We start from the raw sequence: 72,089 nt of genomic DNA, 5'->3' as shown, positions 1-72,089 counted from the left end.
AAGCAGCTCATGAAGGAATTTGGATGAAGGAGCTCATCACCGACCTTGGAGTGGTTCCAAGCGCGTCGGGTCCAATGACACTCTTCTGTGATAACACTGGGCCATTGCCATAGCCAAGGAGCCCAGGTTTCACCGGAAGACGAAGCACATCAAACGCCGCTACAACTCCATCCAGGACCATGTCCAGAGTGGAGTAATAGAGATTTGTAAAGTACACACGAATCTGAATGTTGTAGACCCGTTGACTAAACCTCTTCCACGAGCAAAACATGATCAACACCATAATGCTATGGTTGTTCGATACATCACAATGTAACTAGATTATTGACTCTAGTGCAAGTGGGAGACTGTTGGAAATATGCCCTAGAGGCAATAATAAAATGGTTATTATCATATTTCCTTGTTCATGATAATCTTATAGTGTTCATGCTATAATTGTATTAACAGGAAACAGTAATACATGTCTGAATAAATAGATCACAATGTGTACCAAGCAAGCCTCTAGTTGGCTAGCTTGTTAGTCAATAGATGATCATGGTTTCCTGGTCATGGGCATTAGATGTCATTGATAACGGGATCACATCATTGGGAGAATGATGTGATGGACAAGACCCAATCCTAAGCGTAGCACTAGATCGTATTGTTCGTATGCTAAAGCTTTTCTAATGTCAAGTGTTTTTCCTTCGACCGTGAGATTGTGCAACTCCCAGACACCGTAGGAGTGCTTTGGGTGTATCAAACGTCACAACGTAACTGGGTGACTATAAAGGTGCACTACGGGTACCTCTGAAAGTGTCTGTTGGGTTGGTACGAATCAAGATCGGGATTTGTCACTCCACGTGACGGAGAGGTATCTCTGGGCCCACTCGGTAGAACATCATCATGAGCTCAATGTGACTAAGGAGTTAGTCACATGATGACGTGCTACGGAACTAGTAAAGAGACTTACCGGTAACGAGATTGAACAAGGTATAGGTATACCGACGATCGAATCTCGGGCAAGTTCTATATCGACAGACAAAGGGAATTGTATACGGGATTGATTGAATCCTTGACATCGTGGTTCATCCGATGAGATCATCATGGAGCAAGTGGGAGCCACCATGGGTATCCAGACCCCGCTGATGGTTATTGGCCGGAGAGGTGTCTCGGTCATGTCTGCACGTCTCCCGAACCCGTAGGGTCTACACACTTAAGGTTCGATGATGTTAGGGTTGTAGGGAATTGTTATACGAGGTTATCCAAAGTTGTTCGGAGTCTCGGATGAGATCCCGGACGTCACGAGGAGCTCCGGAATGGTCCGGAGGTAAATATTGATATATAGGACGGATGGTTTCGGACACCGGATGTGTTTTGGGCGTCACCGGTAACATACCGGGACCACCGAAGGTGGCCCCGGGGGTCCACCGGAAGGGGGCAACGACCCCGGGATGCTAGATGGGCCTAGTGCAGGAGGGAACCAGCCCCTAGGTGGGCTGGTGCGCCCCCCACACTCAGCCCAAGGCGCAGAAGGTGGAGAGGGGGGAAACCCTAGGCGCTGGTGGGCCTAAGGCCCACCTAGGGGTGCGCCACCCCCTCCCCTTGCCCTGGCCGCCGCACCTCCCATCCGGGGGGGCTGCCGCACCACCTAGGGTGGGAACCCTAGGGGTGGCACCCCCCTCCCCTTCTCCTATATATAGTGGGCACTTTTGGGCTTTTGGGACACAGTTTTCCCTCTCCCTCGGCGCAGCCGTGCCCTTCTTTCTCCTCCTCTGTGCCGGTGCTTGGCGAAGCCCTGCCGGGAGACCTCGTCTCTCCATCGACACCACGCCGTCGTGCTGCTAGAGTTCTTCCCCAACCTCTCCCTCTTCCTTGCTGGATCAAGGTGCGGGAGACGTCACCGGGCTGCACGTGTGTTGAACGCGGAGGTGCCGTGATTCGGCACTAGATCGGAATCACACCGCGATGTGAATCGCCGCGAGTACGACTCCATCAACCGCGTTCTAGAAACGCTTCTGCTTAGCGATCTTCAAAGGTATGAAGATGCACTCACCCCTCTCTCGTTGCTGGTCTCTCCATAGGAAGATCTGTATATGCATATGATTTTTTTTGAATTTATGCTACGTTACCGAACAGATACAACTAGAAGGTTTTGTCAATCCTAAAGGATGCTCACAGGTATGCAAGTTCCAGCGATCCTTCTATGGACTGGAGCAAGCATCTCGGAGTTGGAATATACGCTTTGATGAGATAATCAAAGTTTTGGGTTTATACAAGGTTTGTGAGAAACTTGTATTTCCAAAGAAGTGAGTGGGAGCACTATAGAATTTCTGATAAGTATATGTGGTTGACATATTTTTGATCGAAAGTAATGTAGAATTTCTGGAAAGCATAAAGGGTTGTTTGAAAGGAGTTTTTCAAAGGAAAACCTAGATAGAGCTACTTGAACATTGAGCATGAAGATCTATAGACATAGATCAAAACGCTTAATAGAACTTTCAATGAAATGCATGCCTTGACAAGTTTTTGAAGGAGTTCAAAATAGATCGGCAAAGAAGGAGTTCTTGGTTGTGTTGTAAGGTGTGAATTTGAGTAAGACTCAAAACTCGACCACGGCAAAAGAAAGATAAAGGACGAAGGTCATACCCTATGCATTAGTCGTAGGCTCTATACTATGCTACGTTGTGTACTGCACCTGATGTGTGCCTTGCCATGAATCTGTCAAGGGGTACAGAAGTGGTCCAGGAATGGATTACTGGACAACGGTCAAAATTTATCCTTAGTAACTAGTGGACTAAGGAATTTTCTCGATTATGGAGGTGATAAAAGAGTTCATCATAAAGGGTTACGTCGATGCAAGCTTTGACACTAATCCGGATGATATATAGAGGAGGGGTGAGAGGGTTGCGGCACACCTGATCCCTCTCCCCCTGGCGCAGCCCTCCCCCTACACCTCCTCCTCCGTTGAGCTTAATGAAGCTCTGCTGGAAAACCACGAGCTCCACCGCCACCACACCATCGTGCTGCCGGAGCACTCCCTCAACTTCTCCCCCCTTGCTGGATCAAGGAGGAGACGTCCCGGGGCTGTACGTGTGTTGAACGTGGAGGCACCGTTCGTTCGTTCCTTGGATCGTATCTTCCGCTATTTGAATCGCCGCGAGTACGACTCCATCAACCGCGTTCATTGCAACGCTTCCGCTTAGCGATCTTCAACAGTATGAAGATGCACTCTCTCTATCGTTGCTAGCATCTCCTAGATTGATCTTGGTGACATGTAGGATTTTTTCTAATTATTACTACGTTCCCCAACAGTGGCATCATGAGCTAGGTCTATGCGTAGATTCTATGAACGAGTAGAACACAAGTAAGTTGTGGGTGATGATTTGGTCAATTTTCTTACCGTTACTAGTCCTATCTTGATTCGGCGGCATTGTGGGATGAAGCAGCCCGGACCGACTTTACACGTACGCTTACGTGAGACTGGTTCCACCGTGTGACATGCACTTGTTGCATAAGGTGGCTAGTGGGTGTCTGTGTCTCCCACTTTAGTTGGATCGGATTCGATGAAGAGGGTCCTTATTAAGGGTAAATAGCAATTGGCATATCACTGTTGTGGTTGTAACGTAGGTGAGAAACGTTCTTGCTAGAAACCCATAGCAGCCATGTAAAACTTGCAACAACAATTAGAGGACGTCTAACTTGTTTTTGCAGGGTATGCCATGTGATGTGATATGCCCAAAAGGATGTGATGTATGAGATTGATCATGTTCTTGTAATAGGAATCACGACTTGCATGTCGATGAGTATGACAACCGACAGGAGCCATAGGAGTTGTCTTAATTTATTGTATGACTTGCATGTCAATCAAAAACGCCATATGATTACTTTACTTTATTGCTAACCGTTAGCCATAGTAGTAGAAGTAATAGTTGGCGAGACAACTTCATGAAGATATGATGATGGAGATCATGGTGTCATTGAAAGTGCAGTCATGCCCTTAATCGAGTTTTGGTGTTAATGACAACACATACATAGGAAACTAATCTTATTTGTTGAGTGTATCTCAGGATGGCAAGTACTTTTAGTAGATTGAGAATTATGTGCCAAGGTGGTCTGAGAAGATCGGGACTTATATGTCAAGAAGGCTCGGGATTGAGAAAAGATGATGTAGCCTATCCTTTAAATTTACTATTCTTGAGTATAGGGATCCCGCACTATTAAGAGGGGATCACAGGTTTTGCGATGAACTTGCTCATACTACATCTCTACTTTTCCGCCCATACCACATATCCACTGTTTTGCTTTTATGTCAAAACAGAACCAATGCCTCGGACATCCGAGGGATGGACGTCCGACCTCCTTCGGAAATCCGGAACCTTATACCAGAGAAAGTTGAGTCAAATAACTCGGACTTCCGGCGTCCTCCTGTCGTCCGAGGGCCGGACGTCCGACCTCCTTCGGAAATCCGGAACCTTGCACCAGAGAAAGTTGAGTCAAATAACTCAGACTTCCGACCTCCTCCGGTCGTCCGAGGGCCGGACGTCCGACCTCCTTCGGAAATCCGGAACCTTGCACCAGAGATATTTGAGTCGAATAACTCGGACTTCCGGCTACCTCCAGACGTCCGGTCCCTGTTCAACTACATAGTGGGTCCAGATATATATACATCCCTCGGACGACCGACCCCTGTCGGACGTCCGACTCCTTGTGGGTGTCCGGACATCTGAGAACTACCAGATGTCCGACCACTGTCAGACTTATGTGACCCCAACGGCAGTTTTACTCTTCCCACTATATATACCCCCTCCCACTTCGTGAGAGGGTGTTCAACACAGCTAGAACACTCACAAGAACACCTTTCTCCTCACTCACTCTTGCCTACACCCAATCTTAGATCCCAAGAGCATTTATGAGTCCCTTTGAGTGTTGTTCCAATCAAAAGATAGATCGTCTCCTTCTCCTCCTCTCCACCAAAGTGATTTGTGATTTGAGCAAGTTTTGAGCAATCCCCGTGATCTTGTTACTCTTGGAGGTTGGAGGATCCTAGGCGGTAGGAGTCTTCAGAGAGCAATCAAACCATTGTGATTACCCCCGGAAAGTTTGTGAAGGTTTGGAAGCCACCTCAAGGCTTACCACTAGTGGTTGAGAAACGCCTTCGTGGAGTTGTATCAAAGGGAGAATAGGGTGAGCCTTCGTGGCGTTGGTGTGCCTTCGTGGTAACATCCGCCCCTCTAACGGTGACGTAGCTTCCCTCCAAGGAAGTGAACACCGGGATACATCCTCGTCTCTCTTGGAGTTTCGGTTATCCCTAACCCTAACTCTCTACTTGTGTTAATACTTATTACGTACTTGAATTTGATTATTGTTTACCGGTTGCCTTACCTTACTCTAAATAGCTTACTCCTTGTCATTGCAATTATTAGGCTCACGCTCATATTCCGCACCTTTGCCTGAAATTGCTAAGTAACTATTAAAATTTGGAACTGTACCTATTCACCCCCCCCCCTCTAGGTCCATCTCGATCCTTTTCAATTGGTATCAGAGCCTCGTGCTCTATTCTTGTGGCTTAACCGCCCTAGAGCGAGATGGACGGGACTCCCATTACTGTAGCTCCAGTGGAAAGGGACGGGACTTCCACGGAAGTCAGGTCCATCACCTCTGAGGACCTAGAACGGGCCCTTTCCAAGCAAAAAGAGGAGCATGATGCTTCTATTGAGGCCTTGGTCCAAATAAGACTGGCATCATTAACCACGGGGACAGCCACGTCCCCGAGGGCCTCGGGGCAAAATGTGCACAGTTCTTCATTTGGTCAACAACCTCCAGGCAATAACCAAACCAGTGTTTCATGGCTTTATGCTAGATCTCAAGTTGATAAACCTAAGTACAATCCTGGAGGAAAACCTCCTTTGCTTGATGACAATTCCGATTTTGCTTTGTGGAGAGTTGGTATGCAGGATCATCTTAGGTACGCCAATGATGAGATGTTGGACATCCTCGAGCATGGCTACAATCCTGTAGATCGAAGGTGCCTCACTCCCAGAGAAACTTATGACAAGCATCTCAATGACACTGCAATCATGTGCATAAGAAAAAGGAATGAATGACAAGCAACGGAGACCTGACATACACATCACAAGCGCCAAGGAACTGTGGGATAGCATTATAAGGACCAAGACCGGTACCTCCACTCTTCGGCTTGCTCAATATGAAATTGCCAAGGGGCAATTGCAGAATTTCTGTATGGAAAAGGGTGAATCTCCCAAGCAACGGCTAGAACGGCTCATGACTCTCGCCGCAGACATTGAGTCCTGTGATTGTGACAAGACGCAAGATGGTTTCAACCTGACCAAGAGATTTCTTGTGGACAAGTTACTTCATGCTCTTGCTCCATACCACCATCAAATGGTATGGGACATGAGGCAGCATCATGGGTTCAAAGAAATGACTCCAGATGACATCATATCCACTTTCCAATTATTTGAAGAGTCAAAGGCAAATGCAACAAAGCACCTTGCCATGCATGGCACTTCAACATCAAAGATCAATCTTGCTTTGAAAGCCAAGCATGAATGTGACGAAGAAGAAAGTGAAGAAGAAGAGGGTGATGATGACTGCGAAGATGGTGATGATGTTGACTCTGATGAAAGCCCATCTTATGAGGACATTGCTCTCTTTGTAAAGAAGTTCAGTGCAGGAAAATTCAAGGGAAGATTCCCAAAGAAGAAAGTAAGGAAATGCTATAACTGTGAGGAAACCAACAACTTCTCCAATGACTGCCCTTATGAGAAGAGAGAAGATAAACCAAGGTTTCCAAAGACCTTTGTAAAGAACAAATTGCCATACCCTATGAACTCCAAGCTCAAGAGAATAGATGGAAGAGCAATGGTTGCACAAGAAGAATCAGATCTAGAAGACGTTGGTGGGGTCGCCGGAGTAGCTCAGGATACACAAAACACCTTGAGGCTAGTCAACAAAAGTGGCGATGTTGTTCACTACAACTATATGAAAGACTACAAGGGCAACGCCCACAAGTGTTTGATGGCAAAGACTGCCATAGAAGATGAGGAAGACCAAAGCTCCCATGATAAGGTTAAGGTAACTCCACGGTTAAACACTTTCAGTCTAGCTTCTACCTCATCTGATGAGTACCTTGATGCGGAAGGTCACTATGAGGACAATGACTTAGATCATCCTATGTTTGCCAAAATAAACAAATTTATGTGCTCTCTTAAAGGAAAGAAGCTCACTATGTTTCGCATACTTATGGAAATGGTGAGTAAGCACACCAATACCATCAAGGAACTCGAAACCCTCATCACCGAGGAGAAGGAAAGAAATGAAATCCTTGAGCAGAAAGTCCTGTATGAGGAAGCACAAAATGATGCATTATGCTCAAAAGTTGGTGAAAACCTTGATAAACATGCTAACGATCTTGCCTCCTTGAATTGCAAAGAGTTATTAAATGATAAAAACCGACTTGTGAACTCTCATGCTTCTCTTTCTAAGGACTGTGAGCGCCTATCCTTGTCTCTAAAGGACAAGGAAGAGAAACTCACTGTTCTTACAAAGAGCTTTGAGGCACTCAAGGTTACTTATCTTGACACTCTAGCTAAGGCTTACTCCTCACCTATTATTAATGTTGATACCTGCACTGCTAACTCTAGTAGTGAACTGGCATCTATCCTTGAGGAAAACTGTTCTCTAAAGGCACGGCTAGATAGAGGTCTCATGACATGTGCACAAGGACAAAAGACTCTCAATGAGATCTTAAGTCAACACAATGAAGTCTTTGCCAAGGAAGGGCTTGGGTTCAATCCAAGCACCGCCAAGAAAAGTGTATCTCCTCTCAAGTGCACCACCCCGCTTAAAGAAATATTTGTACGAGAGGGACACAAGGAGAAAGGTGAGGTTGTGAGTGGGTCGGCCACTAGGGGTTTTCCCACTCTCAACAAGACAACTGAATTCAGGCCTCCATCCTATGTACTTAGCAAATCAAAGGAAGGAGAGGTTTATGCTAAATTCGTTGGTCCCCGTAATGCATTCGGGTTTTATGCTATTTGGGTCCCTAAGAATCTTGTAACTAATGTGAGAGGCCCCATGACGAAATGGGCACCTCAAACCAAGTCTTAATTCGTGTACATGTTGTTTTCTCCGGAGGAGTCAAATGGGTGATCGACAGTGGATGCACCAATCATATGACCGGAGATAGTAACTTGCTCTATGACTTCATGCACGCCATTCGACCATACATGAGCATTGTATTTGGTGGAGGGTCGAAAGGGCAGGTAATTGGGTTGGGCAAGGTGGCAATCACTAATGACATGTCTCTTGCAAATGTCATGCTTGTCCAATCTCGTCAATATCATTTGCTTCCAGTTCGCCAATTGGCTTCCGTTGGTTATGACACACTATTCGTACTAACGGATGTGAAAGTCTTTAAGAGAGACACTCTCAAAGTGGCCTTTGTTGGAGAGTTGGATGGCAACCTTTACACGGTTGATTTCTCGAAAGAGAGCACTTTCCATACAACTTGTCTGATGGCCAAGGCTGACATGGGATGGTTGTTGCATCGCTGGCTCGCCCATGTCGGCATGAGAAATCTTCAAAATCTCTTAAACGACAATCACATCCTTGGACTAACTAATGTCTCTTTTAAGAAAGATCGTGTGTGTAGTGCATGCATAGCTAGGAAGCAACATCAATCAAAACACCCACCCAAGAATATTGTATCCACTTCAAGGCCGTTAGAGCTCCTTCATGTGGACCTGTTTGGGCCTCCTTCATGGGCAAGTCTTGGTGGGAAAAAGTATGGCCTAGTCATTGTTGATAATTACTCAAGATACACATGGGTATTCTTTCTCAAGTCTAAGGACGAGACGAAGATCACCTTCATTGATTTTGCCAAACAAGTCCAGCAGAAGTTTGACAAGGACATCAAAGCAATAAGAAGTGATAATGGCTCCGAGTTCAAGAATTACACCCTAGAAGAATTTCTTAGTGATGAGGGAATTGAACATCAGTACTCCACACCTTACACCCCTCAGCAAAATGGTGTAGCAGAGAGGAAGAACCGGACACTTGTGGAAATGGCAAGGTCCATGTTAGACGAATACAAGTCACCACATAGTTTTTGGGCTGAGGCTGTCAACACAGCATGTCATGCATCAAACCGGCTCTTCCTTCGATCAATATTGAAAAAGACTCCGTATGAGCTCCTAACCGGGAACAAGCCCAATGTTAAGTACTTTCGTATATTTGGATGCAAGTGTTTCATCCTCAACAAACGAGAACGGTTAGGAAAATTTCAATCCAAAACAACTGAAGGGATTTTTGTTGGCTATGGATCAAACTCTCACGCCTACAAAGTCTACAACAAATCCACTGGATGTGTTATAGAAACCTGTGACGTGACGTTTGATGAATTTAACCGCTCCCATGGGGAGCAAGTTGATCTAAGTGATGCAGGTGAAGAAGATTCCTCGCAAGATATCTTGAACATGGGTGTAGGTGCACTTCTTCCCATGGAACAAAGACCCCATGATGATGATGAAGATGATGAGAGTATTTCTCATCCTCAAGACAGTTCACTGTCCGTACCTCCACAAGATACTAGCACACATATCATGCCAGTTGTTGAGGATCAAGTGGGAGAACATGTCTCTCACCCCGATCACACTCAAGAACAAGTTGAGCTTCAAGAGCTAGACCAAAGTATGGATATGGTTGATGATGGAACTCAACAGGTGCAACGCGAAGAGGAATATCTTCCACTGCACGTTAATGATCCATATGTTGAGGACGTTGATGATGGAAACGAAGTTGAACCTCGTGAAACCCTGACCTCCATCATGCCATGTGTGGCCGGTCGTGTTGATATTGATCAAATCCTCACCGGCGTGTCGGAAGGTAGAGTGACTCGTAAACAATTAACAAACTTTTGTGCTCACTTTTCGTTTGTCTCTAGTACTGTGCCACATAGGGTTCAGGATGCATTGTGTGACAATGACTGGCTCCTTGCTATGCAAGAAGAGTTAAACAGTTTTACACGCAATGAAGTATGGTCATTGGTAGAACGACCAACTGAGGAACACAATGTCATTGGAACTAAATGGATCTTCAAGAACAAGGAAGATGAGAATGGGACTGTCCTCCGCAACAAGGCAAGGTTAGTAGCACATGGGTACTCCCAAGTTGAAGGTTTGGACTTTGGTGAGACTTTCGCCCATGTTGCTCGTCTTGAATCCATTCGCATTCTATTGGCCTATGCTGCTTCCAATGGTTTTACTTTGCATCAAATGGATGTGGAAAGTGCTTTTCTTAACGGTCCTCTACAAGAAGAGGTATATGTATCACAACCACCTGGGTTTATTGACCCCCATCACAAAGACCATGTGTACAAACTTCACAAGGCTCTGTATGGCCTCAAACAAGCACCCCGTGCTTGGTACGATCATCTTAAGAAGTTCTTACTCGATGATTGCTTTGTGGTAGGGGTGATCGATCCCACTCTTTTTACTAAGAGAGAAAATGGTGATTTGATCTTATGCCAAATCTATGTAGATGACATCATTTTTGGTTCTCCTAACATCCATTTATGCAAGAAGTTTGCGGCCTCCATGACCAAGACCTTTGAGATTTCACTCAACACGGACTTGAAGTTCTTTCTTGGGTTTCAAATACAACAATTTCAAGAAGGAATTTTCTTGTCTCAAACTAAATACCTCAAGGACATTCTTGAAAAAATTGATATGACAAATGCTAAACCAATGAAGACACCCATGGCCACAGATGTCGTTCTAAATGAATACACCAACGGTATTCCTTTTGACCCATCTACTTACTGCTCTATGATTGGTTCGTTACTTTATCTTTGCGCATCTAGACCGGACATCATGTTAAGTGTAGGCATATGTGCTAGATTTCAAGCTTCCCCTAGGGAAAGCCATCATACGGCGGTTAAGCATATTCTTAGATACCTTGTTCACACCCCAAAGTTAGGCCTATAGTACCCTAAGGATGCAAAGTTCGATCTTATTGGGTACTCCGATGCGGATTGGGTCGGTGACAAAGTGAGACGGAAATCCACTTCCGGTGCATGTCAGTTTCTTGGACGCTCCTTAGTAAGTTGGTCCTCAAAAAAGCAGAATTGTGTTTATCTCTCCACGGCCGAGGCCGAATATATTGCAGCCGCAAGCTGTGCAACCCAATTGCTATGGATGAGGCAAACCCTAAAGGATTATGGCATCACGTATCGACACGTGCCTCTTCTCTGTGATAATGAAAGTGCCATAAAGATCTCCGAGAACCCCATTGATCACCCTCGCACAAAACATATTGATATTAGGTATCATTTCTTGAGAGACCATGTGCGAAAGGGTGACCTTGATATTGCCCATGTGGGTACCGACATGCAACTCACTGACATTTTCACCAAGCCACTTTACATAGCAAGATTCTGTCAACTTAGGCGTGAACTTGGTATCTTGGAGCTTGATAACATAACTTGAAATCCTGTATGCATGCACACACTCACATTATGTTCTTGTCTTGATGTCGGCATGCATTTAGGGGGAGTCACTAGGACTCACGTCATAATTTTGTGTTTTAACCCTACAATATGCATAAATCAACTACTTTCCCCAAGTAGTATATATAATTCTTGTAGGCAACTGTGTTGGGTGTCCCTTGTGATCAACCATGTCAAATCACCTCATCATCCAAATCCCAGAATTTGCCTCTAACCATCTCTCTCGGTCGTCCGACGAGTCTCGGACGTCCGATGGCTAAACACACTCCGGACGTCCGGCAGATGTTGGTCGTCTGACGGCTAAACACACTCCGGACGTCCGACGCCCGTCGGACGTCCGACACATCGGGAGCTCTATAAATAGAGGGGTGTGGGCTGGGCCTTGCCCTAGCCCCCACGCGCCTCCTTTTCTCCCAGCCGCCACCACAGCCGCCGCCGCCAGCGCCAGAGGAGCTCGACCGCGCCGCCACCGGGGGCCCTGCCCCGTGATCTGGCTGATCTCCTCCGCGGGATCCGTCCTCCCTTTCCTCTCCTCTCTCGATCTGCAGGTATCCTCTCGGTCTCATCCGCGATTGGTTCCCCTTTCTCACAAGTTCATGTGTTCGTTCATGTGGTTTGACCATGACCGTTCCCCACTGGGTTTCCAATCGTGTAGGCCTTGTTCCATCATGCCCAAGATTAAGCACACTGCCCGGAAGAACTCTGCTCGCTCATCCGCTCGTGCCCCTCCTGGCACGGGGTCCCTTCAAACGGGTCGTCCGGCGTCCTCCTCCACAGCTCCACTCCTCGTCTGATGGCTCTAACTTCGAGGATGAGCTTGCAGCTGAGGAACACGCTGCTGCTCGGAAGACTATGCCGAAGCCTGGGACTCGCAGGCCCTCATATATGCCACTGCCTCCTCCTGAACAGCCTGAAGGTGAAGCTCGTCGCATCTCTCTTGAACCTCCTCCTACTTTAGGTCGTGAAGTCAAGGACTTCACCACGGTTCTTAAGTCTTCCTACTTCACATTCCGCCGCGATGTTGACCAATTTTCTGTTGTACGTGACTCTATGGACTCATGTTTCCGCACAAACGTCCAAGCGGACATCTTTACAACTGTCACTGTTCCTAAGGGTCTCTCTGTCCATCATTATATTGATCTCGAGCATATTCGCACGCACCCGACGAAATACCCGGGTGCCATTGAGCTCATTGAGTCATCGGGGCTCGCAGCCCCCTTTGCTTTTCGGTGCGATTTTAACAGTGCTGCTATTCATCAATTTTATGCCACATGTTTCTTTGGCTCAAACAACACTGTTAGCTGGATGACTTCTGATGTTCAGTTCACAGCCTCTTATGATGAGTTTGTCGCCGCACTCGGTTTCCCCGACTCCGGCTTCAAAATCCATAAGAATGATCCTAACCATGCACATAAGCCCAATGAGGCGTGTGGGCTTCTCCTCAAACCACTTCGTGAACTTGATGCAGACGAACGGATGAAGGATCTTAACCAAGTATCCATCTGGCGCTCTCACTACTTTATCATTTTTCAGTGTCTTATCCGCACCATCTATCCCAAGATGGGTGATAGGGGATCCTGCAGCGGCTACTGTATTGACATCATGTCACATTGACACGAGTCTCCCAAGCGCAAGATTAATGTGCCTCACTTTCTATGGCATGAGATTCGGCTCGCTAGTCTTCAATACAAGCGAGCCTTCCCTCATGCCCCCTTCATCCAGGCTTTTATTCACCATATTGTTGAATTCACTGTTGCTCCCACTCACACGCATCACAAGTGGGTCATTCCCGCTCACATGGCGGATAACTATGCTCCCAAGAAAACCCCATCCACCTCCACTCGCCGCACTGCTGCCCGGTCAGCAACCCCTTCATCCAGCTCAGCTCCTCTTGGTCGCTTTGCCAAATTCATTGGCAAGGCACATTCTGCTATGATGAAGGCCTTCTCTTTCCAGTGCGGTCAAACTCATGATGTGGTTTCTCGCCTCGTCTCCTCCAAGAATGCCCTCAAGGCTCGTCTGAGAGACTCGGGCGCTCTTGATGTGAGTGACGATGAGGCCCTTCCTGCTCCTCCTCCTTCTGACTTTGGCTTCCCATCTGGTCCTGAGTGGGCTGATTTTCTTGACAAGGCTGGTGGCAGTGGCTTGCCTAACGATGAGGATGATGATGATGATGTTGCTAATGATCTCTGAGCATGGTTGATGCTGTTGGTGCCTCCCTTTTTGGTACTTGGTGCCAAAGGGGGAGTAATGTATCCTAGTTTTAGTCTTTGGAGATTTAGTCTCAATTTGCATGTTTGTGTAATGTAATGGATAAACGACTGTGATGCACTATGTATGGCTACCTATGAAAGTCGTTATTGCTATGGATTGCTATGCTATCATCGTATGCTACTATGTTTTGCTCCATTACTTCATATGATGATCTATTATCTTTACTAAGTCACATGATATTTTCGATACACACATTAAAGGGGAGCTCCGATATTTTACCATGCACATACTAAGGGGGAGCTCCGTACTAAACCTCTCCAAAGCTAAAATGTATATTAAAACTTTTGAGATCTATGTATATGTTGTCATCAACTACCAAAAAGGGGGAGATTGAAAGTGCAGTCATGCCCTTAATCGAGTTTTGGTGTTAATGACAACACATGCATAGGAAACTAATCTTATTTGATGAGTGTATCTCAGGATGGCAAGTACTTTTAGTAGATTGAGAATTATGTGCCAAGGTGGTCTGAGAAGATCGGGACTTATATGTCAAGAAGGCTCGGGATTGAGAAAAGATGATGTAGCCTATCCTTTAAATTTACTATTCTTGAGTATAGGGATCCCGCACTATTAAGAGGGGATCACAGGTTTTGCGATGAACTTGCTCATACTACATCTCTACTTTTCCGCCCATACCACATATCCACTGTTTTGCTTTTATGTCAAAACAGAACCAATGCCTCGGACATCCGAGGGATGGACGTCCGACCTCCTTCGGAAATCCGGAACCTTATACCAGAGAAAGTTGAGTCAAATAACTCGGACTTCCGGCGTCCTCCTGTCGTCCGAGGGCCGGACGTCCGACCTCCTTCGGAAATCCGGAACCTTGCACCAGAGAAAGTTGAGTCAAATAACTCGGACTTCCGGCCTCCTCCGGTCGTCCGAGGGCCGGACGTCCGACCTCCTTCGGAAATCCGGAACCTTGCACCAAAGATATTTGAGTCGAATAACTCAGACTTCCGGCTTCCTCCGGACGTCCGGTCCCTGTTCAACTACACAGTGGGTCCAGATATATATACATCCCTCGGACGACCGACCCCTGTCGGACGTCCGACTCCTTGTGGGCGTCCGGACATCCGAGAACTGTCGGATGTCCGACCACTGTCAGACTTAAGTGACCCAAACGGCAGTTTTACTCTTCCCACTATATATACCCCCTCCCACTTCGTGAGAGGGTGTTCAACACAGCTAGAACACTCACAAGAACACCTTTCTCCTCACTCACTCTTGCCTACACCTAATCTTAGATCCCAAGAGCATTTGTGAGTCCCTTTGAGTGTTGTTCCAATCAAAAGATAAAATCGTCTCCTTCTCCTCCTCTCCACCAAAGCGATTTGTGATTTGAGCAAGTTTTGAGCAATCCCCGTGATCTTGTTACTCTTGGAGGTTGGAGGCTCCTAGGCGGTAGGAGTCTTCGGAGAGGAATCAAACCATTGTGATTACCCCCGGAAAGTTTGTGAAGGTTTGGAAGCCACCTCAAGGCTTACCACTAGTGGTTGTGAAACGCCTTTGTGGAGTTGTCTCAAAGGGAGAATAGGGTGAGCCTTCGTGGCGTTGGTGTGCCTTTGTGGTAACATCCGCCCCTCTAACGGTGACGTAGCTTCCCTCCAAGGAAGTGAACACCGGGATACATCCTCGTCTCTCTTGGAGTTTCGGTTATCCCTAACCCTAACTCTCTATTTGTGTTAATCCTTATTACGTACTTGCATTTGATTATTGTTTACCGGTTGCCTTACCTTACTCTAAATAGCTTACTCCTTGTCATTGCAATTATTAGGCTCACGCTCATATTCCGCACCTTTGCCTAAAATTGCTAAGTAACTATTAATATTTGGAATAATACCTATTCACCCCCGCCCCTCTCTAGGTCCATCTCGATCCTTTTCAGTCATGCCGGTGACAATGGTGATCATGACGCACCCCGAAGATGGAGATCAAAGGCGCAAGATGATATTGGCCATATCATGTCACTTTATGATTTGCATGTGATGTTTATCATGTTTTTACATCTTATTTTCTTAGAACAAAGGTACTAAATAAGATGACCCCTCACTAAAATTTCAAGAAATGTGTTCCCCCTAAGTGTGCACCGTTGCGAAGGATCGTTGTTTCGAAGCACCACGTGATGATCGGGTGTGATAGATTCTAACGTTCGCATACATGGTGTAAGCCAGATTTACACACACAAAACACTTAGGTTGATTTGACGAGCCTAGCATGTACATACATGGCCTCGGAACACGAGAGACCGAAAGGTCGAACATGAGTCATATAGTTGATGCAATCAACATGGAGATGTTCACCATTGATGACTAGTCCATCTCACATGATGATCGGACACGGCCTAGTTGATATGGATCATGTATCACTTAGATGACTAGAGGGATGTCTATCTGAGTGGGAGTTCATTAAATAATTTGATTAGATGAACTTAATTACCATGAACTTAGTCTAAAATTGTCTTTACAGTCTATATTGTAGATCCAATGGCCCATGCTAATGTTGCCCTCAACTTCAACGCATTCCTTGATAAAACCAAGCTGAAAGATGAGGGAAGCAACTATACGGAATGCGTCCGTAACTTGAGGCTCATCCTCATAGATTCCAAGAAAATATATGTCCTTGATGCACCGCTAGATGACGCACCTAAATTCCCAGCAACTCAATACGTTTTGAACGCCTGGAAGTCGCGTAGTGATGATTACTCCCTCGTTCAGTGTGGCATGCTTTACAGTTTAGAAACGGGGCTCCAAAAGCGTTTTGAGCAACATGGAGCATATGAGGTGTTCCAAGAGCTGAGAATGGTTTTCCAAGCTCATGCCCGGGTCGAGAAATATGAAGTCTCCGACAAGTTCTTCAGTTGTAAGATGGAGGAAAATGGTCCTGTCAGCGAGCACATACTCAAAATGTTTGGGTTGCACAACCGCTTGTCTCAGCTGGGAGTTAATATTCCGGATGACTCGGTTATTGACAGAATCCTCCAGTCGCTTGCACCTAGCTACAAGAGCTTTGTGATGAACTACAATATGCAAGGGATGGAGAAGTCCATTCCTGAGTTATATCCGATGCTGAAATCAGCGGAGGTGGAGATCAAAAAGGAACATCAAGTGTGGACGGTGAATAAGACCACCAGTTTCAAGAAAGGCAATGGTAAGAAGAACTTCAAGAAGGACGGCAAAGCAGTTACCGCGCCCTGTAAATCAGTTGTCGGGAAGAAGCCCAAGAATGGACCCAAGCCTGAGGTTGAGTGCTATTATTCCAAGCATACATCTCGAACTAAAACTAGAAGGCGACCTAGTATAACCTAATGGCAACATCAACCGGCCGGATTCGGAGGGAACAAGCACCAAAATCCGTTTGGAACAGAGCGGCAGAGCAACTCAAAAACGGAGGAGATGGGGAATGCCTTACTCACCTTCGAATCAGATGTCGTCCATCGAGGACCGGACTGTTTCGCCACGAGGAAACGTCACGGAGAGGGAGAGAAGAGCGAGAGGAGCATCGAATGGCAACCGCAACGCGAGAGAGGGGAGAAATACTGCGGGCGAAGGAGAAAAGGGTGAGTGGAGTTTGTGAGCATTGGGCGAGAGCGACGGTTTCAATCGGGCCCACTTGCCATCGACGCCAGAAACGGTAACGGCTATAGCCACGCCTTCCGCGACGTGCGCTTCGCTCGCATTAAACCACCTACGCAACACACGCCGTTGGACTCGAAACATACGGCATCCAAACAGTGCAGATCTATCGCAGAATTCTCATCGACTGGGAAATAGCTGTCTCATTCTTTTAAATGTATTTGAGACAATTTAATTTTTATTTGACTTATAAAGCTAAGATATTTATTGGATTGTCCAACTATGAGACATTTGTATTTGTTCGAATTATGTTAACTATAGCCATTTTTTCATATGTTACGGAAAGAGCTAAAAATGGCCGCAAGCCGGCCATGAGGATGAAAATTGTTTCACGGCCGACCCAAATGCAGAAGGAGGCGGACGAGCCAATCCAAACGAACGAAAACCGAACAAAATGTGCTTCTGTTTGAGTGTGTGCGTTGGAGTTGTTCTAAGTAATGTTGTTTAGCAGAGGTAAAAAAATCAAGGAGGGATTATGCTCTTCAACGGGAAAGATGAACAAGAACTTTGGGGAAATAGATATGGGAAACGCTTCTTATGAGTAGCCTCACGGAAATTTTTCATTAGACGTGTCGTGTGATGTTGGTTCTTATTTAATTGCATGGCCTGGCGATACCCTCATCCATCCCATTAACTGCACGTATTCATTCAGTCCGAGTAAATCTCGCATCCTGCCCAACCCCAACCACCTCACCACATCAAGGCGAGTAAACCTCGATTCGCCGATTCACCCATCCAACCCCATCTCGCATCTCATGGACGAGATCATCCCCAAGCACGCCGAGCTCGCTCACCATGACGACAACCTCTGCCGCCGCCCTGCTCCGCACCAACAACTCCAATGCAGCTACAACTGCTCCATGTCGTCGGTCCACTATATCTCCCCGTCTCCTTCGTCGAACCTTGTTCTCACCACCGACCACGTGACGTAATCACCATCGCCGCCCCTGTCCCTCGCTCGACCATGCTCGTCAATTCCCTCTTATCGGCTTGGCAAAGAAGCTGCATGCGGATCTCAGGCGTCGACCCCCTGGTATCTACGCACATGAATTAGGGTTTTGATTCATCTCATCTTTGATTTATGTTTAATCACTTTATTTTGATTTGCGCTACTTTTGATGCAATACTTGCTTCAATGAATTTTGTTGAGAGTATTTACCTCAGGAAGCATGACCAACTTTGGTAGGAAGCACGACCATCATTCACAATTTTGGAAGGAAGAACGACTACCATCGCAAAGGACGTACGTCGGCCACCAAATGGAAGCATGACTACCATCGCAAGCACGAGAAACATCGAAAGGAAGCACGGTGACCTTCGGCACAATGGTGTTTGAACTGTGCTTAATGCCAAATTTTGTTTTAGAGAAGCAAATTTTGATTTCTTTGAAAGCAATAGTTCAGTTTGTTTCTAAACAATGCAGGTGTTTCAATTTTAAATACACGGTAGAAGACCACATAATTAATCGAAGCACGTGAAGGAAGCATCCAAGGACATGAAGGAAGCAAAATGAGAAGAGATGACGAGGACCAGCTACAGTACGCGAGCAACCCATGACCATGGTGGTCATGTCATCGGTGACTTTTAGATTGATAGACATACCTGTACCGCTAAAACAAATGAATCTAAGCTTGTATGAAGTATTGAAGGAAATTTTCGATAAGCAAATCGATGCAAATATGTATCATGTAATAAGCATGCAATAGGAAAATATGATGTATTGTAACATCAACAACTTGTAGGTATATGTAATGCCCCAAGTGTGTAATTGCCATGTTTGGAACCTATTGCATGTGGGTCCACCCTGTCATGGATATGATGATGTCATTTTGTGTCTATGATTTCATGTGTCACCTTGTGTTCTTATTCTCCTTTTGCATGCATGCATCCATGACATACCATCCTTGCCTTACCTTGTGATGCATGTGATCTTGTTAGGAGTGATGTGGTGGCCATTGTGATCTCCTGAGGTGGTGTTATGATTTCATGTGGTTGTGATGGTAGTACTAAGGGTAGCGGTGCTTGTCATTTTTTCCAAACCCCCTCTATTTATTTGCAAAACCCTTTTCTCTCTTTTAATCTCATGTTAAAAATCCATCTTCCCCAAAACTGATTTAAAAATGTCTTGTGTTTGGAGTTAATTGTGGAGATGTTGGGGTGCCAGATTCGGTGATTTGTAGAGTGTCCTAAAGGTGCAAGAAATCACAAAACAGATAACACAATTTCTGTTTTGTAATTATTTTAGTTGCTCCAAAAATACCATTTGTATTTTATTTAAATAGGTTATTTATTTTGATGACCAGGGCCATTTTTAGTTTGATTTTTTCCCATCACATATAGCCATGTGCTTATTTTCTTTCCCTGTTTTAATTTTGTCAAAAAGAAGAGGCAGGGTGGCCTTTCTTCTATATGGAGCCACCTGTGGGCTCACTCTCACAGGCCGGCCCATCCCACTCCTTACCTCTCATGCCAGGAGCCCACCCCCGCGCCTCCTTATCCCACCTGACGCCGTCAGCGCCCTGCACCTTTCCGTCAGAAGCTAAGAGAGGGCGATTTGCCGCCGTGTGCACCACGTCGAGGGGCCCTCCCCCTATTTATTCTCGGCGTCCGTGCACTCCCCCCTCGCCTAGGGTTCCTCTTCCTCCTCAGTCGCCGCCGCCACCTCTCTTCTTCCCCACCTCTCTTCTCCCCTCACGGTAAGTCTTCTGTAGGGATAGCAAAGAGAAGCAGAGAAGGAGCCGCCGTCGATCCCCTGCCTCCCGTCGTCTCTGGCAACGGCGGCCTTGTCCAGAAGATCGGGTTTCGACCCCGCGCTCCATTCCCATCATCGGTAGTGTCGGGAAGCGACCACACCGACGAGCTCGACCTCGTCAACGGCGCGAACCCGGTGGTCTGCCTCCTCTTCTTCAGTATGCAGTTCAGGGCTTCGTCGTCGTCGATCTGCCTCATCTCCGGTGCCCTCCTCCTCCGATCCGAACCTCTACTTCCTCCCCAAGGTGAGGCTGCACCTCCCCTTCCTTCTTCCTCCTTAGATCGGCCCGGATCCAAGAGCGTGTGCGCGTGCTTCTCTGTAGATGCAGGTGCGGTGCAGTAGCAGTAGCTTGTTGTAGTGTCGTGTAGAGGAGGCATAGCAGGCGCAACAGCAACCCGGCGAGAACACCCCGTCGTTCTCCCTGTCGCCGAGTTCTCTGTCGAGCAGAGCAGCAGCTCGTGTGTTGTGGTGTGTGGTGCAGTGCTAGGGTGATTTCGTGCCTGGATGTTGTGTAACACGGGTTCCTCCCCCTCGTAGAGCATCACTGGTAGCAGAGGTGACTCGCCTCTCCTCTTGGCGCAGCAGCAGCAGGAACGGCGAGACAACCCGTCGTTCTCCCTGACGCCGGTGCCCCCCTGAAGACAGGTGGAGAGTAGCAGTAGCATTCCTTGCACGCGACCCCTTCTCTGTCAGACTTCCAATCGTACCGCAGTGGTCGAGCCTTGTGTTTGTTATCGTCAGGTGCAGGGTTCGAGTCCCAGCTGGTGCACCCCTTTTTTCTTGTTCTTTTTCCTGTTGGAGCAGTGGTTGCGCAGAAGAGAGGTTTACCGTGTTAGATATTCCTCTGTTGTCGAGCAGCATATCAGTAGCAGAGTGGCACAAGCAGTGTGGTGCACCAGGGGGTCCTTGGTTCGATCCCAATGACCCCCCTTTTTCACTTTTGCTGCTGGATAATTTTCCCTTCCCCAGCTTTGCTTGGGCAACAAGTTTTTATTTTTCTTTTGCTAGATTTGACTTCAACTATTCTCTGCCTAGAATTTAGAGTTATGTGTGTGTGCTCTAGAGGGAGTGCATGTATGTGAGTGATGTATGCATGTGTAGAATTATGTGTGTGTGAGTGAGTGCTTGAGGGTGAGTGTGTGTGCAAGTGTGTGTGTGACTCTACACACATGCTTGTGCAATTGCACAAGCCCTTGAGTTCCAGCTTTGCGTGTAGTGGATTTGTGCATGTGTGTGTGTTTCCCCACACACTTATGCATACACATCCTTGTGAGTGTGTATGTGTAGGTGAGTGAGTGGGTTGTGTTTGTTCTTGCTTAATTGTAGTGTGAGTGTGTGTGCCCATGTGCTTGGTGATGGACTCATGCCACCATTGGCCTTGTGATAGTGTGCAATAGAATGTGTAGGTGTAGTTCTAGTGAATAGCACATGTGTTGATGCACTATTCACTATATGTTGGATTCTATGTAGCTTTTCCTTCCTAGTTTGAGCTCACTTGCTCCAAGCAAGTGCATGTGTTTTATATATGGTTTTGGGTAGAAAGATCCCAGGAATACATTGGTGAAATCATTTTTGCCATTGGAACATTTTCTGGAAAAGTCGTATTTACATTTTCTTCTAAGTTTAGAGCTTGGTTCCATGGATTATGATGTGCTCTTGTATTTGTTTCTTGATTGTGGTAGTAGAGGGTGACCCCCTCTACCACATGTTGGTTTCAATTCATGATTTGGAATCCATATGTGCAAGTTGTGCCCATCCAAAGTAGGCATGTGACTGAAATTCCAGATTAGTGAAAATCTGAGATTTTCACTAAGTCTGAGAATCTGTTTATATTTTCTTCTCCTATAGATGAGGTTGTGCTGGTCTTTGTGTTGTGATCTAGCTCTAGCTTTAAACTATAAAGTTGGACCTGATATGTTTGTCTAGCTCCCTGTAAAATTCCATGTCATTTGGAGCCCTGTAGGTATTGTTTTGGCTGCTGTCAAAAAGATTCAGAGCAAAGACAGAAAGTTAGGTGCAGGAATTTTCACTAAGTCCCTGAGATCTGATGGTTTTGGGCAAGTTTGCAGCCTTGTATCTTTCTGTGTTTAATTCCTTTTTGTGTGATTCTTGCTTGTGCTGGTAGTATTCTTGTCTAGCTACAGCCACATATATTATTTGTCATAGTTGGGTGGCTGTAGGTGCTTTGCATGTAGCTCACAAAGTGCTAAGATGCAGTTTATGGCAGATTGTGTAGTTTTGTCATTTTTATGTTTGTGAGTGCTTAGTTGGAGATGTGGTGTTCTTACTTGCTCCAAACCATTCATGTTGGGTTGTTATATGTCTTGGCAACCTGGAAATACCAGGGTTGTGCCATTTGAGTGTGTAGTGATGATTTTGACACGTAGGGCTTCATATCTTGTTTCGTTGATTCCCGTTGATCCGTAGCTCCGATTGTATTGTTCTTTATATGGTTTTGCATCGTTTTCACGACACGCATCTGATCATGTCATTCTCATGCATGTCAAAATAGGTTAGAATGCAGTTCTGTCCAGGAACTTGTGTTAGCTTCTTAAGCTTGTGTTGGTGATAGAAATAGTGATGCATGCTCATTTTTCATCTCATGCATCATGTGCTTGTTGCATCTTGAGGTGTTGTTGTTCATTGGATGTTATTCTTATGTTGGATAGCACCGGGATCGGAGAACGAATACGTGGAGTCAGGAGAGTACGTGCAGGACGATCAAGAACCATTCCAAGCTGAGGATATCACACGCAAAATGATATGACCTTGATTCCATCTCTAGACTTGTTATGCTAGATTACGTTTCCTTGTCATATGCTCGCTGCCTACCACTGAAATATTTGCCTCTTGATATGCCATGAACCCAAACATTGATCCCTACCTAGCAAAACTTGAATGGCTAAGTAGGCTTTGCTCAGCTACTAATGTTAGTGTTGCTAGATGCAGGTGCTTTGTCTTATGTGACAACATGAGCTTGATATCATTATCTTAAATTCTGTTATTTAATTAATGCACCTATATACTTGGTAAATGACGGAAGGCCTAGCCTTTTGCCGGGTGCTTTGTTCCGTTATTGCCGCCTTAGTTACCGGCTACCGGTGTTTGTTTCCATAATGATCGCTCCTAACACGTTCGGGGTTGTTATGGGGACCCCCTCGATAAATTGCGTAATGCTAAGGCTTGTCCGGCAGGACCCAACATTGGTGTTAATTTGCTAATCACATAATAATAATCTGCATAGGGAATGGCCTACCCGAGGAATTTAATCAACAACCCGGGCCAATGCTCCTCATGAGTGTTGGTCCAAACTAGAGCACCGTGCTGGGCCATCCCGGGGCAACTCGGGAGATTTCTCTGGCCGCTGTACTCTTCGCTTATCCGGCGTGTCCTGAGACTGAGATACGCGGCTCTTATCAGGGTCGTCGACACGTCGGGAGGTCCTGCTAGTCTTGCCTTACCTTAGCGATATATCTTGCGTATAGGAATCGCAGTGAAGGTTTGGTTTCCCCCAGAGTTGAGGTTTTCCTCTAAGGAATCCGACGAGATCACGAGATTCGTGACAGAGGATTACTTTGCGGCTTGTGTACGTTTGTGATGGACTAGTTGGAGCACCCCTGCAGGGTTTAATCTTTCGGAAAGCCGTGCCCCGGTTATGTGGCAACTTGGAATATTTTGTTAACATCCGGTAATAGATAACTTAAACATAATCTAATAAAATTGCCAACTGTGTGCGTAACCGTGACTGTCCCCTCGAAGACCTCTCTTCGATCGGGAACACGGCGGGGTTATGAATGACGTAGGTAGGTGTTCAGGAACACTTAGTGATCAAGTATTCACGACCGCTAGTATAGACCACCTTCATAAATGTTCTACGTAAGTTAGCCACCAAGTCAAGCTTAGGATGTTGCAACCTTAAACACTCTACCATATCCAACCTAATAACTTGACTAGTTCTGGCACCAAGGTCTTAGATTGTTGAGTCCCCGTGGCTCACGGATTCCTCCACAATACCAACAGGTTCAGGTACCCCAGAGACAGATGATCCCGACGGCACGCAGCTGACGTGGCAGTACGATGAGGAGACAGACCGCCTGTACGTGAACTATCCAGAAGATTGAGGCGTGGTCGTGATCGTGGGCCTGCATGCAGGGTAGCATAGCCTTTCTATGTTTTGTAGTCTGTAGCAGAACTACTTTGGTTGTATGCGTGATGTACTCTGATATATTTATGAGAATGCAATTGAACCCCTGATTGTCTATCTTTATTATTATGTATGTGTTGTGTTACTTGTTTGCGAGACGCTTAGATGCGCTCCTTTCCAATTCGGGGCCTCGATCCCAGATCGGAAAGGACCGCATCTTGGTCGTTACAGTATAGTACATTTGTAATATGTCAGAAGCATAAAACATGAACATACTAAGCATTTTCTATTTTCCTATTGATATGGAATCAAAATTTATTTCCAGTTAAAATGGAACAAAATTTTGTTTAGCACCTAATCAAATTTATTTGGAATCCATACGGAAGGAAATTTCTAATCAACATGGAATCCAGTCGAAAACAAATTTCGGCAACTAATAAGTAGCAACACAATATTTTAGATCGATGCACATTTTATTTTGCGCTTGAGGCAATTATAAAGAATATTGGAAACAAGAAGTGTTGTGTAAGGAATTACCGTCGCTCGATGCAATTTCAGGAATGTTGGAAACATGAAGTGTTTTGTAAGGAAATAAAATGTGATTCGTAAAGATAAAAATTGCATTGGGGAATCTTTTTGCCACAATCCTTCCATAATTAAATACCTCAAACTGCTCCAATGGTTTCCTAAATACATAGGATTAGTGACCCCAAATTACGTGCTTCTACATTTGAACAAACTTGTTTCCAAATCAGCACTACATCCAACGGTTCACGAGGCTATAATCTAATGGCAGAACACTAGTCTGATGAGAGGCTAGGAATCATTAGTTTGATCCCTAGTGCTTTTCAATAGATATTGACACTTTCATTAAATCTTTCTATTAATAGTCTTTTTTATTCCGTCCGCCAAGTTGCGGCAATGCACAAGACACCGCCCCCGAGCCCCCGAGCCCATGAAAAAATCCATCATTACCACTTAGTATTTGGGCCATAAGTACAGAGAAAAAAAGGACATAGCTTGTAATTTCGCCCCCCCCCCCCCCCCCCAACAGCCCATTGCCCCTCCAGAAATGTGGCCCAAGCTCCGCGAGTGTCCCATCTATAGTTATCATTAAACATCCAAAATATTCACCATAATTGGGAATACTCAGATAACCAGTGCACGGTGTTGTCGCCTGAAAATGCTCCAAGTATGAAGCTATTCAAGATTCGATGTTTTTTGATGTTGTTGAGGCAACTCGGAATCCGCTGGTGGTCGAGACTGTACTATGTAGAATGTCAAGTGTACTCTGTCAAGTGTTGTGCTCTCTACGGCTAACATGCCGATCGATTTCTTGGAGACTGTAACATGCATTGAAGGGCCAAAACAAACATCTCACACATTTGCAATCCTCAATACATGAGACCTTGAGCTAAAATTTGCAGTCGGCTCAGTGTGGGTCTAAAGAGACCGATCTTTTATGTATAATGTATCCATGGCAAAAAAATATCAGAATTAGAAAACACCAGAAGATCAATGTTTCGGAGCTCGGGTGCATCTGCACCCGAGTGAAGTAATTAGAAATAAAATACCTAATGCATTTAAAAAAATTAAAAAAATTGCACATCAAAGATGAGAGATTTTTCTAGATGTTTGCAAAGTTTCATGTTGACATGGCATCTGAGGAGCTCGGTACAATAAAATGAAATGAAAGCTCATAAAATGTCCAAAGTAGCAGGAAAAAAAACTCAAGCTCCAATTATTTTTTCTTTTGCCGAGCTCCTCGGAAGTCATCTCACTGCGAAAATTTGCACGCACCTAGAAGAGTCTTTCATCTTTGATGCGTACATAACTATGATTTTTATGAATCTGTTTGATATTTTATTTCTTTATTTTTCATCGGGGTAGCATGAACTCTGGATTAGAGTGGATTTTCGAAACATGAGTATTTTTTTACAGGAAAAAACATGAGTAATTGAAAGGACGTTTCAGTACACAGTGATCTCCATTACAAAAAAATCACAGTGATCTGCTTCTGGGCTAAGCCCAGTCCGTTTGAGAGCTGCTACCATTCCATAGCCCAGAGTTCCACCTATATATATATATATATATATATATATATATATATATATATATATATATATATATATATATATATATATATATATATATATACATACAAGAATTATAGCTACTAAGCAGGGGCTCCTGTGGTGCACTTGCCGTTGTGATGTTTTCCGAGCGTGATTTCTATACGTTCTTGGCCTGACCGGTCATCCGCTGCGTCTTCTCATGTTGGTCGATGTGGTGTACGTACCGCTCGCTGTGCTTTTGTCTCTTAATTCATCTGGTTGTGCAAGATCAATTTCTCTGCTTTCTTCTTCCACGGAATCATCTGGTTTCCACTTGCGCGTTGTTGATGCTTCCTCTGTTGGTATACCTGCTGTTGTAGTTGTTTGCCTTTTTGATTTCATCTAATGTACATACCTTAGTTAAGTTTTTTGTATTTTTATGTTTTTTCCCTTGCAGATGGGCCTGTTGATCCTGCATAAGCACATCGTCATCGTCGAGATATTTGTGAGGGGAAGCGTCCAATACAAGCGCCCACTCGGTCTATCTATCCCCTTCTCCTTCCAGTATCTACCCACTCCGCGACGGCTGAGGCCAAGAAATCGAACATCCCAAGTGAGTTTCCTAGATGCACTGCTCTTTCCATCGATTCCGATTTTCACTTAGTGCTGCTAGCCATTGCCGTCGCGGGGTGCTCCTTCTGCTCGCCGCTGCCGCATACTGCTACTTGTGCATGCCTCGCCCTCTTGGTCTCCCTGTATGAGAGCTCGTGGAGGCGTCGTTTATGGACGTGCTCCCGTACGAGCTCTGTACTGCATGTTATGCATGTGTGCTGTAGCCATATGAGAGAATGAGAGATGTGGGAGATAATGGCTGGGAGGAGGGATATTATTAATTAGTTGCTGATGTGATCTCTACATGTTGGAGCACTGAATTTGTTTTTTACCACGCCTTATCGAAATGTGATTTCATGACGTATTTTTACAAGCACTTAAAACTTTTCCAATGCTTATCACAAAAAAATACTTTTTTTTTTATTTTACTGTTCGCCCGAGATCATTTGAGCTCCGGACCAGAAGCACACTTTCAGCTGTTTGGTTCTTGCCATAGGAAGCAAGCTGAACTCCCAAAAACATAACTGTCAGTGACGGAGCTACAACAACATACCTGGGCAAGCTAGTCAAAGAAAGCTAACTTTTTTTTACCATCATGACACAATTTACCCATCAACCTCCATTATATTTACTACACAATCGGCGAGCCATAGCCTATTTTTCTAACATGTAGCTCTGCCAGTGTATATTGTTGTATTTGAGACGTTGGAGCAAATCAAAGGGAAAAAAACTGTATGTTGTTTGACCCATGGGATGTAACTGATAAGACAAACACCCCAATAATGCAACAGAAAACAACGTGTGAGAACGATGTTGACAGCTACGATTGCAGATTGCCAAGGACGATACTCAACCATTGGCATTGAGTGTAAGCGAGCAGTAGAGGACGATGCGGCCACATACTGACAGACTGCACCTTACTTGAATGGTGATGTAGTTCCATAAGACAGTACGATTTACCATGATGTAGTTTTCATCTAGATATCTATGTTTTGTATTGTTATGTGCATAAAGAAAAAAAGGGTTGTTGCTTTTACAAAACAAAATTATATAGATAAAGCTGCTGCTACTTGCACATTATTATTAACCTCTCTCCTTTCCGTAATTGCTAATGTATTACATTTTATTGTTGTCGCTTACGTATTGTTCTTGCAATTCTGCTGCTGTTGTTTTCATTTTTACATGTCAGACAAAAAAATCATAACTTAACATTGCTGAACCTATCTATTATATTCAGTCTTAATTTTCAGTTTTCACATTTCCACTCATGCTATGTACAGAACGGCTGCTCAAATCCTCTGTTAGCTTACTTACTCTCCATTTTTTATACTGTAACTAGCTCTGAATCATGTCAATTTTTACACATTGCAGGTTACCATGGAGGAGGGGCTCCCTTCAAAGACGTTGTAAAGGGTGCATATGGCCTTACTTTCATCGTTCGCATCAGTAGGATATGGGATCACTGTACCATTGAGAGATCTAAATATTTCGGCATCAACTTTGTCATGGTTGACCGTAAGGCAAGTAAACTGAATGTACATTAATGTCACATTTGCTTTGTTGAAAACGTACTTCTTTTTCATACGCAAAGCAACTTTAAATTCTTTTACCAAATTGATTCTCTAGGACGGAGTTATCGAAGGGACGATTCCACCAGAAATTGCAAAGCAGTTTAGGAAAAGAATCAGAGAAGGATCAGTATACAAGATTCAACACTACCTCATTGAAAGGCCAAAAAATACGTACAAAGCGACAGATCATCCACATAGGCTCTCTTCTATAAAAACAACCGTTGTTACCCCTATTATTCCCCAACCGGTGGATTTCCCCTTAATTGCTCATAACACATTGCCATTTTCAGAGCTTGAAAAACGTATTGGATCAAAAGTCTTAATGCCAGGTACTCTCTAACCATCCTTTTATGTAAGCTTTAAACATACCTGCAATTTTAATTCACGATATTTGTCCAAATTGCTAGATACTGTTGGTCTCATGGTTAGTGTTACTGATCTACTGCCTCCTACCGGTGCTGCCAAGGAACCAAGACGCCAGATAACTATCACTTACGGACAGTATACCTCTTATGCTCTACCTTTTTATACCCATCATTTATGTACACATTATCATACTGTAAGACAAACAATTACTTCATTTTAAATTCTAACTTCTGTAGAAAAAAGGCAACAGTCACGCTTTGGGGAGAATTCGCACAAAAATTTGATGCAAACAACTTGCGTACTTTATCAAAAAGAGAACCAGTCGTTATAATGTTTGTTGGCATCATGGTCGATCAATATGCATGTAAAAAATGCTAAATTCTGTTTAATTTGTTATTCCTTCAAGAAGTTAAAATGGGTCACTGAAATCAGTTTTTTGTATATACTATCTAGGAACACTAGCTCTTAAAGGCACATCATGTACAAGGTGGCACGTAAATGTAGATATTCCTGAAACGAAAGCAATATTAGACAGGTGTGCATCTTATGGTATACCATCTTTGATACGAATCCACATGATTACATTGTGTTAACTCTGTACAATACGTTGTTATCATGTAGAGTCAAAAATCAGCCATACGAAATTGAAGTTCGCAGTTTTGGACAAGCTCGACAAGAAAAAATCGAAACCACTATTAACGCCTTCAAAGGAGTAGGCACATTAATTATTTGTGTCTACTATCAATTAAAATTCCAGCTATGTAGGAACCATTTCAAACGGTCGTGTGCTCTTTCAGTTCTTCTAGACAAAAAATAAGTCAACTGTTATAATATGTGTATGTGTGTTATTCCATTCAAATTGTTCCATATGTTGGATTTCTTCATATTGATTTTGTCCACTTTCGAGAAACAATTCAAAATTAATACTTTAACGTAACTATATTTTTTAACTGAATTTACAAAAAACTTTGTTGAAGTTCAGAGTCAAAATAACTCAAGGAGTATCTCTTACGGACTAGATGTACATGGGGTGCAAAATTTGCTGGAAATTACTAGGAACGCCATGAGGTGGTCTACGTACCTGTCCTAATTGTCCTGATGGAGGAGAACCCTGGCCAAGGTACACACAAAATATTAGTCAAACAATTAGGTAAAACGTCCTTCACCACATGTACAAATTGAGGAACCAATCCCAACATTGCCTATGCTAAACACATCCACAATATCAACAGATCACCACACCAACAACCTCCGAACACAATCAAGGCGAAAGTCTATCTCCAAATATGAAGGATGGAAAGGTACAATGAGTGAAACAAGAAATTTGTTATGTTAATTTTACCCACATCCATTCTAACTTTCCATATCTACTAACTTATCTGTAGTCACAGAATAACACTTCTACTTCACAACACAGGAAGACATCAGACAACAAAGACGAACTCTCAACTTCTGACTCTAAAAAAAGGTTAGCGCTTACCTCTTATATGATCATAAAAAAATTCCATTTTAATTACCCACATAACACCAATCAATCATGAACAGGCATGTGGCCAGACAGTTGTTCACCGCTATCAATGATGAAGAGATAGCTGGAAATGTGCAACCCATGTAATGTCATCGATCTGCACATAGCAAGTCTGCTTTCAACATGGCAGATCCTAAGACTGTACAAATATCGTTCTTAGTATTGTAAATATATGCGTACCTCCTACAGACTGAACGCCTCACCCGTATGCGCCTCTTTTGTACTAGACTTCCCGCTGAACTACCTGTTATCTACCAGTTTATTTTGTAAGTGATCCCTTATGTACAAAATAGACCATGAATTATAATCTACGTAGCTGTAATGCCGTCCTACCTCTTTAGTCTTCCATCCTTCATGCACCCGTCGATATTAAACTATGATCATGTTAGCACCGATGTTATTCCAGCGTAACAAAACCCATAATATATCTCCTATATTCATCTAATTATACCACCATTATTCATACTATTTGTGCTTTCCAAAGTATCTAAAGAATACTATTCACATAAGGATACCTCCAAAATATCAACATACACAAAATCTCCCCTAATAATAAAGCGCGCAACGCTTTTGCCCGTCCGTCGTCGGTCATTTTACAGAAAAGCCCTCGCAGTTTCAGGTAATTAACCCGCAGTCCAATTTTAAGTCAGAACGAACCGTTTTTTGTCATTTTGCAGACAAGTCCTCACAATTTTAGATAATCAACCCGCGGTCCATCTTTTAGTCACAAACGAAGCGTTTTTTTTGCATTTTTCAGAAAAATCCCTGATGTTTCAGGTAATCAACCCGCCGTCCCTATTTAAGTCAGCCAAAACATTTTTTTATTTTAACAAAAAAAACCCTGACTTTTTAGTTAATCAATCCATATTTTATCTAAAACAAAATTATCCATATCTTTTAAACCGTAACTCCGATTTTAACATGTTATATATGAAATTTGATTGAAAAAATGTGTAGAATCTAAATAGGATGTTATTTTTAGCTGTTGAATACTTCTTAAATATTATTTTTGGTGCAAACTTAATCTGTAGTGCACGGTCCTTTTTTCATCTATTTCCGGCGACCATACGAATTGCAATAAATATCCATTAAATTAAAACCAAATTGACAGGAAAGAAAACATCGTTAACCACACATGCACACCTTTGGAAAATCTCGTGGGAAGAAACAACATATTTCTTATCTTATTCCGAATGATTGTACATTTAAACACGTTTTCATTGTGTGAGCACTGAGACCATCGTCGACAACACAAATGTGATGCCATGTGAAAGTATATTGTGTTCAAAACGTGTGTTATTTTCTTTTCCGTTGCAACGCACGGGTTTTTTTGCTAGTCTATATAAAAAATAATCATCATGTTCAAAAAAATCTGCATGAAACAAAAAAACAAAACACAAAAAAGATACCACAAATAGCTCGACAACAGAACTAGCGTAAATCACACTTCGCACCTAACCCACACTTCCAACAAAATAAAAAAGATCACCATAACTCACACAAACACCAACTCAAAGACGGGCGCGCCATCTATCTGCTAGTACTAGTACATACTCCATTCCTTTTCTTTTGTCAAGAAAAAACAAAATATCCATTCCAGTTCTCTTTCTCTCCCCCGAAACAGAAACACCCACCTCCCCTCGGCCGCCGACAATGGCGGAGGCCGCAGAAGCGACCCGTCTCCTCGGGAACCTCCCTGACGAGATCGTCCTCTTGGAGATCCTCGCCCGCCTCGACCCCAGGTCTCTCCTCCGCTGCCGCGCCGTCCGCCGCGCCTGGCGCCGCGCCACCTCCACCCGCCGCTTCCTCCTGGCCCACCACGCCCGCCAGCCCTCCCTCCCCATCGTCGCCGACAACGCGCACCGTAGCTTCCTCGCCTTCGACCACCGGGCCGCCGCCGCCGACGCCCAGTTCCACCCCGTCGCCCGGCTTGGCGATTCCTTCAGTCTGGAGCTCTGCTGCGACGGCCTCCTCCTCCTCGCCAAGTCTGGCACGCCTGCCAATCGCGCCCGCCTCACCGTCTGCAACCCGCTCACGCGTCAGCACGCCTCCCTCGCCCCCCTGCCGGACGACTTCAACATCCTGGGGATGTACCTCCACGGACCTACCTGCGAGTACCGGCTGTTACTGCAATGGGTGAGCGACAGCGACAGCGACTCGCCTACAGGCGAAAATGGCTGTTATGTCGTCGCGTTGGGATCCGACCAGCCACCGAGGTACATCGGGTGGTCGGACCCCGAATTCTCGTCGGCTTACTTCCAAGGACCTGCCCGGGTGCGTGACAGCCTGCATTGGTGCCTGTTTTATCGCCCAGGCGAGAACCCGCTGGAGGATGGTGAGGCTGGATGGAAACTGGTGGTATTCGACACCGTAGCTGAGTCGTTTCGGCAGATCAGTGCTCCAGTTGATCCCACCAAGTCATTCATCTTTGAGGTGGATGGCATGCTTGGCATCTACTGCTGTAACAAGGCTGCGGAAGTTGTTGATATATGGGTGTTGCCCAACTACGACACTGGGGTTTGGGACTTGAAGTACCGGGTTGCATTGCCGATCGCAGAAATCAGGGGAAAGCTTGAAGGCCATGATGGCGAGGGCTATTGGTATGCGACCGTTGCTTCGGGTGGTGGTGACCTGCTCTTGCTGGTCAGTTTTGGTCATTCGCTGTTCTACGTTGACACTGATGGCAAACTGGTTGCTAGCTTCCAAGACATCTATACATCCAGGCATCGGTTCAAACAAACTCTTGTTCCGCATGATTTCTTCACAACAGTACAAGGTCATGCTGCCGACGCTTCACCTTTCATCTGACGGCCGAGGCGGTGCTTCTTAACGAACAGGTTTTCGTATCCTCATGAGTTGCAATATCTATGTATTGGATCAAGTATGGGCCTGCTGAATTCTTCTTTTTGTGTTGATCAGAAGTGACTGTTATGCAGTGTGGTTGCATGAAAGCTATATATGCTTGTTTCAGACTTTAGATACCATTTCGGGATGAAGCGACTACCACTTGTCTTGATGCTAAAATTACCAATCCGTTTAGCTCTGCTTTTGAATTATTTTCGAACTGATCTGCCTCGTGTCTCTATTTTCTTGGGCTGAGGACATGCTTTATTCTATATTCATCTAGTGTTCTTTTCCATACTCTATATTAAGCATTCTTTATGTCTCACACCACTGCTTTTTGAACTGAAGAATTGATTGATTTATCTCTTGATCTAGTGGTCTTCTTAATAGTCAATTTTTGGTGTGTTCACTGTTTGTATCCTTCGTTGTAGCTGACACTGAGAAGAGGCAGATTTTACTCCTTGCAGACTTGAAGCTGCACCTGACTTCTAGAATACCTTGGAGCACAACTAATTAAATTAAATGCTTTCATGTTGCATCATAGTCAACTTCTCAATGAATTGTTCTGTCATAATTCAGTTTTCTTCATGCATCTATCTATTGCACCTACCACCGTGAACTGTGACTGTGTGCTGCTGGTTGTAACTAGGATATGATCGTAGATGATGTGATGCTCTCGTAAAATTAAACTTGGCTTATGCAGGATCATGTAGTGGATTGTAGGCTTGTAGCAATGTGCATTTGTGGGAGATGATTGATGGTCAAATGTGGAGCCATCTTACGTTTGTCTGTCATGATAGCTTGGAACTGGTTTATTTCTTGCAGGATTTAGACGTGTTTTACTCTAACAAATGATTCCAAATCCTTTTGTTTTCTTGTGTGAAGAGATTTTAGGCTAGGTTTCAATGTCATATTTATGCCCTTTGCCCAATAGCTAATAAAATAATCAAAGAAATGATGGAGATGGTTAGTTAGGTCTTATGGAGACTAAACTCACCACTGTATCTAGAATTAGACATGCCTGTAGTAGTATTGTTTCAATTCAGCTGTTAACCATTTTGGATAGATGCTTCATGCGAATCTTCTAGCACAACTTCTGTTAATAACTTCTTTAGCTGTGCTGTGCATATAAAAGTTCCCGGCACAATTTGTTTTTTGTTGTTTCTACATGCGTTTGGTAGATTGATGTTAACATATTTCTGCGGGCAGGTGCTGTATTAGTAGCATCCTGTTCAGAACGCATAGACGCGATGTTTGGAATTCGGATTGTACTACGAAACAGAAGTTGTTTAGGATTGAGGGCATGCTTCATTCTGTTTATGCAGTGTTCTTCTCGTGCTGGTCAGTTTTGGCTGTTTTACGTTGACACTGATGGCAAACTGGTTGCTAACTACCAAGACATCTATGCATCTAGGCATCGACTCAAACAAACTCTTGTTCCGCATGATTTCTTCACAGCACTAGAAGGTTACGTTGTGGACGCTTCACCTTTAATCTGATGGCTTTTAAGTGAGGCGGTGCTTGTTAATGGCTTAGTTTTCGTATCCTCGTGAGTTGCGATGTCTATTTATTGGATCAAATATCAGCCTGCTGATTTCTTCTTTTTGTGTTGATCAGAAGTGACTGTCATGTGGTTGCATGATAGCTATGCTTGTTTCAGATTTTAGATACCCTTTCGGGCTGAAGCGACTACTACTTGTCTTGATGCTAAAATTACCAATCCGTTTAGCTCTGCTTTTGAAGTATTTTCGAACTGATCTGCCTCGTGTCTCTATTTTCTTGGGCTGAGGACATGCTTCATTCTATTTGTCTAGTGTTTTTCTCAGCACTTGATATTAATCATTTATGCCTCATATCACTATGTCTTGAACTGAATAATTGATTGATTTTACCTCTTGATCTTGTGGTCTTCTTAATAGCCAGTTTTTACATTTTAGTGTGTTTCCTGTTTGTACCCTCTGTTGTAGCTGACAATGAGAAGAGGCAGATACTCTTTTCTGACTTGAAGCTGCTCCTGACTTCTAGGATATACCTTGGAGTATTACTGATTAAATTAAATGCTTGCATCTGTCTACTGCATCTATCTAATTTAGTTTCTTGATGCATCTGTCTATTGCATCTATCAACTTCAACTGTGTCTGTATGTATTGCTGGTTGTAACTAGGATATGAGCGCAGATTGTGATGCTCTCGTAAAATCAAATTTGGCTTATGTAGGATTCTGTTGATTGTAGCAATGTGCATTTGTGGGAGCTGATTGATGGTCAAATGTAGGGTCGTCTTGTGTCTGCTATGATAGATTGGAACTGTTTTATTTCTTGCAGAATTTAGACATGTTGTACTCTATCGATTGATTCCAAATCATCTTGATTTCTTGCGTAAAGAATGAGATTTTGGGCTAAGTTTCAGTGTCATATTTCTGGCCCTTTGCCGAATAGCTAATATCAAAGAAATGACGAAGATGGTTAGGTAGGTCTTGTGGAGACTAAGCTCACCACTATATTGAGAATTGGACATGGTTGTAGTAGTATTGTTCTAGAATAGACTTGGCACCTTGAGAATTGGACAGAGTTGCTGTTAACGACTTCTTTAGCTGTGCTGTGCATATAAAAATTCCGGCACGATTTGTTTTTTGTTGTTTCTACATGCATTTGGTAGATTGAGATGTTAACATATTTCTGAGGGCAGGTGCTGTACTTTACAGTTAGTAATATCCTGTTCTTGAACTGAAGAATTGATTGACTTTGCCTCTTGATCTAGTGGTCTTCTTAATAGTCAATTTTTAGGGTGTTTCTTGTTTGTACCCTTTGTTGTAACTGATAATGAGAAGAGGCAGATTTTACTTTTTGTCGACTTGAAGCTGCACCTGCCTTCAAGAATACCTTGGAGCACAACTAATTAAATTAAATGCTTGCATGTTGCATAATTGTCAACTTCTCATTGAATTGTTCTGTTATAATTCAGTTTTCTTCATGCATCTATCAATTTGCATCTACCACCGTCAACCGTGGCTGTCTGTTGCTGGTTATAAGTTAACCAGTAGTATATGAGTTCAGTTGATGAGATGCTCTCGTAAAATCGAACTTGGCTTGTGTAGGTTTCTGTATTGGATTGTAGCAATGTGCATTTGGGGGAGCTTATATATGGTTAAATATGGGGCCATCTTATGTGTGCCTGTCGTGATAGGTTGGAACAGTTTTATTTCCTGCAGGATTTAAACATGTTTTACTCTAAAAAATGATTCCAAATCCTCTTGATTTCTTGTGTAAAGAATGAGATTTTGGCTAATAATCAGAGAAACGATGGAGATGGTTTGGTAGGTCTTATGGAGACTAAGCTCACCACTATATTGAGAATTTGACATGGTTGTAGTAGTATTGTTCTAGAAAAGAATGGTACTGCAGTCCTGAAAACATTGTTGCACTTTTCTGTTGCACGGTTTGCAATTATTGCCTCTTATTATTTCATCCAATTGTTTGTAGCACAATTGTTGTTAATAACTTCTTAAGCTGTGCTGTGCATATAGAAGTTCCAGGCACATTTTTGTTGTTGTTTCTCCATGAGTTTGGTAGATTTAGATGTCAACATGTTTCTGAGGGCGGGTGCTGTACTTTACAGTTACTATATCCTGTTCAGAGCGTAATGAGGCGTTGTTTGGACTTTGGATCATACTATGAAACGTGAGTGGTTTAGGATTGAACTCGATGTGAAGAGCTCGAAATGTGCCTGTGATAACAGGTAGGTCCGTAGATGCGCAACTACTGAAAAGCATGCTAGCGTGTGAACTGTGAAGTGAACACTACTGAAAACATGGAGATCACTGTTTTCAGTCTTGCGTAGACCTGGTAGTGGTGTTATTTCAGTGATTAAACGCAATTACCAGTTTTAGGCAAAACATTATTTGTATATTAATATTTGTGATGTTCATAAAAGACGAGCATAGAAACCGGTATTTTAGTTACTGAAGCTCTGTTTTATAGCAAGTTCAGTTATAAGAGAAGTGGTAACCAACAATGGCAGCCAAAATCAAGAAACAGAGGATGGTTGCCCTTATTGCCTAATTGCTTATGGCCGCTATTATTGCACTTATTGCCTGATTGCTTATGCCCGCCATGGTTGCCGTGGTGGAGCAGCTAATGGTGTGCCATCGTAGTGGAGAGCTGGGTTTGCGGGCGGTCAAGGGGACGCCAGCAATGGGGGTGCACACACTCTTCCGTTGCGCCCAGCGACACGTCGCAGCAAGGGGGAGCACAATGGCGGCGTGGGCGAGGTTAATTCAACTATGCGGGCACGTAGTTGTTGGATGGAGGGTTCAGGGTACGGTGGCTGGGTGCATGCTCCTGGTTCTTCTGTCTGGAACAGTGGCGGGTTAGCCCCCAGGCCTTGCTGCTGGTTTGGTCGCTCCGCTCCGCTGATGATGTTGGATCAACGCTTGTGGCCATCATTACGTGAAGTACCAAGTTGCTGGGGTCGTTTCATAAGTCATAACACACAGCTCATCCATGCGTGCGCCAATTCACAATGCATACTCCTGTCGCGTTGCGCACGTAAGCTACTACGAACAGCACACATCTCCAAGGCATTGCTTAAGCTAATCCTCCTCGGTTAGCGTGATTCATCGTCGGTTTCAGAACAAGTACAATAAGGTACAGTTAGCAAGCTGTAAGGATTAAAATACTATAATTTTGCTGAGTTGGATGAGAGAAAAGAGGAGAGAGAAGGGAAGCGGACTCTTCGTGAATAGCCAGCTCTAGCACGTGTTCGTAGATGCTTTATGAGAATGAAATGTGGACCGTACTCCTTCTTTTCTGGTTCACATGGCTCATCTCAAAATTTTCAGATTTTTATTATATTAGGCTCATTTTGAGTCTACTTGAGTTAAAGTGTTTTGAGTCACACGTCATATTTAATTCATAGAATTTAGAGAAATGTGATGAGTGGCTATGAATGCATCGTTTTCTATATCCATCATGCAAGTCCAATGAGAAGAAGGATGCTACATTTATTGCCTTGAAAATTGAATATGTGAGAAATATTTCATTGGTTAGTTAAAACTAGTGTCATCCACTCACAATTCACCTTGGTTGATGAAATTTCAGATTTGAACTCTGTAAATCAAAAAGGAGAGAGTATATGATAAAAATAATACTACCCTTTTATAACAAACTATTTGTATAAGCTAGCTATAAGATAGGCTATAACACTGTTTATAGCCAGCAGTCGGCTATACTATTAACCATGCTCTCAGCCAAAGTGGCATCAGTGCAGCAGACAACCAACCCATTTACATAAAACAAATAACCAGCACGACGCCTGCCCGCCCGTCGAATGAGGCGCAGCCAGCCTTAACCAATGGAGCCCGGCGATTCGCGCCCGACCCAGCGAAACGGTATCGTTTCCCGCGCTCGAACCAGTCCAAGCGCGCCCTTTTCGCATCACAGCTCAGCGCCCCCGGCCAACCGGCCGATCCCAACACATGACCGCCACTGCGCAGGCCAGTTTAAAACGCCTCCCGGCCAGCGGAACCACGGGCTCGCAACGTGCTGGCCGCCGGGAACCCGACAAATCCGCCACGCCATGGGATCCCATAATCGCCCCCGGGTAACCCCGCGACGTGTCCGGGCGAGGAGGTTTGGGAGGGATTATTATACGGGGGCGCAGCGGCGCCGTGCCGTGCCGCGGGGGCGAAGCCCATGTGCGCGGCACCGGTCAGGGGATCATTAGGGCGTCCAAGTGCACCGCGCCCCCGACAAAGGCGTGGCCTGGAAAAGCGCCTTAAGCCCGGTGATCAGGGGCTAATCTTTGCTGTCGTTGGCGGGTTAGTTTAATTGCTTTGCTCTTATCCTCGGCGACGGTGTTAGACCTGGCCATTTGGCAGCTTGGAGGATGGAGGGCGTGGGGCTTATCTTCACGCTAGATATGGCCTCTCTTAGTTTAATTGCTTTGCTCTAATCAACCCGTTCGATGTGCACAAACCCTCGAGATTCGATGTACTATACGTATACCAAAGGTTAATCAGACGATATTTCCTGTCTCATGGCCTCTCTTAACCATAGCCACCGTCGCCAAGTTTCTCCTCCACGGGTGTGGAAAAAAAGCCCCCCCCCCTCCCCGCCGTCGCATTGCCTCTCCTCCCCATCCCCGTCCAACGACCTCGTCGGTGGAAAGAGAAGCGGGAGGCCGTCTTTCGTTCCTTTTTTTCTTTTTAAGTTTTGTTTCCTCAACAACATCAATGAGGTGGTGGCGGCGATTGCGTATTGGAATAAGGTTTCTCCGGTTACTTCCTACCTTGATGACGACCTGACACATCCAAGGACATGTGAGAGTTTGTGTCTCTGGATCTGATGGCTCTCTTCAGGTCTTGATAATTGATGTGTTGAAGAGCAATTGGCTGGCCATTGGTGTGATGACCACGACATCTTTTTATGTGTTATTTTGTGGCATGCTCTGCTTTCTCCAACTCTCTGGACCGGTGGTGATGGATGGCAAACCTATTTTACGTGGGATGATGCTTCAACTAATGCTTCTTCAACGACTTCTAGTGGCCAAGTGGTTATTTCGGTCTTTAAAGCCCGGTATAGCAAACGTGTTCTTCTTGTTGTACTAATAATTATTTTTCTTGATAAATATCAAATATAATATATCTTTTAGAATATGTTTAATGGAGATGTCTTTGTATTGCAGGTCAGGTCGTAGGTTAGACTACTTGTAGTCGGAGTAACTTCAGTAGTAACATCAGGTCCAACTGAGCAAATTTGCTTATGTGGCAATGATTTAGTGAGAAGAGAGATGAATTGAGTAGCATAGCTACTTTCAATGCATCGGTACTAAGATAAGGTGCTAAGCACATTAAAGGACTTAACAACTAAATCCTCCAATGGATATGTGCTTAACTTGTCGTTACTAAGCATCCTTATTTAATGATTTAACAACTAAAGTTCTTCATGCATTGGTGGGTTTCTTTCATTTAAGTGTTTTGCCTAGGTTCACGCGCTTGACATTGTTTCTTCCTCGGGTTACCATACTCATCTCTCTCCGCTTAATTACCCTTCCACATTGAATATTTTTTGCCTACACGGCAACCTTAGCACGTGTACAAGGTGGAGCATTGGGAGAGGACTGAGTAACATCACACATACCAAGAAAAGATGAGTCTATATGCTAATAAATTAAGTGTTGCATGACACCACACATATGCGTGCTATTAGTCGAAATTACTGTTGGGAAACGTAACATGGGATTTTTTTATCAGGAACATACAAGATCTATCCATGGTGATGACCATCTACGAGAGGAGACATCGGATCCACATACCCTTGTAGATCGCTAAGCGGGAAGCGCTAAGAAACACAGTTGATGTAGTCGAACGTCTTCGCGATCCAAATCGCAAGCGTCCCGCGATCCAATCATGATCTAGTGCCGAACGGACAACACGTCCGCGTTCAGCACACGTACAGCTCGATGACGATCTCCACCTCCTTGATCCAGCAAGCGATGGAGGAGAGGTAGATGAGTTCTCCGTCAACACAACGACGTGGTGGCGGTGGTGGTGAACTAATTCGGTAGGACTTCATCGAGATCTACCGAACTAATATAGAGGAGGAAGATGATCTAGATAGGAGAGGGCAGCCCGTGGCTTTTCAGGTGTGTGGCTACCCTCAAAACCTCCACTATATATAGGAGGAAGAGGTGGGAGGAGGCGCCCTAGGGTTTCCCCTAGGGCCTTGACCGTCGGCCAAGAGGTGGACTCCACCTCCTACAAGGAGGTGGGGCGTGGGGGAGGAGTCCTACTCCAACAAGGACTCCTCCCACCCTGCACCCTTTCCTCTTAGGCGCATGGGTGTCGGTGTCAAAACTGGCATATCTTGGGTAGGGGGTCCCGAACTATGGACCTTGGATCGATGGTTTGCAGGAAGAGGGGTGAGACGACGGTTTACCCAGGTTCGGGCCCTCCTATGGAGGTAATACCCTACGTCCTTCTTGATTGTATTGATGAAGATGGTTATAGAGTTGATCAACCTCTGTCGGTGTTCTGGGAATGGGGGTACCCAGAACTGCCTGCGTGTGGCCCAGGGTTGGACCACTTCATCAAGCAAACCGACGGGCCTGGCACCACCCAAGACAAGTCCCTCGCGAGGGGCCAAGCCTCGCAAGGAGGAACAACATCAAGACCCGCAGGGGTCTCCTCAGGACCCCTCCGGAGCAGCAGATATTCCGAGGGCGAGGCCCGGCCCCAGGAGTCGAGGATGACGTAGAGGAAGGACAGGAGAGCAGCGGACAACAGGGCAACGCAGTTTCCTCTTTAGTGCAAAGGGGGCATGGACGTACCGGGGTTCCAAAGGCATTTCCCAAAGATTTCCATTCTGGTGCAACAAGGTCGTCGCTGCCCGCCAGTAGGGCAGACGTCACCCCTGGACCCGTCTGTCGGGGATATACCCCGCAGTGTAACCCGACTTGGAGTATGACCCGCCAAAGGACTTGGCGACTCACCGACGACTCAGCAGTGACCTGGCGGGCGACTCATACTTGTCCCCACATGCGACTTAGATAAATGAGGAAGGCCCAAGGCCCGACGTACACCCTCGCATAAGGCGGCTCATAGAGAGGCCAGGAGGGCCGGCTCACAAGAGAAGGCCCAAGAAGAGGAGAGACTCCCTCACAAAGGAAACAAGACCCGGATTAGGATTCAAGAGAGATTAGTCCTATTCCAACTTCTAGTAGGACTCTACATGTAAACCTACCCCTTCCACCTATATAAGGAGGGGTAAGGCGCCCCAAGAGGGACAAGATACACAACTTAGGTCTAGACAAGACAAATCATGAGATAGACAGATTAGACACCCACGAGATTAGAGGTGGCGAGTCTGCATCCTTGTAATCGAGATCATCATCTTCATCAATGAAACACAAGCATGACGTAGGCTTTTACCTCCATCGGAGGGGCTGAACCTGGGTAAACTCGCGTCTCTCGATTCCGACCAACCCCTTCAAGCCGCCACATGGTTGCGATGGCCTCACACCTAAGTTCTCTCACGAGAACATCTGCCGTGACAAAACCACGACAGTTGGCGCCCACCGTGGGGCTAATCGCATGGTGAAATTGTGTTCTTGATGGGATCTATTCTAAGGATTGAGAGGCTCGTGATAGGCCGGATAAAAAAGAGCCAGCACGGAAGAATCTATGTCGACTCCGAGGTCATCAGTTGAGATTGAAATTTTCAGCGCCAGCACAAATCAGATCAGGGTAAAAGAATAAATTTCGACGGTGGTGATCGAGACATGAAGCAGCCTATGCATGATCTTTATCGTTCTCAAGATCATCATCTTCATCAATGAAACACAAGCAGGACGTAGGCTTTTACCTCCATCGGAGGGGCCGAACCTGGGTAAACTCGCGTCTCTCGATTCCGACCAACCCCTTCAAGCCGCCACATGGTTGCGATGGCCTCACACCTAAGTTCTCTCACAAGAACATCTGCCGTGACAAAACCACGACAGTTGGCGCCCACCGTGGGGTGACAGGCCCTTGGGCTTAGCCCGGCCAGAATTATGTCAGAGCTGCTTTTGCCTCGGCAAAGCATTATGTCGTCTGCGGCCACTTTGTAGGTGAAGAACACCTTTGGGCAGGAGAGCATGTCCCATGTTCCCCCATGAAATTGGCCATTGTGGGATCCTTTCCAGCCGAAACGGTAAGGGAAGAGGACCGGGGCCGCCGCTATATATAGAAGGTAGGTTACTTCGTACAGGGGGATCCGATTCATTCATCCTCGCCCACCGGAATCACACAAGGCCGAACCAGCCTCCGGAGGCCCTTGGACGTTGTACTAGTTCATCCAAAAACCTCCACGAGAAGCAATCCACCAAGGCAGGAGTAGGGTATTACGCTTCCCAACGGCCCAAACCTGGGTAAACTGCCGTGTTTTGTGTCTTCCTCACCATCGAGTGAGTTCTTTGCCATCTCCGACGAGTAGCGATCTAGGTGAGGCGAGCCCACGAGAGATCTCCATACACGCCCCTGAGTTCGAATCTTTAGGGTTTTGCGGAGCCTGAAATCCGACAACCTCGAGATCGTATATGCTAAACCCTAGATGATTCAGCCTCCCCTATACGGACAGGGGTCCCTGGTTTATATACACACGAGGGTGCCTAGGGTTTACAAGATACCAACTATAATCGGGAATAGATGAGCTGACCTAGTCCTTCTAAGCTTGGAGTACATGCCAATCTTAGGGATATTCCTTCGAGAGCAAAGGTCGCCATCAAGCCCGGCCTTCTCCAGCACGGCCCAATGGGATCATCCAATATTGACTAACCGACAACCCGAGGACCCTAGAATCCTGGACTCCCTCAGTAGCCCCCGAACTAGCCTTCAACGCCGATGTGTTCAGTCTTCGGCTGCCCCTCATATCGATAGTGATCGGCTTGCAAGGTGAGTTCCACCCATGCTCAGGTGACTCTGATCTGATCGCTCCAGTAACATGCACATCTTTAAAGCTGGCATCTTTTTTAACGAAGGAGTTTAAACGTCCACGTGTGAACAGCCCCACGACCAGCAGGCTTTCCTGACGAAAGGCGCCTCGAACCGCGGCTTGGGGCCATGTTTCAAGGGTCACGTCCTCTCGAGGAGATCGTGCCCCCGCATTTATTGGGATACGAATAACTATACATGCTTACCCTCGCGTGCAATGGCTCGATAATTTCTTGGAAGTAAGTGGCGGAGCAGCCGACGCAGTAAAAGGGGCCCTTAGTATTACAGTCCATTATAAAAAGGAACAAAGATCCAAAGGTTTTCACCACCTGCATTCTCGTCTTCTCTCTTTCCTCCCCCAAGCTCAAGCGCCCAGATCCGATCCTTTTTCCGCTCTCTTCCCCCATCGCCATCTTCGAGCCCACACCATGGCCCACTGTAACGGCAAGTGGGAGGTGTCGACCGTCTCCAACGCTGACATTCAGGAGCCGAAGTGCTCCGGATACCTCTCCTTCGACATGGCCCACCGGGCGGCGTAGGCTGGCCACGTAATCCTGACTCCGAGGCAGGGTGAGCGGGTGGTGTTCATTCCCCATTTTCTCCGGGGCCTAGGCTTTCCCTTTCACCCCTTTGTCAGGGGTCTTATGTTCTATTACGGGTTGGATTTCTATGATCTTCATGCTAACTCCATTATGCATATTACCTCCTTCACCATTGTGTGCGAGGCATTCTTGCGAGTTCACCTGTATTTCAAAATTGGAAGGAGAGCATGTTCCCCTGTTCTCCTTCGAAATTGGACATTGTGGGATCCCTTCCCGCCGAAACGATAAGGGAAGAGGATCGGGGCCGCCGCTATATATAGAAGGTAGGTTACTTCGTAGAGGGGGATCCAATTCATTCATCCTCGCCCACCGGAATCACACAAGGCCGAACCAGCCTCCGGAGGCCCTTGAACGATGTACTAGTTCATCCAGCAACTTCCACGAGAGGCAATCCACCAAAGCAGGAGTAGGGTATTACGCTTTCTAGCGGCCCGAACCTGGGTAAACTGTCGTGTTTTGTGTCTTCCTCACCATCGAGTGAGTTCTTTGCCATCTCCGATGAGTAGCGAGCTAGGTGAGGCGAGCCCATGAGAGATTTTCGTACACGCCCCTGAGTTCGAATCTTTAGGGTTTTGTGAAGCCCGAAACCCGACATTTGGCGCGCCAGGTAGGGGGCATGTCAAGGTCTCTCCCAAGGCTTGGCCCGCTGAACCTGGTCACACTTATGGTAGGGGGACGGCGAATCCGCGTGGAGAGGTGGGCCGCTCGTGTGGCGCGGATGGCGCATGCGGGCTAATATGCCCTGCGACGCTCCGCCACCCCATCGGTCGGCGTTCACGGCGGACACGCTTCCAACGAGCGCCTTGGGCTGCCGCCTTCACCAACCATGCATCATCCCCCCATCGCCCAGACCCTTCCACGCGTCCACGCTGTTTCACCCCCCTCTCGAGTCTGTTAGCACCCGGCGCATAGACACGTAGCGCTCTTGGTGGCACATGAGCTCAGGTGCCGACAAGCCGCCCGCCGCCGCCGCATTGGCGGGCACAGGCGCGCTCTTGGGCGCGACGTCGCCGCGAGACCCAAGCGCGCCCCCGAGGGAGCCGCACTCATCATCCTACACCGCCATGGGTTACAACTAGCGACCCGCGCGGGCGCGCCTGGGACACCCGCCCAGGCATGTCCTTGCTGGGAGCTCCTGGAGGCATGGGACTTGGCCGCGCTGGGGAGGCGTCGTCCAGCGTTCCCCGACATGCTTCGTGAAATGATGAGGGAGTACCGGAGGCCCGACTACATCAAGCCCTGGAGGCGCGCACAGTTCGACGATGACCGTGCCAGCATGCGTCTGGTCTATGGAGGAAGAAGCGCGGACCATCACCGCGGCAGGAGGCACGCGCGCGACCTCGGAGGCAGCCCCTGCGCAAACAGGTATGAACAACACCGCGGGGGTGGCTTCGCGGGGACGCCCAGCATGGGAGTCCTTGCGGGGCACACCTGCTGGTCAGGAGTTGCTTCGGGCATACGCCTGGGTCTAGGGACCGGGGACCCCTCGCCTGGGATAGGGTCGACGCACCCTTGTGTCCCAGCCGGGGGCCCCATCCTGGGAACGGAGGGTGGAGCACATGCCCATGTTCCCGGGCCAGACGATCCTAACCTGGAGGCCGGGGGTTGTATATCCGCACCTGCATCCGGGGCGCGCGACGCCCGCCTGGGAACTGAGGGTGGAATACACGCCCATGTCGCCAGTGCGGGCTTCGTTCGATCACTAGCGGGTGTTTGGGTACCCGCCGTTGCCCTCAAGATGGGTTAGCCCGCCCTAGGGGCATGGCCTAGGGTACGAGCGAAGGAACATGGGGGTCCCAGCGAGGCGCGTTGGGGAGACGCCCCGGGAACTCATGACCTACCGCCTGGAGGAGCTCTCCGGCCAGCGGGCGTTGGGGGCCCCTCTCACGCTCGAGGGCTCGCTCAGGACGGACCGCGCCACGCTGCGACGAGCCCGGGGACAGTTACGTCTCCAACGTATCTATAATTTTTGATGGTTTCATGCTATTATCTTGTCAAACTTTGGATGTTTTGTATGGCTTTTATATATTTTTTGGGACTAACCTATTAACTCAGTGCCAAGTGCCAGTTCCTATTTTTTCCATGTTTTGACCCCTTTTAGAGGATGATTTTGAACGGAGTCCAAACGGAATGAAACTGCCAAAAAGATTTTTTCTGAAATAGAAAAAGGCCGGGAAGCCAGAGAATCAGGGCAGGGGGCCTGCAGGGACCCCACAAGCCCTCATGGCGCGGCCAGGGGGGCCGCGCCACCCTGACTTGTGGGCTCCCTGGGCCACCTCTGCCCTAGGTTTTGCGCCTATATATTCCCTAGAATCCCAGAAAAAATCAGGAGATCATCGAAAGTACTTTTCCGCCGTTGCAAGCTTCTGTCTCCGCAAGGTCACATCTGGGGCACATTCTGGTGCCCTGCCGGAGGGGGATTCAGATACGGAGGGCTTCTTCATTAACACCATGACCTCTCCGATGATGCGTGAGTAGTTCACCATAGACCTACGGGTCCATAGCTAGTAGCTAGATGGCTTCTTCTCTCTCTTGGATCTTCAATACAAAGTTCTCCATGATCTTCATGGAGATCTATCTGATGTAATCTTCTTTTGCGGTGTGTTTGTGGAGATCCGATGAATTGTGGATTTATGATCAGATTATCTATGAATCTTATTTTTCTTCTGATCTCTCTTATGCATGATTTCATATCCTTGTAATTCTTTTCGAGTTGCGGGTTTTGTTTGGCCAACTAGATCTATGATTCTTGCAATGGGAGAAGTGCTTGGTTTTGGGTTCATGCCGTGCGGTGACCTCACCCAGTGACAGACGGGGTAGCAAGGCACGCATCATGTTGTTGCCATCAAGGATAAAAAGATGGGGTTTTCATTATTGGTTTGAGATTATCCCTCTACATCATGTCATCTTGCTTAAGGCCCTGTTCGTCATGAACTCAATACACTAGATGCATGCTGGATAGCGGTCGATGTGTGGAGTAATAGTAGTAGATTTAGAAAGTATCGGTCTACTTGTCTCGGACGTGATGCCTATATGTATGATTATTGCCTTAGATATCGTCATGACTTTGCGCGGTTCTATCAATTGCTTGACAGTAATTTGTTTACCCACCGTGATATTTGCTATTTTGAGAGAAGCCTCTAGTGAACACTATGGCCCCCGGGTCTACTCCACACCATATTTTTAGCCTTACACTTTTTACTTCGTTGCACTTTCCGCCTTTAGATCTCAGTTTACAATCAATCTTGAAGGGATTGACAACCCCTTTATAGCGTTGGGTGCAAGCTCTTTTGTGTTTGCGCAGGTACTGTGGACTTGACGAGGTTCTCCTACTGGATTGATACCTTGGTTCTCAAACTGAGGGAGATACTTACTGCTCTTGTGCTTCATCACCCTTTCCTCTTCAAGGGAAAAACCGACGCAAGCAAGAGAAGTAGCAAGAAGAATTCCTGGCATTGCCGGGGAAGGACTTTTGTTGCCGTAGCAGAAGAATTTCTGGCGCCGCTGCCCGGGAGGATCAAGTCAAGAACTCATCCAAGTAGGTGTTTGATACGTCCCGATCGTATCTACTTTTCCAAACTCTTTTGCCCTTGTTTTGGACTCTAATTTGCATGATTTGAATGGAACTAACCTGGACTCACGCTGTTTTCAGCAGAATTGCCTTGGTGTTGTTTTTGTGGAGAAATGAAAGTTCTTAGAACGTCGTGAAAATTTATGGAGAATATTTCTGGAAAATATGAAAAATACGTGCGCAAAGATCCACCGGAGGGGATGGGCCAGTGGGCCACATGTTGGAAATATGCCCTAGAGGCAATAATAAATTAGTTATTATTATATTTCTTAGTTCATGATAATCGTTTATTATCCATGCTATAATTGTATTGATTGGAAACACAATACTTGTGTGGATACATAGACAAAACACTGTCCCTAGTAAGCCTCTAGTTGACTAGCTCGTTGATCAAAGATGGTCAAGGTTTCCTGGCCATAGGCAAGTGTTGTCACTTGATAACGGGATCACATCATTAGGAGAATCATGTGATGGACTAGACCCACACTAATAGACGTAGCATGTTGATCGTGTCATTTTGTTGCTACTGTTTTCTGCGTGTCAAGTATTTGTTCCTATGACCATGAGATCATATAACTCACGGACACCAGAGGAATGCTTTGTGTGTATCAAACGTCGCAACGTAACTGGGTGACTATAAAGATGCTCTACAGGTATCTCCGAAGGTGTTCGTTGAGTTAGTATAGATCGAGACTGGGATTTGTCACTCCGTGTGACGGAGAGGTATCTCGGGGCCCACTCGGTAATACAACATCACACACAAGCCTTGCAAGCAATGTAACTTAATGTAAGTTGCGGGATCTTGTATTACGGAACGAGTAAAGAGACTTGCCGGTAAACGAGATTGAAATAGGTATGCGGATACTAACGATCGAATCTCGGGCAAGTAACATACCGAAGGACAAAAGGAATGACATACGTGATTATATGAATCCTTGGCACTGAGGTTCAAACGATAAGATCTTCGTAGAATATGTAGGATCCAATATGGGCATCCAGGTCCCGCTATTGGATATTGACCGAGGAGTCCCTCGGGTCATGTCTACATAGTTCTCGAACCCGCAGGGTCTGCACACTTAAGGTTCGACGTTGTTTTATGCGTATTTGAGTTATATGGTTGGTTACCGAATGTTGTTCGGAGTCCCGGATGAGATCACGGACGTCACGAGGGTTTCCGGAATGGTCCGGAAACGAAGATTGATATATAGGATGACCTCATTTGGTTACCGGAAGGTTTTCGTGCATTACCGGAAAAGTTTCGGGCTCATCGGTAGTGTACCGGGAGTGCCGGGAGGGGTGCCGGGGACCATCGGGAGGGGTGTCACGCCCCAAGGGGTCTCATGGGCTATGGGAAGAGATAAACCAGCCCCTAGTGGGCTGGAATAAGTTCCCACTAAGGCCCATAAGGTTTGAGAAGGAAAAAACACAAGGTGGAAAGAGTTTCCAAGTGGGAAGGTGGAATCCTACTCCAAGTAGGATTGGAGTAGGACTCCTCCACCTCCAATTTCGGCCAAACCTTTAGGTTTTGAGGCTGCCTCCTCCCCTCCCTCCCACCTATATATACGGAGGTTTTAGGGCTGATTTGAGACGACTTTTCCACGGCAGCCCGACCACATACCTCCACGGTTTTTCCTCTAGATCGCGTTTCTGCGGAGCTCGGGCGGAGCCCTGCTGAGACAAGGTCATCACCAACCTTCGGAGCGCCGTCACGCTGCCGGAGAACTCTTCTACCTCTCCGTCTCTCTTGCTGGATCAAGAAGGCCGAGATCATCGTCGAGCTGTACGTGTGCTGAACGCGGAGGTGCCGTCCGTTCGGTACTAGATCGTGGGACTGATCGCGGGATTGTTCGCGGGGCGGATCGAGGGACGTGAGGACGTTCCACTACATCAACCGCGTTCACTAACGCTTCTGCTGTACGATCTACAAGGGTACATAGATCACTCATCCCCTCTCGTAGATGGACATCACCATGATAGGTCTTCGTGCGCGTAGGAAATTTTTTGTTTCCCATGCGACGTTCCCCAATAGTGGCATCATGAGCTAGGTTCATGCGTAGATGTCTTCTCGAGTAGAACACAAAAGTTTTTGTGGGCGGTGATGTGCGTCTTGCTGCCCTCCTTAGTCTTTTCTTGATTCCGCGGTATTGTTGGATTGAAGCGGCTTGGACCGACATTACTCGTACGCTTACGAGAGACTGGTTTCATCGCTACGAGTAACCCCGTTGCTCAAAGATGACTGGCAAGTGTCGGTTTCTCCAACTTTAGTTGAATCGGATTTGACCGACGAGGTCCTTGGATGAGGTCAAATAGCAACTCATATATCTCCGTTGTGGTGTTTGCGTAAGTAAGATGCGATCCTACTAGATACCCATGGTCACCACGTAAAACATGCAAAAACAAAATTAGAGGACGTCTAACTTGTTTTTGCAGGGTATGCTTGTGATGTGATATGGCCAACGATGTGATGTGATATATTGGATGTATGAGATGATCATGTTGTAATAGATAATATCGACTTGCACGTCGATGGTACGGCAACCGGCAGGAGCCATAGGGTTGTCTTTATAACTAACGTTTGTGCTTGCAGATGCGTTTACTATTTTGCTAGGACGTAGCTTTAGTAGTAATAGCATGAGTAGCACGACAACCCCGATGGCACGTTGATGGAGATCATGATGATGGAGATCATGGTGTGACGCCGGTGACAAGAAGATCGTGCCGGTGCTTTGGTGATGGAGATCAAGAAGCACGTGATGATGGCCATATCATGTCACTTATAAATTGCATGTGATGTTAATCCTTTTATGCACCTTATTTTGCTTAGAACGACGGTAGCATTATGAGGTGATCTCTCACTAAAATTTCAAGACGAAATTGTGTTCTCCCCGACTGTGCACCGTTGCTACAGTTCGTCGTTTCGAGACACCACGTGATGATCGGGTGTGATAGACTCAACGTTCACATACAACGGGTGCAAAACAGTTGCGCACGCGGAACACTCGGGTTAAGCTTGACGAGCCTAGCATGTGCAGACATGGCCTCGGAACACATGAGACCGAAAGGTCGAGCATGAATCGTATAGTTGATATGATTAGCATAGAGATGCTTACCACTGAAACTATTCTCGACTCACGTGATGATCGGACTTGAGATAGTGGATTTGGATCATGTACCACTCAAATGACTAGAGAGATGTACTTTTTGAGTGGGAGTTCTTAAGTAATATGATTAATTGAACTAATTGTCATGAACATAGTCTAATGGTCTTTGCGAATTACGATGTAGCTTGCGCTATAGCTCTACTGTTTTATATGTTCCTAGAGAAAATTTAGTTGAAAGTTGATAGTAGCAAACTTTGCAGACTGAGTCTGTAAAACCGAGGATTGTCCTCGTTGCTGCACAGAAGGCTTATGTCCTTAATGCACCACTCGGTGTGCTGCACCTCAAGCGTCGTCTGTGGATGCTGTGAACATCCGACATACACGTTTCTGATGACTACACGATAGTTCAGTACAAAATACTTAATGGCTTAGAAGCAAGGCGCCGAAAACGTTGTAAAACGTCACGGAACATAAGTGATGTTCTAAAGAGATGAAATTGTGATTTCATGCTTGTGCCCTTGTTAAGAGGTACGAGACCTCCGACAAGATTCTTTGTCCACAAAGCACAGGAGAAAAGGCTCAATCGTTGAGCATGTGCTCAGATTGTCTGAGTACGACAATCGCTTGAATCAAGTGGGAGTTAATCTTCCAGATGAGATAGTGATAGTTCTCCAAAGTCACTGCCACCAAGCTGTGAGAGCTTCGTGATGAACTATAACATATCAAGGATACATACAATGATCCTTGAGCGATTCACGATGTTTGACACTGCGAAAGTAGAAATCAAGAAGGAGCATCAATAGTTGATGGTTTGTAAAACCACTAAGTTTCAAGAAAGGCAAGGGCTAGAAGGGATACTTCGTAAAACGGCAAAACCGTTGCTGCACTAATGAAGAGACCCAAGATTAAACCCAAACCCGAGACTAAGTGCTTCTGTAATGAGGGGAACAATCACTGAGGCGGAGCAACTCAAGATACTTGGTAGATAAGAAGGCTGGCAAAAGTCGAAAGAAGTGTATTTGATATACATGATGTTGATGTGTACTTTACTAGTACTCCTAGTAGCACGAGGGTATTGGATACCGGTTGATTAGTGACGCGAAATGAAAGCTACGGCATAAACGGAGACTAGCTAAAGGCGAGGTGACGATACGTGTTGGAAGTGTTTCGAAGATTGATATGATCAAACATCGCACGCTCCCTCTACCATCGGGATTGGTGTTAAACCTAAATAATTGTTATTTGGTGTTTGCGTTAAGCATGAACATGATTGGATCGTGTTTATTGCAATACGATTATTCATTTAAAGAGAATAATGGTTACTCTATTTTCTTGAATAATCACCTTCAATGGTTTATTGAATCTCGATCGTAGTGTTACACATGTTCATGATATTGGTGCCAAAAGATACGAGTTGATAGTACCACTTACTTGTGGCACTGCCGCTTGAGTCATGTTAGTATAAATTGCATGAAGAGGCTCCATGCTGATGGATCTTTGTACTCACCTGATTTCGAATCACTAGTGACATGCGAATCATACCACATGAGCAAGGCCTTGTTTTCATTGAGATGAAATAAAATAGTAACTTGTTGGAAGTGATCCATTTTGATGTATGCAGTCCAATGGGTACTGAGGCACGCAGTGGATATCATTATGTTCTTACTTCACTGACGATTTGAATAGATACAGGAGTATTTACTTAATGAATCACAAGTCTGAAATGTTGAAAAGTTCAAATCCGTTTCAGAGTGAAGTTCGTCGTAACAAGAGGATAAACTGTCTACGATATGATCATAGAAATGAATATCTGAGTTACGAGTTTTGGTACGCAGTTAAGACAATATGGAAATTGTTTCGCAGTTCATGCCACCTGGAACATCATAGTGTGATGATGTGTCTGAACGTCATAGCCACGCACTATTTGGTATGGTGCATACTATGATGTCTCTTATCGAATTACCACTATCGTTTATGGGTTATGCATTAGAGACAACCGCACTCACTTTAAATAGGGCACCGCGTATTTCCGTTGAGATGACAAAGTATAGACTGAGGTTTAGAGAAATCTAAACTGTCGTTTCTTGAAAGTTTGGGGTTTCGACACTTATGTGAAAAAGTTTCAGTCTGATAAAGCTCGAACCCAAAGCGGATAAATGCTTCTTCATAGGGTATCCAAAACAGTTGGGTACATCTCCTATCTCAGATCCGAAAGCAAAGTGTTTGTTTCTAGAAACGGATCCTTTCTCGAGGAAAGGTTCCTCTCGAAAGAATTGAGTGGGAGGGTAGTAGAACTTGATGAGGTTATTGAACCATCACTTCAACCAGTGTGTAGCAGGGCGCAGGAAGTTGTTCCTGTGGCGCCTACACCAATTGAAGTGGAAGCTGATGATGGTGATCATTGAGCTTCGAATCAAGTTACTACAAACCTCTTAGGTCGACAAGGTCACGTACTGCTGCAGAGTAGTACGGTAACCCTGTCTTGGAGGTCATGTTGTTGAGCAACAGTGAACCTACGAGTTATGGAGAAAGCGATGGTGGGCCCAGATTCCGACAAATGGCTGGAAGCCATGAAATCCGAGGGAGGATCCATGGATGAAAACAAAGTGTAGACTTTGGAAGAATTACTTGATGGTCATAGGACTATTGAGTAAAGATGGATCTTTAAAGGAAAACAGACGATGATGGTGATAAGTCACTATTAAGAAAAGCTCGACTTGTCGCAAAGATGTTTTCGACAAGATCAAACAGTTGACTATGATGAGACTTTCTCACTCGTAGCGATGCTAAAGGTTTGTTAGAATTATGTTAGTTGTTGATGCATTATTTATGAAATATTGCACGTAGGATGTCAAAACATTGTTCCTCGACGGTTTCCTTGAGCAAACATTGTATGTGATACAACCAAGAGGTTTTGTCGATCCTAAAGATACTAGCAAGTATGCAAGCTCCAGCGATCCTTCAATGGACTGGTGCAAGCATCTCGGAATTGGAATATATATACTTTGATGAGATGATCAAAGATTTTGGGTTTGTACAAGGTTTATGAGAAACTTGTATTTCCAAATAAGTGAGTGGGAGCACTATAGAATTTCTGATAGGTATATGTGGTTGACATATTGTGGATTAGAAGTAATGTAGAATTTCTGTAAAGCATATAAGGTTGTTTGAAAGAAGTTTTCAAAGGAGTACCTGGATTACGCTACTTGAACGTTGAGCATCAAAGATCTATGGAGATAGATCGAAAGCGCTTAATAGAAGTTTCAACAAGATGCATGCCTTGACAAGTTTTTGAAAGAGTTCAAAATAGACCAGCGAAGAAGGAGTTCTTGGTTGCGTTGTGAGGTGTGAATTTGAGTAAGACTCAAAACCCGACCACGGCAGAATAAAGAGAATAGACGAAGGTCGTCTTCTATGCCTTAGCCATAGAATCTAAAGTATGCCATGCTGTGTACCGCACCTGAAGTGTGCCTTGACTCAAAGTATGTTGAGAGGTATAGAGAGTGATCCATGATTGAATCACTAGCAGCGGTCGAAATTTATCCTTAGTAACTAATGGACTAAGGAATTTTTCTCGATTATGGAGGTGGTTAAAGAGTTTGTCGTAAAGGGTTACGTCAACGCAAGCTTTGACACTAATCCGGATAACTATGAGTAGTGAAACGGATTCGTATAGTAGAGTAGATATTTGGAGCATTTCCGAATAGCACGTAGTAGCAGCATCTATAAGATGACATAAAGATTTGTAAAGAACGCACGAATCTGAAAGTTTCAGAACCGTTGACTAAAACCTCTCTCACGAGCAAGACGTGATCAGACCCCATAACTATATGGGTGGTGGATTCGTTGGAAACACATGGTGATGTGAACTAGATTATTGACTCTAGTGCAAGTGGGAGACTGTTGGAAATATGCCCTAGAGGCAATAATAAATTAGTTATTATTATATTTCTTAGTTCATGATAATCGTTTATTATCCATGCTATAATTGTATTGATTGGAAACACAATACTTGTGTGGATACATAGACAAAACACTGTCCCTAGTAAGCCTCTAGTTGACTAGCTCGTTGATCAAAGATGGTCAAGTTTCCTGGCCATAGGCAAGTGTTGTCACTTGATAACGGGATCACATCATTAGGAGAATCATGTGATGGACTAGACCCACACTAATAGACGTAGCATGTTGATCGTGTCATTTTGTTGCTACTGTTTTCCGCGTGTCAAGTATTTGTTCCTATGACCATGAGATCATATAACTCACGGACACCGGAGGAATGCTTTGTGTGTATCAAACGTCGCAACGTAACTAGGTGACTATAAAGATGCTCTACAGGTATCTCCGAAGGTGTTCGTTGAGTTAGTATAGATCGAGACTGGGATTTGTCACTCCGTGTGACGGAGAGGTATCTCGGGGCCCACTCGGTAATACAACATCACACACAAGCCTTGCAAGCAATGTAACTTAATGTAAGTTGCGGGATCTTGTATTACGGAACGAGTAAAGAGACTTGCCGGTAAACGAGATTGAAATAGGTATGCGGATACTAACGATCGAATCTCGGGCAAGTAACATACCGAAGGACAAAAGGAATGACATACGTGATTATATGAATCCTTGGCACTGAGGTTCAAACGATAAGATCTTCGTAGAATATGTAGGATCCAATATGGGCATCCAGGTCCCGCTATTGGATATTGACCGAGGAGTCCCTCGGGTCATGTCTACATAGTTCTCGAACCCGCAGGGTCTGCACACTTAAGGTTCGACGTTGTTTTATGCGTATTTGAGTTATATGGTTGGTTACCGAATGTTGTTCGGAGTCCCGGATGAGATCACGGACGTCACGAGGGTTTCCGGAATGGTCCGGAAACGAAGATTGATATATAGGATGACCTCATTTGGTTACCGGAAGGTTTTCGTGCATTACCGGAAAAGTTTCGGGCTCATCGGTAGTGTACCGGGAGTGCCGGGAGGGGTGCCGGGGACCATCGGGAGGGGTGTCACGCCCCAAGGGGTCTCATGGGCTATGGGAAGAGATAAACCAGCCCCTAGTGGGCTGGAATAAGTTCCCACTAAGGCCCATAAGGTTTGAGAAGGAAAAAACACAAGGTGGAAAGAGTTTCCAAGTGGGAAGGTGGAATCCTACTCCAAGTAGGATTGGAGTAGGACTCCTCCACCTCCAATTTCGGCCAAACCTTTAGGTTTTGAGGCTGCCTCCTCCCCTCCCTCCCACCTATATATACGGAGGTTTTAGGGCTGATTTGAGACGACTTTTCCACGGCAGCCCGACCACATACCTCCACGGTTTTTCCTCTAGATCGCGTTTCTGCGGAGCTCGGGCGGAGCCCTGCTGAGACAAGGTCATCACCAACCTTCGGAGCGCCGTCACGCTGCCGGAGAACTCTTCTACCTCTCCGTCTCTCTTGCTGGATCAAGAAGGCCGAGATCATCGTCGAGCTGTACGTGTGCTGAACGCGGAGGTGCCGTCCGTTCGGTACTAGATCGTGGGACTGATCGCGGGATTGTTCGCGGGGCGGATCGAGGGACGTGAGGACGTTCCACTACATCAACCGCGTTCACTAACGCTTCTGCTGTACGATCTACAAGGGTACGTAGATCACTCATCCCCTCTCGTAGATGGACATCACCATGATAGGTCTTCGTGCGCGTAGGAAAATTTTTGTTTCCCATGCGACGTTCCCCAACACCACAAGCCCTGTAGCCGCCACCCCCTGGTGGCGACTAGAAAAAGCTTGTGGGGCCCACGTGGCTCTGCCGCCCACAAACTTAGCTCTATAAATTCACTTTCGTCACAGAAAAAATCAAGAGAGAAGATTTCGTCGCGTTTGCGATACGGAGGCGCCGCCACATCATGTTCTTCATCTGGAGGGCAGATCTGGAGTCCGTTTTGGGCTCCGGAGAGGGGAAATCGTCGCCATCGTCATCATTAACCTTCTTCCCTCTCCAATTCCATGAAGCTCTTCATCGTTCGTGAGTAATCTATTCGTAGGCTCGCTGTGCGGTGATGAGTAGGATGAGATCTATCATGTAATCGAGTTAGTTTTGACGGGGATTGATCTCTAGTATCCACTATGTTCTGAGATTGATGTTGCTACTACTTTGCCATGCTTAATGCTTGTCTCTAGGGACCGAGTGCCATGATTTCAGATCTGAAATTATTATGTTGTCACCAATATATGTGTGTTTTAGATCCGATCTTGCAAGTTGTAGTTACCTACTATGTGTTATGACCCGGCAACCCCGGAGTGACAATAACCGGAACCACTCCCGGTGATGACCATAGTTTGAGGAGTTCATGTGTTCACCAAGTGCTAATGCGTTGGCCGAGTTCTTTATTAAAAGAAGATCCTTAAAATCCCGTAGTTTCCTTTTGGACCCCGCTGCCATGGGAGGGATGGACAATAGTTGTCATGCAAGTTCTTTTCCCTAAGCATGTATGACGACACACGGAATGCATGCCTACATCACATTGACGAACGGGAGCTAGACACATATCTCTCCGTGTTATAACTGTTGCATGATGAATATCATCCAAACAAATCACCGACCCATTGCCTACGAGTTTGTCCCACTGCTGCTATTACTTTTTTTGCTCTGCTGCTGTTACTACTGTTGCTGCTGCTGTTACTTGCTACTGCTGTTACTTGCTACTATTCCTACTTGCTACTGCTGTCACTACTGCTGTTCCTTGCCACTGCTGCTACTCGTTACACTGCTACTACCTGCTACAATTCTGATTCGCTCGGCGTTGACGGGAAAAGACAATTTCCATCAACGGGCAACTTTTGGCGCCATTGATACGACAGTTAGGAATAGTCTGCCATCAACAGATCGTTTCTGACACCGTTGCTATCATACTACTTTGTTGTTGATACTTTGCTTGCAGATATTAATCTTTCAGGTGTGGTTGAATCCGACACATTCAACTGCTAATACTTGAGAGTATCCTCTCACTTCCTATTGGTGAATGAACAAATTTGGGTTGAATACTCTACCCTCGAAAACCGCCTCGATCCCACGCGCTGGTGGGTCATTGCAAGACAATTTCTAATTGTTGAGCAATCGAGAATAGCATTCGTCTAGCCATTGCCAGAGATTGCCATCAGCATTTTTCTGGTGCCGTTGCCGGGGAAGCAATTGCTATATTCTCTGAGTTACTTGGGATTTATATATGTTGATCACTATGAAAAATCTGAAAGATCCAAAAACCAAAGTCTTGCCCTCAACTACGAGGGGAGGTAAGGAACTGCCATCTAGCTCTGCACTTGATTCACCTTCAGTTATGAGTAAGCTTGCGACATCACCTCCTGCTAGAAATCTTGATATGTCGCCTGTGCTTGATGATGCTTATGATGCTGCTATGCCTGATACTGCTAGAGATGCTATGCCTGATACTGCTAGAGATGCTATGCATGATACTGCTATGCATGATACTGCTAGAGATGCTATGCCTGATACTGCTATGCTTGATACTGCTAGAGACACTACTTTGCCTGATGTTCCACTAGGGGTGTTCCTTGATGCTCATATTGCTAGAGTTACTGCCAATGCCCGTGATGCTTCTGAAACTGCCGATACTATTGAGATAGAACCTACTTTTGCTCCTGCTAGATCTAGCTCTCCTAGATATGAATTGCCTGATATACGTGAGGGTTATGTTATGGAGGGAGAGATAGCTGAGGATTTTCTTGCGTGTAAGGATGCCTATGACGCTGAGAAATTACTTCTCAAGTGGAAGGAAAAATCTCTGAAAGCTAGGATGAAATACGACCCGAAGTTTGCCACTTCACCTATCTTTGTCACCGATAAGGATTATGAATTCTGTGTCGATCGTGAGATAATCTATCTAGTCGAATCTGATCCTTTCCACGGTTATGAGTGTGAGACGGTCGTAGCCCATCTTACCAAACTACACGATATAGCCACCCTTTTCACTAGTGAGGAGAAGATCCGCCACTACTACATCCTTAAGCTGTTTCCTTTCTCTTTAAAGGATGACGCTAAAGCCTGGTTCACCTCTCTTGCTCCTGGATGTGTGAGTAGTCCCCAGGATATGGTCTATTACTTCTGTGAGAAATATTACCCTGCCCATAAGAAGCAAGCTGCCTTGCATGAAATATACAACTTTGCTCAACTCCAAGAAGAGAGTCTCCCACAAGCTTGGGGGAGGCTCGTCCAGCTACAAAATGCTTTGCCTGATCACCCTCTTAAGAAGAACGAGATACTTGATATCTTCTATAACGGACTTATCGATGCTTTTAGAGACCACCTAGATAGTTGTGCCGGTTCTGTTTTTAGGGAACCAACTATCGAATAACCTGAGATCCTTCTGAATAACATCTTGATCAACGATAATGCTTGGACTATTCCCGAACCACCTCCTAAGCCAACTCCTAAGAAAAGAGGTATTCTATTCCTCGGTCCCAAAGATATGCAAGAAGCCAAGAAATCTATGCAAGAGAAAGGCATTACATCTGAAGATGTCAAAAATTTACCACCTATCGAAGAGATCCATGGTCTCGATAACCCGATACAAGTAGTAGAAGTGAATTCTCTGCGTAGGTTTGATGAGAGTGATATTCCTTTTAACAAACCTGCTAGCCTATGCTTTGATGAATTTGACAACTTTGTTGCCAAACAACAGAGTTTCAATGATTATGTTAGCAGATATTCGGAACAAAGTACTCGTATGCTTAGCCATTTAAGTGCGTGTGTAGACAGAAATGTCAATGATCTGAAGCTTCTGAGTAAACATGCCTCTATGATTACTACTTAGGTAGAACAAGTACTTAAAGCTCAGAATGACTTTCTCAATGAATTAAATGACAACTCTGTCAGAGTCATTACTAGAGGAGGCAAAATGACTCAGGAACCTTTGTATCCTGAAGGTCATCCTAAGGAGAAGAAGAAGGATGATAGAAACCTACATGCCAGTTCACCAAATACTGTCACACCTGAAGAACCTAATGATATTTTTGCGTCTGATGCAGAAACACAATCTGGTGATGAACATGACCCTGGTGATAATATGGACAACGATGTTCATAATAATGCTCAACCTAGCAATGATGAGGATGTGGAGATTGAACCTACGGTTAATCCTGATGACCCACAACCTAAGAGATACGATAAGAATGACTTCACTGCTAGGAAGCATGGTAAAGAAAGGGAGCCCTGGGTTCAGAGATCTATGCCCTTTCCTCCTAAGCCATCCAAGAAAAAGGATGATGAGGATTTTGAGCGCTTCGTTGAGATGATAAGACCCATCTTTCTACAGATGCGGTTAATTGATATGCTCAAAATGTCTCCGTATGCCAAGTACATGAAGGATATCGTGACTAATAAATGGAAGATACCATATCTTGAGATCTCCACCATTCTTGCCAATTACACTTTCAAAGGAGGAACTCCTAAGAAACTTGGTGATCCCGGAGTGCCCACTATACCTTGTTCCATTAAAGGAAACTACATAAGAACTGCCTTATGTGACCTTGAGCCGGTGTTAGTGTTATGCCGCTCTCTCTTTATCGTAGACTTGAATTGGATAAATTGACACCCACAGAAATTTCTCTGCAAATGGCCGACAAATCAACTGCTTTCCCTATCGGCATTTGCGAGGATGTGCCTGTTGTGGTTGCTAACACCACTATCTTAACAGACTTTGTTATCTTGGATATTCCCGAGGACGATGCCATGGCTGTCATCCTCGGAAGACCCTTTTTAAACATTGCAGGGGCTGTTATAGATTGCAACAAAGGCAATGTCACTTTCCATGTCAACGGTAATGAGCACACATTGCACTTTCCGAAGAAACGATATCAAGTACATTGCATCAATGCTATCGAAAAGACTTCATCGATTCTTATTGGGAGCTTTGAATGCCCTATTCCTCGTGTCAAGATGAAGTATGATTTGCTTGTTGGGGAGATACATATCCCCATTGAGGTGACTTAGTGGCTATTCGAAAATTCTCCGTTCTCTCTTGCGATTCGAGAAGGTTTTGTCATGAGGACTTGATCAACCCCATTGACGGATTTCTTTCGATGACCATGAAATGGATGAATCAAAGAGTCACATACCTCTGTTTTGAGCTTTCATTTTCTGTTGCTTAGAAGAAAAATGATAGATTTAGTTTAGTTTTTCCAGTTTTCTGTTTTAGCGTCCCGGAGAAAAATACCCCGAAAATAAAAGTTCTCCGATGGTCTTGAAAATCTAGTATGATTTTTTCTGGAATATTTGAAAAATACTGGGCCTGAGAGCTCGCCTGGGGGCCAGACCAGTGGGCCACAAGCCCTACAGCCGCCCCCCTTGGTGGCGGCTAGCAAGCTTGTGGGGTCCACAGGGACCTCCTCCACCCATTACAACTCCCATCCTCTTCTTCCACCTCCAGAAAAAATTGGTTCGCAGCTCAAACCCGTGTTCTTGCTCATTTGGGTGTGATTTTCGATCTCCTTGCTCAAAGCACCATTCTCCGAACCGTTTTGGGGAAATTACTCGGTAAGTGACTCCTCCATTGGTCCAATTAGTTTTTGCTCTAGTGCTTTATCCTTCACGTATTCTTGCTACCTTGGTGACCCTATTCTTGAGCTAGAAATGTTGATTTAGCTGGTCCCAAGTAGTTTTAGCACGTGATACGGTCTCTAGGCACTAGTAGGAGTAGTTGCTACAAGGTGTGGTTGGTCTTCATTCACTTTTCTCTTGAACTTCAAAAATTTCAGCAAAAGGAAATTATGTTCAGGATGAAGTTTCATGGTGGTTCCTCAAGTAAGAAGGGTCCCCGTCTTTCTTTTCGGGAACCCGAACCTTATCAACTAAGGGACGCACCGGTACAACCATGTGACTGGCCTTCCGATGAGTTCATTATCGAAGCAGGTTTCAAGGATGAGTTTGATACACTTGTCTGCAATGCCGGATTAGAAGAATTCCTCTCAGATAAATGTGAACAGTATGCTATGCTCACTGCCTCTTTCGTGCGTAGATTTAAATTTTCAGTTGGCCGTGACTCATCCATACTGTTTGATCTGTATGATAAATCCTACACCATGGATTTGGAGGATTACAATAGGATTTGCAAGATACCCGATGGGGGTAGTATTAATGATCCTGCTAAGTCTTCGGTCAGAGACTTTTGTCTCCAGTATAACTATTGGAGAAACTAGAGATATCACACAAGCTACCATAGGAAGCATTCATTTCCCTGCCTTGCACTACTTTGCCCTCATCATAGGTAGGTGCATTAACGGCAAGGGTGCACATTGTCACCTACGCGCATCCGACCTTAGTATCCTTAAGAGCGCAGTAACAGGTGACAGGAGCTTCAACATGGGAGCTATAATAGCAAGGAGGCTGAATAATAATGCCATTGAGGGGGATTTCTTTGGTGGAATTTATGCGACACGCTTAGCAAATTTTCTTGGAGTATCCATCCGTTCAGAAGACCCTCCTCTCCGTATAGCTTACCTTGATCATGTCACTCTAACACGCTACCAGTTCCTTGAGAGGGATCATGGATCCTTCCTATACCGCTTGATATTTAACCGGCAGCGTGTTTTCCATATTACCCTTCCTGCTCCTGCTTTCTTTGACTTTCAGGTAAAACGAAGATACTACATAACCATAGGAGAGGCGGAGGAGTATGAGAGGGAGGCGATGGCTGCTGGACTTCGTGAGACAGCTATTCAGGAGTGGCTGCAGCACTCCCGTATAACACCCATTATGATTTTGGGTTTCGCCAGGACCATCCATGGGAGTAGACCAAGCTAGGCCAAAAGCCTAAGCTTGGGGGAGTACGTGTTCTCACCGACCTTACATTCATGCTTATGCTTTCGCTTTGTTAGCCGGTGTTTACACTTTGCCACTGTATTATCCATGCTAGTTTATTTTTATTTTCTTGTTTTGTGTCCTTTTGAGAAAACCCAAAAAGATTTTTCTTTCTTCTTTTGCTTGTTGGGAGCTTTCCCGTGTAAATAGTTTTCTTTTTCTTTGGGTCAAGGTAGAAGATATTGGTTACAATGTTTAGTGGCTCTTGCATGCATACCTGTTTAGCTTTCAAAGAGCCATATTACTTTGTCTTCTCCTTTGTGTTTGCCTGCAGATTCAGCTTAGTCCAATGTACGAGCACTCTTATTATTGTTTACATCGTTCGATCGTGCAAGTGAAAGGCAATAATGATGATATATGATGAAGTGACTGAGATTGGAAAAGCTGGTATGAACTCTATCTATTTTGTTTTTGTAAATATGACTAGCTTGTCATGCCTGATTCAGCTTTGTTGTGAGAGAACCATGTTTGCAATGACAACTTAGAGATCATAGTTTCTGATGCCATGCTTAATTAGCAAGGAGCTTATAATGGTTTCTCTTGAATGCCAACATAGATTTTGAAATGACTATGATGTAGTATGATAGGATGGTATTCTCCTTTGAATGATTCAAGTGGCTTGACTTGGCGCATGTTCATGCATGTAGTTGAAACAAAATCAACATAGCCTCTATAATGTTCGTGTTCATGGTGATTTATATCTTGTTCATGCTTGCATTCAATGTTAGTCAAACTCATTGCATCTTGATGACTGTTGTCGCTCTCTAGTTGGTCGCTTCCCAGTCTTTTGCTAGCCTTCACTTGTACTAAGTGGAATACTGCTTGTGCATCCACTTCCATAAACCCAAACGTTTTCCCATGAGAATCCACCATACCTACCTATTTGCGGTATCTACCTGCCGTTCCAAGTAAATTTGCATGTGCCACTCTCTAAACCTTCAAGAAATAATCTGTTTTGCATGCCCGAACCGCTCATGTGGTGACAGGGGGCTATTGGTATCTTCCATGCTAGGAGTGTTATCCTCGACATGTGTTTATTCACTGTCATTCACGAGAAAGGGGCCGGTAATTGGAATGCCCAGTTCCACGCTTAAATCGAAAACATAACTGTAAAACAAGACTCCCCCGGATTGATGTTAGTATGGACGGTACCCGAGGATTCGGCTAGCCGTGGAGTGTGATTGATTGGTGGTGGGGGAGTTAAAACTTTACTTTTCTGTTTGGGAACCTCCTATAGCATGAGTAGCATGGAAGATATTGAGAACTCTTGCTCATTGCGTTGACAATGAAGGCATGCCACCAAAATTTATTATCTCTGTTTTCAAAGCTTGAGCTCTGGCACCTCTACAAATCAATGCTTCCCTCTACGAAGGGCATGTCTATTTATTTTCCTGTTGAGTCATCCTCCTCTTGTATAAGCACCAATTAGAGAGGACCTCTGTCATTTTTATGCTTTGCTTTTGATTGATATTGAGTATGACTATGACTGGATGTTCGTTGCTATGAATTACAATGTTTAATCAGCCCTTGATCTTTGAAAGTGATCTGCATTTATGTTTTGCGGTCTGAGAAAGAGCTAGCGAGATACCACCTATTCATATTGCTTCATGCTTGTTTTGATTGAAGTGTTGGTATTTGAAACTCATTATTATTTGCTCGTTAGCTGATTATGCCATTGATATTAGTTTACCGTGAGACCTTTGAGTCACTTGCTTATGTGGTTAACTTGTGATCTTGTTGAAATTCGGGTTATGAGTTAGACATAGTTGCAACAACAAGATCAAACAGAGTTTGTCAAAGTTTTTCTTTCTCTCTCAGTTTGTCAACTGAGTTGCTTGAGGACAAGCAAGGTTTTAAGCTTGGGGGAGTTGATACGTCTCCATCGTATCTACTTTTCCAAACTCTTTTGTCCTTGTTTTGGACTCTAATTTGCATGATTTGAATGGAACATACGTGGACTCACGCTGTTTTCAGCAGTATTGCCTTGGTGTTGTTTTTGTGCAGAAATGAAAGTTCTCAGAACGTCCTGAAAATTTACGGAGAATATTTCTGGAAAATATGAAAAATACCTGCGCAAAGATCCACCAGAGGGGATGAGCCAGTGGGCCACAAGCCCTGTAGCCGCCACCCCCTGGTGGCCGCTAGCAAGCTTGTGGGGCCCACGTGGCTCTGCCGCCCACAAACTCAGCTCTATAAATTCACTTTCGTCCTAGAAAAAATCAAGAGAGAAGATTTCGTCGCGTTTGCGACACGGAGGCGCCGCCACATCCTGTTCTTCATCTGGAGGGCAGATCTGGAGTTCGTTTTGGGCTCCGGAGAGGGGAAATCGTCGCCATCGTCATCATCAAACTTCTTCCCTATCCAATTCCATGAAGCTCTTCATCGTTCGTGAGTAATCTATTCGTAGGCTCGCTGGGCGGTGATGAGTAGGATGAGATCTATCATGTAATCGAGTTAGTTTTGCTGGGGATTGATCCCTAGTATCCACTATGTTCTGAGATTGATGTTGCTACTACTTTGCCATGCTTAATGCTTGTCACTAGGGCCCGAGTGCCATGATTTCAGATCTGAAATTATTATGTTGTCACCAATATATCTGTGTTTTAGATCCGATCTTGCAAGTTGTAGTTACCTACTATGTGTTATGACCCAGCAACCCTGGAGTGACAATAACCGGAACCACTCCCGGTGACGACCATAGTTTGAGGAGTTCATGTGTTCACCAAGTGCTAATGCGTTGGTCCGGTTCTTTATTAAAAGGAGAACCTTAATATCCCGTAGTTTCCTTTTGGACCCTGCTGCCACGGGAGGGATGGACAATAGATGTCATGCAAGTTCTTTTCCCTAAGCACTTATGACGACACACGGAATGCATGCCTACATCACATTGACGAACGGGAGCTAGCCACATATCTCTCCGTGTTATAACTTTGCATGATGAATATCATCCAAACAAATCACCGACCCATTGCCTACGAGTTTGTCCCACTGCTGTTGTTACTTGTTTTGCTCTGCTGCTGTTACTACCGTTGCTGCTGCTGTTACTACTGTTGCTGCTGATGTTCTTTGCTACTGCTGTTACTTGCTACTGTTGCTACTTGCTACTTGTGTCACTACTGTTGTTCCTTGCCACTGCTGCTACTCGTTACACTACTACTACCTGCTACAATTCTGATTCGCTTGACGTTGACGTGAAAAGACAATTTCCATCAACGAGCAACTTTTGGCGCCATTGATACGACAGTTAGGAATAGTCTGCCGTCAACAGATCGTTTCTCACTCCGTTGCTATCATACTACTTTGTTGTTGATACTTTGCTTGCAGATATTAATCTTTCAGGTGTGGTTGAATCTGACACATTCAGCTGCTAATACTTGAGAGTATCCTCTCACTTCCTATTGGTGAATCAACAAATTTGGGTTGAATACTCTACCCTCGAAAACTGCCTCGATCCCACGCGCTGGTGGGTCATTGCAAGACAATTTCTAATTGTTGAGCAATCGAGAATAGCATTCGTCTAGCCATTGCCAGAGATTGCCATCAGCATTTTTCTGGTGCCGTTGCCGGGGAAGCGATTGCTATATTCTCTGAGTTACTTGGGATTTATATCTGCTGATCACTATGAAGAATCTAAAAGATCCAAAAACCAAAGTCTTGCCCTCAACTACGAGGGGAGGTAAGGAACTGCCATCTAGCTCTGCACTTGATTCACCTTCAGTTATGAGTAAGCTTGCGACATCACCTCCTGCTAGAAATCTTGATATGTCGCCTGTGCTTGATGATGCTTATGATGCTTCTATGCCTGATACTGCTAGAGATGCTATGCCTGATACTGCTAGAGATGCTATGCATGATACTGCTATGCCTGATACTGCTAGAGATGCTATGCCTGATACTGCTAGAGACACTACTTTGCCTGATGTTCCACTAGGGGTGTTCCTTGATGCTCATATTGCTAGAGTTACTGCCAATGCCCGTGATGCTTCTGAAACTGCCGATACTATTGAGATAGAACCTGCTTTTGCTCCTGCCAATACTCTACCCTCGAAAACTGCCTCGATCCCACGCGGTGGTGGGTCATTGCAAGACAAGTTCTAATTGTTGAGCAATCGAGAATAGCATTCGTCTAGTCATTGCCAGAGATTGCCATCAGTGTCGCAAACTCATCTCTTGCATTTACTTTGTTTGCCAGTTGCCTCTCGTTTTCCTCTCCCCCACCTCACCAATTTGCCTTTTTCGTTTGCCTTTTTCGTTCGCCTTTTCGTTCGCCCTTTTTCTCGCTTGCTCTTTGTTCGCTTGTGTGCTCGCTTGCTTGCTGAAGTCACCATGAATGAAAACACCAAACTTTGTGACTTCTCGAATACTAATAATAATGATTTTATTATTAATCCGATTGCTCCCACCACTAGTGCGGAGTCATATGAAATCAATGTCGCTTTGCTGAATCTTGTTATGAAAGAGCAATTCTTCAGCCTTCCTAGTGAAGATGCCGCATCCCATCTTAATACCTTCATTGAGCTTTGCGATATGCAAAATAAGAAAGATGTGGATAATGATGTGATTAAATTGAAGCTTTTTTCCTTTCTCGTTGCGAAATTGCGCAAAAACTTGGTTTTCTTCTTTGCCCAAAAATAGTATCGATTCTTGGGATAAGTGCAAAGATACTTATATATCCAAGTATTTTCCGCCGGCTAAGATTATCTCTCTCCGTAATAATATCATGAATTTCAAGCAACTTGATCATGAACATGTTGCACAATCTTGGGAGAGAATGAAATTGATGATTAGAAATTGTCCCGCTCATGGCTTGAGTCTTTGGATGATTATACAAATCTTTTACGCTGGCTTGAATTTCTCTTCTAGAAATATCTTGGACTGCGCCTCAGGTGGAACATTCATGGAAATCACGTTAGGGGAAGCCAAAAAACACCTAGACAATATCATGACAAACTACTCTCAGTGGCACACTGAAAGGTCACCTACTAGTAAGAAGGTACACGCTATAGAAGAAATTAACTCGTTGAGTGCTAAGATGGATGAGTGAATGAATTTGGTTGCTAGTAGAATTTATCCTTTAGATCCTAATGATATGCCCTTGTCTTCCTTGATTGAGAGTAGCAATGCTAGCTTGGACTTTAATTTTGTTGGTAGGAATAATTTTGGCAACAACAATGCTTTTAGAGGAAACTATGTTCCTAGGCCTTTTCCTAGTAAGTCCTCTAATAACTTTGGCAACTCCTACAACAATACTCATGGAAATTACAATAGATTACCCTCTGATCTAGAGAGTAATATCAAAGAGTTTATCAACTCACAAAAGATTTTCAATGCGTCCATACAAGAAAAACTACTCAAAATTGACGATTTGGCTAAGAGAGTTGATAGAATGTCTAGTGATATTGATGCTTTGAAAGTTAGATGTGCTCCTCCCAAGATCAATATGTATGTAACTTTGAATGTTATGCGTGTTTCCATGATTGAGAGCAAAGAAAGAACCGCCCAAATTCGTGCTAGACATGAATGGCTTAAAAAGGCGTGTTCTCGTGATAAGAACCATGAAGATCTTAAAGTCCTTGGTGTGACTCCCATTGAATCTTTGTTTTCTTGTGTCAAACCTAATGATGATGGGGCTGGATATGAATCCACTTTGATTGAAAAGAGCCCCAATGATTCGGAGTCCATCTATCTTGATGCTAAAAGAATTGAAAGAGGAGTAGAAGATATTAAAACTTTGAGTAGTAATGAAATTACTACCTTGGATTTCAAGGAATTCAATTATGATAGTTGCTCCTTGATTGAATGCATTTCCTTGATGCAATCCATGTTAAACTCTCCACACGCTTATAGCCAAAACAAAGCCTTTACCGATCATATCGTCAAAGCTATGATAAAATCTCTTGAAGAGAAACTTGAATTGGAAGTCTCTATCCCTAGAAAGCTTCATGATGAGTGGGAACCTACTATCAAAATCAAAATCGAAAACTATGAATTCAATGCTTTGTGTGTTTGGGGTGCTAGTGTTTCCGCGATTCCAAAGTCTTTATGTGATGTTCTGGGTTTTAATGAGATTGGAGAGTGTTCTCTTAATTTGCATCTTGCGGATTCTACTGTCAAGAAACCCATGGGTAGGATCAATGATGTTCTTATTATTGCAAATAGGAACTATGTGCCCGTGGATTTCATTGTGCTTGACATCGATTGCAATCCTACACGCCCTATTATTCTTGGTAGACCCTTCCTAAGGACTATCGGTGTTATCATCGAGATGAACGAAGGGAATATTAGATTTCAATTTCCTTTAAAGAAGGGCATGGAACACTTTCCTAGAAAGAAAATAAGATTGCCTTATGAATCCATGATGAGGGCCACTTATGGTTTGAGCACCAAAGACGATGATACTTGATTGTATCGCTTTTATGCCTAGCTAGGGGCGTTAAACAATAGCGCTTGTTGGGAGGCAACCCAATGAATTTATCTTTTCTTTCTGTTTGTTGCGTCCACACTTTCATTATTCTGTTGTGATTGTGTTTTTTGTGTTTGTTTTTGTGTTTGAGCCAAGCAAAACCTTTATGATTAGTCTTGGTAATGGTTGTTTGATCCTCCTGGAAAAAGATAGAAACTTTTCGCTCACGAGATGATTTTTAATTTTTATTCAGAAAGAGATTTTTAGTTGATTATTTTTGCTTCTAGTTTATATGCCTTTTGCCCAGGCAGTAGTAATTGTTCAGAATTTTTGAGGTACCAGAAGTATACGAAGTATACAGATTGCTACAGACTGGTCTGTTTTTGACAGATTTTGTTTTTGTTGAGATGGTTGCTTGTTTTGATGAAACTATGGTTAATATCATGGGGTACTAGCCATGGAAAAGTGAGAATACAGTAGCCCAACACCAATATAGATAGAATTCAAGTTTTCTACAGTACCAAAAGAGGTCGTAGTTTGTTTTCTTGTCCTAATGATATCACGAGTTTTTGTTTAAGTTTTGTGTTGTGAAGTTTTCAAGTTTTGGGTGATGTTCTCATGGACAAAGAGATAAGGAGTGGAAAGAGCTCAAGCTTGGGGATGCCCAAGGCATCCCAAGACAAATTCAAGGACACCAAAAAACCTAAGCTTGGGGATGCCCCTGGAAGGCATCCCCTCTTTCGTCTTCAATCCATCGGTAACCTTACTTGGAGCTATATTTTTATTCACCACATGATCTGTGTTTTGATTGGAGCGTCTTGTATCGTAGGAGTCTTTTATTTTTGTTGTGTCACAGTCATCCTTGCTGCACACCTTTTTGAAAGAGAAAGACATGCACTCATTGTGATTTTGCTAGAATGCTCATAGTGCTTCACTTATTTCTTTTGAGCTAGATAATTTTGCTCTGTGTGCTTCACTTAGATCTTTTAGAGCACGGCGGTGTGTGACTTGGTAGTTGGCTTATGCTATGAAAGTAGTCCCAAATATGATAGGTACCCAAAGAGGATACAAAAACCTCCATCTTCATGTGCATTGAGTAGAAAGAGAAGTTTTGATTCTTGTCAATTAGTTTTGAGACGTGGATTTTGTAATATTAAGAGCTATGTTAGCAGGGTGTCATGAATATAGAAATACTTGTGTTGAAGTTAGTGATTCCCGTAGCATGCACGTATGGTGAACCGCTATGTTAGGAAGTTGGAGCATAATTTATCTATTGATTTTCATCCTTTGTGTTGAGGTCGGGATCGCGCGATGGTTAACACCTACCAACCCTTCCCCTCGGAGTATGCATTTAGCACTTTGTTTCGATTACTAATAAAAACTTTTGCAACAAGTATGTGAGTTCTTCATGACTAATGTGAGTCCATGGTATAGATGCACTTTCACCTTTCACCATCGCTAGCCTCTCTAGTGCCGCGCAATTCTCACCGGTACAAAAACCCACCATATGTCTTCCTCAAAACAGCCACCATACCTACCTACTATGGCATTTTCATAGCAATTCCAAGATATATTGCCATGCAACTCCCACCGTTTCGTCTCATGACTTGTGCCGTCACTCTCATATTGCCATTGCATGATCGTAAGATAGCTAGCGAGATGTTTCAACGTCATACGCCAAGCTAGATCGTTGCACATCCCGGTACACTGCGGGAGGCATTTCCTATAGAGTCATCATCATTCTAAGCTTTGAGCTGTGAGTAAATAAAAGTGCGATGATCATCATTATTAGAGCATTGTCCCATGCGAGGACTAAAAAAAAAGAGGCCCAAAAATAAAAAAAGCGAAAAAAAGAGAGGCCTAAGAGCCCAAATAAAAAACAAATAAAAAGAGAGAGAGAAAAAGAGAGAAGGGACAATGCTACTATCTTTTTCCACGCTTGTGCTTCATAATAGCACCATGTTCTACATGATTGAGAGCTTCTTGCTTTGTCACTACCATATGCTAGTGGGAATCTTCATTATATAACTTGGCTTGTATATTCCAGTGATGGGCTTCCTCAAAATTGCCCTAGGTCCTCGTGAGCAAGCAAGTTGGATGCACACCCACTAGTTCTACTTTTGAGCTTTCATACACTTATAGCTCTAGTGCATCCTTTGTATGGCAATCCCTACTCATTCACATTGATATCTATTAATGGGCATTTCCATAGCCTTTTGATACGCCGAGTCAATGGGACCATCTCCTCCTTTTTGTCTCACAACCACCACCACACTCTATTCCACCTATAGTGCTATATCCATGGCTCGCTCTCATGTATTGCGTGATAGTTATAAAAAGTTTGAGAAAGTAAGAGTGCGAAAACAATTACTTGGCCAATACTGGGGTTGTGCATGATTTACATTAGTTGTGTGAGGATGATGGAGCATAGCCAGACTATATGATTTTGTAGGGATAACTTTCATTGGCCTTGTTATTTTGAAAGTTCATGATTACCTTGCTAGTTTGCTTGAAGTATTATTGTTTTCATGTCAATAGCAAACTATTGTTTTGAATCTTACGGATATTAACATTCATGTCACGTGAAAGAAGTTGCAAAGGACAACTATACTAGGTAGCATTCCACATCAAAAATTCAGTCTTTATCACTTCCCTACTCGAGGACGAGCAGGAGTTAAGCTTGGGGATGCTTGATACGTCTCCAACGTATCTATACTTTTTGATGGTTTCATGCTATTATCTTGTCAAACTTCGGATGTTTTGTATGCCTTTTATATATTTTTTGGGACTAACCTATTAACTCAGTGCCAAGTGC

The 72,089-nt window shown here is 44.7% G+C and overlaps 1 pseudogene; it reads left to right on the top strand.

Moving 5' to 3' along the window:
* The first annotated feature begins 29,244 nt into the window (after window positions 1-29,244).
* On the top strand, window positions 29,245-30,529 carry LOC123409259 (annotated as a pseudogene).
* Window positions 30,530-72,089: the final 41,560 nt, after the last annotated feature.

The sequence above is a fragment of the Hordeum vulgare genome, chromosome 7H, assembly GCF_904849725.1.
Source record: "Hordeum vulgare subsp. vulgare chromosome 7H, MorexV3_pseudomolecules_assembly, whole genome shotgun sequence".
Taxonomy (NCBI): domain Eukaryota; kingdom Viridiplantae; phylum Streptophyta; class Magnoliopsida; order Poales; family Poaceae; genus Hordeum; species Hordeum vulgare.
The sequence above is the reverse complement of the archived record's forward strand: the minus strand, read 5'-3'. Positions and strand labels throughout refer to the sequence as shown.